At 42.8% G+C, this 72,089-nt stretch overlaps 2 protein-coding genes across 2 annotated transcripts in view; both read left to right on the top strand.

The window, feature by feature from the left end:
* The window catches only part of LOC115821202 (NACHT, LRR and PYD domains-containing protein 3-like), an 11,143-nt gene extending 11,052 nt beyond the window's left edge, over nucleotides 1–91 (top strand). The window contains exon 9 of the mRNA XM_030784969.1: nucleotides 1–91. This exon is cut by the window's left edge and continues 460 nt beyond it. Coding sequence (XP_030640829.1) covers nucleotides 1–91 — 91 coding nt within the window.
* A 14,046-nt stretch (nucleotides 92–14,137) lies between these two features.
* Nucleotides 14,138–61,763, top strand: trabd2a (TraB domain containing 2A). Its single transcript, XM_030785282.1, has 7 exons — nucleotides 14,138–14,242; nucleotides 15,062–15,622; nucleotides 32,562–32,708; nucleotides 33,737–33,911; nucleotides 50,061–50,151; nucleotides 53,601–53,855; nucleotides 61,568–61,763. Exons 1-7 carry the CDS (start codon nucleotides 14,138–14,140, stop codon nucleotides 61,761–61,763), a joined length of 1,530 nt encoding a protein of 509 aa, XP_030641142.1.
* The last annotated feature ends 10,326 nt before the right edge of the window (nucleotides 61,764–72,089 follow it).

Raw genomic sequence — 72,089 nt, 5'->3', positions numbered from 1 at the left:
ACACACATTCCACTCCACATTCACTGAACCCCTCTATGCAGGGTTTAGAGTTTATCATGACTCCATATTGTCTCTGTGTCAGATAAAATAACATACACACACGAACTCTGAAATACTCTTACACACACACGTGCACACACACACACAGACAAAAACAAATGTGTGTGGGTGAAGTACATAATTAAAGTAGATAATTAAAGTAGATAATTAAAGTACATAATTAAAACACTTAATTGAAGTATATAAATAAAAGCGGGGTTTTATTTATGTATCAGTAATCTGTACTAATGTTTTTTATTTTTTTTATTCTTGTCCATTAAGTTTTAAACTCTTGTTTATTTGTTTTTATTTTGTTACAAACACAATATAAACATGCACGTCAGAGAGAAAAACACAAATAAAATATCATTAAATATAAAAACATTGAAAGTGTTCCTGATGTTGAACACACAATCTGTCTCTCTCTCTCTCTCTCTCTCTCTCTCTCACATAGACACACTCTCACTCACACATTCTCTCACACATGCAGTACACACACTCTCTCTCTCACACACACACTGTCTCTCTGCCTCTCTCTCACACACACACACTGTCTCTCTCCCTCTCTCACACATACACTCTCTCTTTCCCTCTCTCTCTCACACACACACTGTCTCTCTGCCTCTCTCTCTCTCACACACACTGTCTCTCTGCCTCTCTCTCTCTCTCACACATCCACTTTCTCTTTCCCTCTCTCTCTCACACACACACTGTCTCTCTGCCTCTCTCTCTCTCTCACACATCCACTTTCTCTTTCCCTCTCTCTCTCACACACACACACTGTCGCTCTGCCTCTCTCTCTCTCACACACACGCTGTCTCTCTGCCTCTCTCTCTCTCACACACACACACACTGTCTCTCTGCCTCTCTCTCTCTCACACATCCACTTTCTCTTTCCCTCTCTCTCTCACACACACACTGTCTCTCTGCCTCTGTCTCTCTCACACACACACTGTCTCTCTGCCTCTCTTTCACACACATTTTCTCTCTCTCTCCCTCTTAAGTTTGTGCATGTGTGTGTGTATTTCTGATTCAGTATCTGTGCTGTGTTTTCGTGTGGATCGTGCGGTGATGATTACAAAATGACTAAAGAAGTGGAAGTACACTCCTTTCTGTCTCTGTGTCAGACAAAATATATAAACACACACACTCTGAAATACTCTCACACACTCTCACATGTAAGTGTGAAAAAACCCCTTAGATTTCAAGAATAAGGTTGTAATATCACAAGAATAAATTGGTGATATTACGTGAATAAAGTCGTAATTTTACAAGAACAAAGTCATAATATTACAAGAATAAAGCCGTAATTTTACAAGAAGGCAGTCATTTTGCAAGAAGAGCAGCCTGCCACAGTGTAGTGCTGATGTGCCAAAAGATTCAGCATTTTGTTATTTGGGAAACCTAGCCTATTCTAAAGTATAACTTCACAAGATGCTCCACGTTCCTCATTTTAATGCAGGTGGCAGGCTCCTCTGGTATTTCCCCTCTAAAATAGCACATAGCCTTAAATTACAACTTTATTCTTGTAATATTATGACTTTTCTTGCAAAATTACAACTTTATTCTTGTGAAAATAACTTCATGGTCTAAAGGTTAGCGAACCGGACTTGTGACTGGAGGGTTGCTGGTTCGATTCCCAGGCCCAACATCCACGTGTGCTCTTAAGCAAGGCACTTAACCCTAATGCTCCCTGGGCGCAGAGGAATGTTACCCACTGCTCCTGTGTCTGTTGTGTGTTCACTACTGGTGTGTTGGATTAAATGCAGAGACAAATTCACTGTTCACAGTGTGTGTGTGCAATCACGGAGACTTTACTTACTTTAATATTACGACCTTGAAATCTCAGAATTTATTTATTCTTTTTTGATGTCAATATGGCCCTAATACTCCATTGTAGACAAGTAACGTCAAATGAAAAGTGAGATGAATGAATGAAGTGAAATGTGGATTTATTATGTTTACAAATAAGAGTTAGGTAAGGACAAATGCACAAATTACAGTGTGTTCTACACAGAGGAGTGAGACTAAAAGTATAGCCAACACCACCAGTACAGAAGATGAGGTGTTAATATGTAAGATCACATCAAGAGATAACGGTCTGGGAAGGTAATATCATCTTAATTGTAAATGGTAAGATAGGCTCCAGCACCCCCCGCAACCCTAAATAGGATAAGCAGCTTAGATAGTGAGTGAGTGAGCAAGTGAGTGTTAATGTTAAAATGCTATGTTCCCCTGTGCTTAACTGAAAATTGACTGTTGAATGTTATAACATCATTGTAATAATTGCAAGACTGGTGTGGAGATGGCGCTTGTCTTTGTTCTGGGGTAGCCTTAAGTAAACAATAAGACTGAGATGAGACAAAGAGATGAATTAAATAGTTAGAGGTTTACACTGTGATTTAGCCCTCTAGTTATACTGTGGGTTCATTTTCATTAAGGCTGGCTGCTGTTGTTCATCAAAACTATAATTTACAGTCAGGCAAAGTTATACTGCTTCGACTTGCATGTAAAAATCTGGAAGCATTGGTGTAATGATGTTTTCTTTCTCATCATAAACCTTTTTATAAGCTTGATGACTTGTACAACTACACTCACACACACTGAACTTTTCAGGAGGAGTTGGAGACAACCCAGAAGGGAGCAGTGGCTCTAGTAGCAGTGGAAGAGGAGGTGCCTGCAGGAGTTCCTTTTGAAACTCACCATGTGTCAATCGAGGATCAGGTTGTAATGTCCCCCGGATCTTGGACAGATTCACTAGTGATTTTGCTTGGACTGATCTACGTTCTCCATTTGAGCTACCCTGAGAAGCCAAGTGGCTGCTTCGAGTTCATACAAGTGGTCCTCTTAAATCTTGATGATGGGAGAAAGCAGCTGAAACCAAAGTTACAGGCCTTGGGAAATGAGCTTGAGTGTTGTCTACAGGTTTTGTTGTTGAAGGTCAACCTTGTCTTAATAATTATTGTTTGGCTTGCATGCCAAAAATTGTTTTCAGTTCTTATTTCTGTGTGTTTAAACAGGTACTGTGCAAATCACAGAGTTCTAGTTTGATTTACCTTTTACTACAATGTGTGTTTGCATTGTTTCTCTGAAGTCTTCAGAACTTTAAACAGGTGTTTTTTCTTTTCGGAAAACAATAGGTTAAAGAAAAACAAAAGCAAAGTACACTACCTTTCAAGAGCTATGAACATTTGTTAACTATGCTAACATTTGTGTAAAGAAGATCCATTTCAGTTAGTCTTACTTAATACAGATAAATTCTATATACACATTTTAATAAGTTTGGAGAAAGGATACATATAAGTGTAAAATACTACTTAATTTTAAGTTAAGTGAACTCAGTGGAATTGGTACTATTAACTTTATTTACCCAAGCTGCCTGAACAATAAACACTTGCATTACTTGTATGCAAATCAAAGAATTTTTCATTCTTAAATTGTTTGAGCTGATAAATTTAAATGGTTTAAGGCAATTGGTTTCCTCAAACAGTATGAGTTGAACTAACTCATCAGGTTTTACAGTATAACACAAGAAAGCTACAATGTGAAACACATTAAGGGATTACTTTTGCTGTAATTGTTCAGATAATTGCCATCCTTGTTAAACAATTTCACGCTGTAGCTTGCTACAGCACACAAGCTTTAGACAATCCACGGTGTTTCGCGAGCATTTAAACGGCAGAATCTTGAAAATCAGACGAGCGCATTTGACATTAATATTCCCTGACATCAGGCAGAGAGTGGAAAGTGCAATTATCCACAAATTACAAGAACGTGTGACATCAGGCAGAGAGTGGAAAGTGCAATTATCCACAAATTACAAGAACGTGTGGGTATACCAAATGCTTCACAGTTCAGTAAAGAGAAATAATACTATCACGAAATGACATTGGTAATCATTTACTCTATGCGATTGGTGTTAATTATTCTGTAAATTGTTAGTTTTATTGTTAATCTAGGTGGATTAATGGGACAGGTTGAAATTAATGATAGATTTCAAGGTAAGGTTTTTGCCCTGTTTCCAGCTCACAAGCCGGCACCGTGATTAAATCACTAATCCTCAAATATTACCGGATTTTATTTAAACAAAAAACAAAAACATATTGATGTCTGCGTGCTATATAAATATTGTAAACCAATGCATTTATTGACTACGACTTTTTAGCCGTTGCTCAGTATGCATTCTTCTCTGTACTAGTATGGACTTGTGAAACGTCATCTGTCGTGGCCGAAGTACTGTTCCAATTCAAAAGCCACTTCTCAATATGCGTTCTTCTCTGTACTTGTGTTCTCATGGACTTGTTGTATGTCATCATACACGGCCGAAGTACTATTCCATTTCAAAGTTCACATCTAGCCAAGAACAGATCAAATACCCGGATGTGTTCTCAATTCGTGGGTTTTATCAAGGATGCATCAATAGGTGACTTGTGGACTTGGGGAGTCAAGTTCCCCAGAGTGCATTTCACCTAAATTTCACAAATGTGGTAGCAATGGCAGCAGACAAGCTACCACATAACTGTAAGTGTCATATTATGACTGCTGTTCAGTCCCCAAATGTAGGTTTTAAGATTTTTCAGGCGAGAAATTAATATTTCAGAATTTGAATATGGGTCAGTAGCGCCTCCTTGAAGGTCCAAAATGTTCGGAAATATGATATCTACTAGCGGACCAAGCTAGCTAGCTCTAGCCAGCGAGAACACTGCTGTTTCAAATGCAGTTTGAGCGTACTGCATCCTTCCACATCATTGGGAGTCCAAAATCCCGAGTTGAACTTGCTAGTCTGAACTCCCATGAACAGCAGTCATATACATATTTCGTTTTGAGAAACCGCTTTTCTCTACATGGCTCTGGCCCAGTTCGGGCAATGTGAGCTTGCTGCCCTGGAAAAATGGACATTAGTATGGAGATTAGTTCTCTCTCCTTGAGATGGAAAAAATATACGAGAGAGTTGTGGTCTATGTGCTGATGTGAGAACTTTATCCACATCAAAGAACAGTAATTCTAATCTTCTGAAGCAACTAGTAAAACAACATGCTTCTACAAAGCTAATCGTGAAATACCCCAGTGCTAGTGCAAGACTAAAATAATATAGCTATGTATGCATTAATAACAGAATTGAAGCAAACACTTTCCCTAGTAACTAATTACTTTTATATGCAGTAATTGGACAAGTAGGCCTAATTCAATTACTTTTGAAAGAAGTAACTATTAACCAGGGCTATGGAGTCGGAGTCATGGAGTCGGAGTCAAGGGGCAAAACTGGGTTACTGGAGTCGCAGTCAGAGGTACCATAAATTGAGGAGTCGGAGTCAGAGTCTAAAGTTTTGTGTACTGACTCCACAGCCAACTCCACAGCACTGCTTTATAATAAAGCAGTGCTTTGGAGTCGGAGTCAGAGTCGTAAGCAAGTTTGGGTTAGTTGAGTCGGACTCAGAGTCGATGGTACCATAAACTGAGGAGTCGGAGTTGAAGTTGAAGGTTTTGTGCAGCGACTCCACAGCCTTGCTAGTTACTAACTAATTACTAATTTTCAGTAACTTGCACAACTCTGGTCTTCAATGACTTGTCTCTAAACTGCACAATACCATTCAAGATGATGGCAGTTACACAAAGTTTTTGTTTGTTTGTTTTGTTTGGTTTTGTTTTGTTTTGTTTTTTGTCTATGTGCTGTGCACTTTAACTTCTCTGAGAAAAAAAATGAAAAAGATGTACCTAATGTATTGCAAAATCATCTGTGCTTAGCCCACGTTACAGATACACACACAGATTTGGCATAGCCTACATTACAACTTACGGTACTGCCATTTAGCACAAAATTAATTACCGAATTCTAGAACTTCGCATAGCTTTGATTTTGTTTGGAAGCTTTGTGAACACTCATCGCACACCAGTTTTACATCATGTTAAGCACGTGCTGTATAAAAGCATTGTTCTTTTTCACCATTGCAACGTTGCTACTCACAGATCGCTAGTGCCATCTTCGAACGCAACAGAAAAGACTAAACTAGGTTGTAATTTTCAGATATTAAATTGTATAACCTAGCATTCTGATGTGCGACTGCAAAATGTTAAATCATACTTCTTAAATGTAGGTCATAATTGTAGTATATTTAGTTGTATTTGTGGCTATTTATTTTAATTATTACTCTCTGGACATGGACCAGAATGTGCAGCTTTTAAACGTGTCACAACGTTTGAAAACAAATTTCCAGTCATTCCAGATTCCACGCTGTATAATTTCCTCACTATTCAGATGACAAGGTTTCGTTGAATTTGAGATGAGAAATGAGAGACTGTGAAAACACTGCTGCTGTAAAATAGTTTCTCATTGTGTTAGAGATGCTAAGTACAATTGGCCCACAACAGTTTCAAGCTCTAAGTTTATTTATAGAGCCCATTATCACTGTTTAAAGTCTCAAAGTGCATCGCTATGGTTTATTTCTCCATTCTGTAGAAACACATCCTGATAGTGGCTGTGATGATTTTGTTAAATAACTAATACATATTTCCTGTTGTGGAAATTACATTTTGTTATATTTCTTTTAAAATCTCATGATATGTTAGCCTGCTAATGTCAGTTTTACAGTTAGCATTATATATATGTATATGTATGTGTGTGTGTGTGTGTGTATATATATATATATATATATATATATATATATATACACACACACACACTCACACACACACACAAAATACATAATATTAAATGAATTGGTCCAGTTATCTTTATATTGGGTGGCACGGTGGTGCAGTGGGTAGCGCTGTTGCCTCACAGCAAGAAGGTCTCGGGTTTGATTACTGGCCGGGTGGCCAGGGTCCTTTCTGTGTGGAGTTTGCATGTTCTCCCCGTGTCTGCGTGGGTTTCCTCCCACAGTCCAAAGACATGCAGGTTAGGTGAATTGGAGACACTAAATTGCCCCTAAGTATGAATGTGAGTGTGTTTGTCTGTGTGTCTGCCCTGCGATGGACTGGCTACCTGTTCAGGGTGTTTCCCTGCCTTTCACCCTATGAGCGCTGGGTAGGCTCCAGCACCCCCTGCAACCCTAATCAGGGTAAGCGGCTTAGATAGTGAGACAGTGTCTTTATATTAATCTAAAAAAATCTGTGCTGTTTGGAAATGACACCCAATAGACATACACTAAATTTAACTCATAGTTACCTTGATTTTTCCTCTTTTTATTACCCCCTAGGGAGGTCACTCTTTTCTCTATGCCACATTCAGTGGCTGTTGCTATGGTTACCAAGTATACAAACCTGAACACATGATCCCAGAATACTATTTTGTAGAGTGTGGTGGAAATGGCAGTGAACCCAAGGGACAGGGGTTCTTTTTTATGAAAAATACAAGAAATATGAAGAAATATTACAATACATAATCTATTTCATTAAAATAGGCATTAATGTCTAATTTGTATTTGAACTCAACATTATTTCAGTATTAAAATCAAAATGAAGCAGGGTTGAAGGTCCATAGTCTGGCTTAGGGACAAAGGCAATATGGTAAAAACCATACATAAAAGAGTTCCTCCTGGTGTGCAGTAAGTGTGACAAAAATAAAAATGTAGAAATGTTTTTTTGTCTTATTTTTTCCAGGGACACAAAAATTACTATTGTAGAAGAATCACCTTTTAATGCGAGGTTTCTAGAATGTGTGGTCATGTTGCATTATGGCGTTTACCTTTACTGAGTGCATTCGTTCTACCTCACATGATTAATACAATGTTTCATGACCATACTGGAGAATAAGACAACCTCTTGATCATCATATAGTGAACAATGTTGATTTATGTAAGCACTAACAGCTTGAATGTGCTCATTTATAATCTACCGTTTATTTTAATACAGTCAAATTTTAACACTTACTGGGAATTTGTTGGTGGCTCTGTACTGACTTCCCGTGATTTTTTCTAAAAGTCAGAGGGGTTAAAAACAATAAATTAGAGGTTTACTTGTGGTTAGTGTAAGAATCCTCATATTGTTTCTAATCTGGTTTATTGTGTCTTCAATTTAAACTAGCATAGGTGATTTTGCTGAGTGAACTCACATCACTTATAAAGGAACCGGAAGGTGACTCAATTGGCTAGTGCCTCTGTAATGTTTTAATAGAATGGTCTTTTAGTTCTCTCTTCTCTTCTCTTCTCTCTTTCTGTTTGTATGTCTTCTTTCTTTCTGTCTGTCTATATGTCTATGTTTATGTATTTATCTGTTTTTGTTTGCTTGTTTGTTTGATGCACTTTTTTTGTTGTTGTTTAATTTCAATGAGACTTTAACAAAGAAAGGAAAATAAAGGCTGTTGTTGTTGTTGTTGTCTCAGGAGGTGGGATGAAGCAGCATTTTTACAGTTGGTTTCTATGACAAGATGCAAAATGATTTTTGACTAAGTCAGCCAGCAGAAGTCATGGTTAATATTTCAAAATATTAAAAAAGTGAAAGTGAAAAAGGCAAAATGTTGCCCTTAAAAAAAGACATGGAAAAGTTATCAGTATTGGCTCAAGTGTATGTGGTTGTGGGCCTTTGTAGGTGTGCATACATGTCATTAGTCCTCTGAACATGTCCAGCTGTAACAGGGAGATTTATGAGTGTCTCCTCCAAGCAGGATCCCTCTAATGTTTTTCCATAGACCCCCGGCTGGACTCATCAATAAGAGCACACTGACCCCCCCCATCACACACATACACATGTGCACGCACACGGATGCGCGCGTACGCAAGCCTCAGTATGCACGGCTGAAGTGCCCCTGAGCAAGGCACCTAACCCCCAACTGCTCCCTGAGCGCAGTGGTTGTGGCTGCCCACTGCTCTCCGTCTGTCTGTTCACCGCTACCTTGGATGGGTTAAAAGGTCAAATTTCCCCATTGTGTGGATAAATAAATGAAAGACTCAACTAATCTCAATTTAACAATCTCTCCTTTCTTCCTGATTCCTTTATATGTCACTGCTACAACATTAACTCCACTCCACTCAGTCTGCCAGTAACAGTTTCCAGTCAGACTCTCTCTACACATGACCTGAGGATATTTCTCAAACTTCTCTGGATGATCAGGATATGACTGGTTCTTTATCACCCATGTCACCTCTCTCTTCCCCTCAGACAGGGAGATGTGTGTGTTTACTGTGGGTCCAGTGTGAGATCAGAGGCATCTACAGAGAAGAACAAAAATTAGAGGAGACAACATATCACACACTCTCAACTGTGTGTGTGTGTGAGTGTATGTGTATGCGCGTGCGTGTGCATATGTGTGTGTAAACTCACATTTGTCTCAATCCTGATTTGGTCCTGATCTCAGCTTCATGATCCACACTACACAAACACACAACAGGAAGTGGATAATTCTCATACACACATACATATACACATAAGCATACACAAACATACACACAACAGAAAATTATACAAACAAACTACACATATACACTAAGACAGACAAAAAACATTCATACACTCCTGTACACACAAATATCTGTCAAATATCACATATAAATACACACACATAGTGGTGGGCATTTCAATTCATTTCAGTGAACCGATTCTTTCAAACAGTTCGAGAAACTTACTCAGGTTTTTTTTTAGGGTTTTCAAGTTTTGATTCTTTTGCATTTCCAATACGTTTCCTCACTCCTCTCTAACAGACATCCACACACAAAACACAAACACACACAAACTCTCTCTGTTATACATATCAGCACACGCACGTAAATACACGAACACACTCTCATACAAATACATACACACACAGATAATTACACGAACACACACACACACACACACCAAAATATACTGTTTCTCACTATAACTCACACACACGCACTGAAATATAATGTCTCTCCCTTTAACTCACACACACACAAACAACATTTCTCTCTCACATTCACAATCACAACTGCATGGAATGAGAGAGAAGAGCAATTTCTCTCTGGCTTCCACACACTTCTCTCTCTCATACACACACATACACACACACACCTCTCTCATACACACACATACAATCACTTCTGCTTAACATGACACACAAACATTTATGGACAAACACTCCTAAAAACACGCTCTCTGTCCTCCCCCCTCACACAGCATGTTTCATAGACAAGCATAAATGAGAGAACAAACACAGCATATATTTTTCTCTCTTTTTCTCATACACACTGAAACACACAAGCCTGCAAATACACTTTCTCTTACTTTTACATAAACACACTCACTCCAATACTTTATCTCTCATACACCCCACTTACCTTAGTGTGTCCAGTCAACGGTGAGGATCCTTCTCTCTGTCAGAGAGCAGCTTCACTCCTGAGTCTCCTGGGTGATTGTAGCTTAGATCCAGCTCTCTCAGGTGTGAGGGGTTTGAACAGAGCAGAGGGCAGAGCAGAACAGCCTTCCTCTGTCACTAAACAGCTAGTAGTGTTAACACAGTGTGAGCTGAGAGTAGGGATGTGCATCTCCATCACTGAGGCCGATGCAATACATATATTGATGCATTGCCAATGATTTGGTACATTAAATCATAAATTAACTAAAAGAGTGCCATTTTACTTCATATATTTGTTTCTCTAGGACTGCAAGTCAGTAAGTATTTCATTTATGCTGTTTCTTTTTTCATCCCCCTGTCAGCCTCCTGTCAGCATCGCCATCCCCTTTGTTCATGCTCCAATTTACTTTCAATTGTAACTGCCCACTGAGTCGGCACCTATTACATACCTGTCTGGCCAAGGAGGGGTCTCCTCTCTCTGTGGTCCTTCTCAAGATTTCTCCCATTTTCCCATTTCCCTTTTGGGTTTTTGGGGAGTTTTTTCTTGCCCGCCATGAGGATTAAGTCAGGGGGTGCCGTCCTGTTTTGATTTTGACTGTTGTAGCCTGTAAAGCCCTTTGAGACTGTAAACAGTGATATTGGGCTCTAAATAAACTTGAAACTTGAAACATTTGATTTGTAGCAATTCAGTGGAACGTGTAGCTCTTCCTCCTCAATGATAATCTGTGACTTGCCCAGACATGCCTCCAACTCGCACAAGATTTAGCTGAGAGACTTGACAAGAGTTTGTTACTGACATAGTGGTGGGCATTTCGATTCATTTCAGTGAACTGATTCTTTCGAAACAGTTTGAGAAACTTTCTCAGGTTTTTTTTTTTTTTTTTTTTTAGGGTTTTCAAGTTTTGATTCTTTTGCATTTCCAGTACGTTTCCTCACTGCTTTCTAATTGCTAGGGGGAAAAATCTAATCTCAAATTTTTAATCAGGTAACATAAACCAATATGTTGCATTTATTAGCTACGCGAAAGTTTCTATTTTGTCACACAAAAGCGAGCCTGCGTGTCTTTTAGCCTCTTTCTTCCTTTTTTCCGAACTGTCAAAGCTTGTGGCTGCCAGCTAAGCCTTATGGGATACTGGAGTGGTGTATCCACTGAATCAACAGAACGACCCAGAACATGAGTTGAGCGACTGCATGAACTGTCGAACTCGAGCTGTCCAAGTTCGAAGTCGTGCTTTCAAACTCGAGCTGTCCGAGTTCGGACTCGAGCGTTTTCGAACTCGAGCTGTTCGATTTCGAACTCATGCTTTCCATCTCGGGTTCTCAAACTCGAGCTTCCTGTCTATGGAGCTGCAGAGGGCTGATGGTCGAGACACTACAGCGTTTGAACTAAATTCAGATCCTTTTGTTTGTAATAGAAAGACTAAAAAGAATTACTTAACTGGGATAAATGTAACACTTGTCAATTTAGTAAGATAATTAGTCTATTTTCTTAGGAGGCGGACGTTACTGCAACCTGTTTTTTTTTCTTTTTTGACACATTAGTCTACCCTTTCTTGCTCTTTGTTGACTGTTATTAGCCCATTGCTGTGCGCACCTGCGTTGGACTGGCGGCCTGTCCAGGGTGATTCCCCGCCTTTCAGCCAACGAATACTGGGATAGGCTCTAGAACTTCTATGCCGGTGCATCGATGCTATTCGGTGAATCATAACATCCCTGTCGTACGACCCAGTTAAGCACGAATCTGTTCCAAAGAGTGGGTCTTACATGAGGTTCGATGTTCTCACCAAACAATTCATCTGATCTGCAGCACGGATGTATTTTAAAGTTCCGCTGCCTGTCACCACCAGATGGCGCCATTTTCAATGGTACAGATAAGTGGCTTTTTGAGCAAGGAGCCCTGCAAATGCGAGTTTTATAAAAATCGGCTGTCAAAAATGTCAAAAAGTAGGCTATTCGAATATTAAGTATTTAAATTTGTACTTGAGCAAGAATGTCTGAACAGTACCGCATTTAATTATTTGAAAGGTGCACATCTAACAATTTTTGGAAAGACAAATGTTGAATATATTTTGGTAGGCTGTAACATCCTTTTAACGTCTTGAGAAATGGATTTACCGAAGTCAACAAGTGTCAGGAAGATTTCACGACGCAGGAAAAACAAATACACATGTTGGCTATTCCTTGATTGAATAGGGGTACTGTAGTTGTAATAACCTGAGACACAACATTATCCCATTATCGGATACGACCGAGTATACTGGGATAAGGATAATTTTCCGAATGTATGAATTACTTTAGCAGATTTTTCCTCTCGAGTCATAACGAGATTAAACATATCAGTGACTCTAGCAGCCGTATAGTTTTGCTATTTTTTAAATCAATTTCTTGTCAAATACAGTATCTGTTCCCCGAGGTTGTTTTAAACACTCTCCACGCCCCTACAAACGTTTTGTTTACACAGACGTCTGCGCGAGTTCATCAACATGTATTAGCTACACCGTGTGAAAGTTGCTATTTACTGCAGTAACGCAGAGTGTCAATAGGTTCTTGTCAATAGGTTCTTTTTTATGTAAATGATACGTGGTTTGTTGCACATTAGCGGAGAATAATGTAACAACAGGATGTCCAGCACCCCGCGTAGCAACGTCTATACAGCTTCGATAATAAGTCAACAACGTCTAACTAGTATTGGGGTAGACTGGTCACAACGCCCAAAGAAATGTCCATAAAATGACATACATTCGCAAAAGCATCAGCACTACTTCCGTGATCAAGACACTTCTGCATGGTTAATTAAATATTTGGTTTACATTAGACATAAAGATATTTAATAATTTATTTAAAATGTTCTTGAATTTTTCTGTACAAACAAAACACCGTAAAAGCATGTTACCAGCTTACATCGTACTGGGCATCATCTAAAGGAATCTTTCATGGGTATGTGCAGAGGAGCTGTCCGCAGTTACTCCAGCTACTGTGCGCGTTCGTGCTCCTCCTCCGAAAGCCCGCGGGTACGAGATGCGTTAATCAGATTATTGCCCAGTATGGGAGTGTGTAAGGGGTGGGGGCTAAAAGGGCTGGGGGAAGGTAAGTCCCCCTCTGAAAGTGATGCTCGGGCACTTTAGTTACTCATTACAGGGGACTGTTTAAGTTTCTCCGAGGGCTGGAGTAAAACGGGATCTTTTGGAAAATACGTCTACTCTTATATGGAAGTCATGCAGAAAGCGTACAACCAGAACACGGTTTAATAAGATAAAACTTTTTTCCGGTTCACGTTTTCGAAAAGTTCGAACTCAGCGAAGTTGTCAAGCAGCAGCAACATCTTAGACTTTGTTTTGTCAGAGGTTGTTTGTAGAGTTTGTTCAGTCTTTGTCGCAGTCACATGTATGTGTAACTTTTTGCCGAAGTAGTAGCCTACGACTTAGAAAACATGTTTCGTTTAGTTTGAAAGGTTCTGTTTATGAGTGGGCAACTATTTGAGAGGTAACATTAAACGAGTCGTCCTCAGTTGTGGCGCGTGTCACTTGTTTATATGAAATATGTTTACTCCACTGTTTACCAGGTAGTGCATCAGTCTCATAAAAATACAATATATTGAAATAAACAGTATGTCGTAATTATTACACGACCCAAGGACTTAAACGTAAATGCCCCCATTTAAAAGGAGCCACACAGGTCACTGCCTCTTCACATTCCGTGGCAGAATGGCGGAAACAGGTCGGAAGGTCTGTGGTTTTCTTGCGGGACTGAAGTTTTGGGATTTAGTGTGATTTGTAACTACTTGTTTGAAAGGACGAGCGTCGTTTAAGACGAACAGTGATAACATCTACCACGTTAATAGTTACGATGCTGATGACTCGGGGCGCATTTGTCCAAGCATGGCTCATACTCCTGGTGAGAGCCAACCAATGGAGCCTCAAAGACTCCTCAAACTGCGAACTTAATCGAGAAGTAAGTCTTTCCGAACTGCTTAACTTAAAAGTGCATTGTTCAACTTTATAATATCATAATTTGCAAGTGTCATTCTTTTACGTAATTGTAGCCTATTATTTTATTCTTAGTGTCATGATTCGCGGCAGTGATATTTCTGATAATCTTCTGACTTGTGATTCCATAATGTAGGCTACTTTTTTAATTCCCTGTTTTAATCAAATTTTCTGTCGTTGGTAAATAAGCGAGGGAAGAATATTCTGAAGACCAAGAGGTTGTCAGTGAGCTTGTTGTGTGCCGACGTGTATTGCGTTTACTGCTGCGGCAACCTAATGGTCGTCTTAATAAGATATTAACAGTCTGTAGCAAGCTTAATTAACAACTTTTCAATCAACATTTCGCAACAATTTCCTGAAACTCGCCGCTAACGCGTAAGACTGTGAATGATGAACTGATGGTTTTGTATATGGACTGGGTGAATATCATTCCTCACGCTTTTGTAGAATACGTTTAAAAACGTGAACATATTATCTCCCCTCCAAATCTGCCCCCTACAAAGTTTTCAACGTTTAAAGTATATATGGCCTATCTCTTTATTTATCTGATGTTGCAAGATCAGACTGTATTAATCTAAGCAAATTTTTATGAGGTACGAATACCAGTGTTCATTAATGTTGTCCAGTCTGCCAGAACATGCTTCAATCAATACCAGTGTCTCTGTTCAGTCATTCGCTTTTTAACCCAGTGTGTCTAAAGTTTCATTCAAGAATAACCCTGTATCTACTTCAGTGCCATCTAATCTGTCCATTCTCTTTTCTTCCCTTTCTGGGGGGGAAAAAGCAAAGTGACCTGAACTCCTTCTTGTGGACCATCAAACGTGACCCCCCTTCCTATTTCTATGGAACCATCCACGTTCCCTACACGCGGGTTTGGGACTACATCCCGGAGAACTCCAAGCGGGCGTTCCAGGAGAGCCACATCGTATATTTCGAGCTGGATCTCACGGACCCCTACACCATCTCGGCCCTGACGAGCTGCCAGCTGCTGCCGCAGGGGGAGAACCTGCAGGACGTGCTGCCCAGGGACATTTACCGCCGTCTCAAACGACACCTGGAGTACGTCAAGCTCATGATGCCCTCCTGGATGACGCCTGACCAGCGGGGGAAGGGTCTGTACGCGGATTACCTCTTCAATGCCATCGCCGGCAACTGGGAACGCAAGCGACCAGTGTGGGTGATGCTGATGGTGAACTCGCTGACAGAGGCGGACATTAAGACACGGGGAGTACCTGTGCTGGACCTGTACTTGGCCCAGGAGGCGGAGAGGATGAAGAAGAAGACTGGCGCGGTGGAGAGGGTGGAGGAGCAGTGTCACCCATTGAATGGGCTGAACTTCTCTCAGGTGAGTGTGTGGATGTGTCTGACTGCTAAAGAGACAGACAGGTGAGCCCGTGCAAACTTCATTCCAGGTGAGTATGTGTGAGTGTACATCTTTGCACTTAAAAGGTTTCAGATTGGGTTGCTTTGATGTTTTGTTCTCTCCTCTGGAAATTTTGAACATTCTTGAAGTTCTCTTGGTAGACAGCAAGTTTGTGTTTTACAACATCACGCCAAGCATACTAACATGCGTATACCACATTTTGTTACTTTCAACATTTCAGTGAAAATTACTTAATTCATTTAAATGGCAGCAGTTCTGTGTGTGTGTGTGTGTGTGTGTGTGTCTGTCTGTGTCTATGTGAAAATATGTGTGTATATTTGTATGTGTGTGAATGTGTGATAGCAGTGGGACTCTTACCCTTTTAGAGTGAAGAGGTTTGGGTTTTTGAGAGTGAAGAGGGTTGGGTTTTCTGAGACCTGAGGGAAGGACGAGCAGAAACAAAATGATGACATTTGCTTTGAATGTAAAACTGAGGCTTGTTAAAGAAAGTCGCTCAGTGTCAGTGGACGTTCAGGCTGGTCCCAAATCTGATTTAAATGTGAAGACAGTGATATAATCCCGTACTCGTATAATCCCGTAGTGCATCCTGGACTTTGTACAATCAGAGGCTCCGATCCCTGATCTGTCCACGGCTGTAGTCAGTCATAATTTCATATTTTGTTGAAAACAAGCATCAACCTACTGCTGTTAATGTGGACAGGGACTGGTGAAGTCTGTGGATTAAAGAAAACATTTACTGGCTTCTTATCTACAGTGAATGGGCATGAGGTTAAAAGACTTGTACATTATACAAACATTGTGCCGACTGGTGATTTGTGGAGACCATGCCGGGTGTGGACTGCATCAGCTGAACAAATAGTCTTCTTTCACTGTGTGTCTCTGGTTATTAAAACGAATTTGAGTGTAATGGTTTTCGTCTGAACCAACTCAAAACCCCCTTGTTCAAGTGCAAGCTAACGTGGGTCTATTAGGCCTCACAATTACAGACGTCCCTCCACAGCCCACAGGCCCCGTGCAAACACATCAGGGCTGCAAGAATTTGGGCTAATGCTGCAGCAGACTCAGGAGGATTACCCGCGTTAATGCCCCTTCGCCCAAACACTCAGCTGCCCTGTCAGTGCCGCTCACATTCAGAGCCTCGCCTCAGATGGGGAAGATTTAGCGCTCAGTAATTTCCCCCAAAATCTGAGAGTGAGGTACAACTTTAAAGTCACCAGGAAAGGTCTGCGGAGTGGAAGGGACTTATTTAGCTATTGAATACAAAAGCTATGTTCTGTATACATAATGTCATCATTGTAATTGGAAGTTATGTTATGACTATAACGCTGAAAATTGACCATCAGTGGGTTAAGTCATAAACTGTACAAGTGTGTATGTGGAGAATGATGATGTAAGGAGCTTGTGACTGGTTGAATGCTCAGTGCTGATAAATGATGAGTATGACAGATACAGTGTAGGGGACTAAAACACACCACCTGACAGGAGAGTGAGATTTAATCTCTGATTGATATGGATTAGATTTAGACTGTGCAGAGCGTCTGCTCGCTGTTGGAGGTGGCTGACTGGGTTGGATAGAGGTTTTTTGTTGGGTTTACGGATTCAGAAGAGCAGGTAAATAAATCCCGTCAAACCAGAACTAGCCGGTCCTTTCATCTTAGGCTTTGTGTCTGAGGTCATGACCCAGGGGATCAGCAGGGCCAAGACTCCTTCACGCAGGACACGAGCATGGCGAACTATTCCAATTTTACCGCAGGGCAGCATGGGTGAAGGAAGGACTGGTTTCTGTCCTCTGTCAGGAGGCAGAATGTTCCGGAGAGATGGTTAACGCTCTTGGTCCTGCTGGTGAGCTTTGAGAATTTGAACCATTTCTGTGGTCGTTAACCAAACTTTGGTCATTAACCAAACTCTGCATGAGGAGCAAAGCTCTGTGTAAGAAACTATACAAGGGCCACAACAACCCGTAAGTTCATAGTGTTTTACTATCCTTAATATAGCAACAGAAAACTGCCAGGAGTCCGCAGGTATGTAAACTAAGAGTTGTAAATATAAAACAGAAGTAGAAAGTTTAACCAGCAAGTACAAGTTTTTTATTTGCAAATATTTACTCTGAGGTCTGAAAATGTACAGTGTGTGATTTGAACATGTCTACACCTCATCCTGCTGACGGAAAGAATCCGTAAATATGAAATCCAAATGCATGTGTGAATAATCATGTGACTCACGGCTGTGTTTTTAGCAATCTTGTGACTTCTGCAATGTTTTACTGCTTCCCTCACCAATAAGAGAGCCTTAAATACAAGCTCTCAAATGAAAAGGGATTTTTGATATAGTTAGTTCTGTGTGAGGTTTGGATGGACTATAAGTTATTATCAACAGTCTTGTCAGTCTAGTCAAAGACATCCAGAGTTTAAAATTCGAGCAATCGGAAACACCGGTCCCAGTCTGTTGTTGTGTCAGACACACTGGTCCAAGTACATTATTCTATCAGACATACTGGTCCCAGTCCATTTTTCTGTCAGAAACACTGGTCCCAGTCTGTTTTTCTGTCAGAAACACTGGTCCCAGTCTGTTTTTCCGACAGAAACACTGGTCCCAGTCCGTTTTTCCGACAGAAACACTGGTCCCAGTCCGTTTTTCTGACAGAAACACTGGTCCCAGTCCGTTTTTCTGACAGAAACACTGGTCCCAGTCCGTTTTTCCTTCAGAAACACTGGTCCCAGTCTGTTATTCTGACAGAAACACTGATCCCAGTCCATTGCTTTGTTCGGGAGTCTCTGTTGAGCTTGTTCAATATCTCTTTATGAGACACTGTCAGTATTATGGTAATTGTTTTCACTACATTTATACTTTCTCCAGTATGACCATCTTTATTATTTCTTATGATTATTGAATAATTCTAAAATTAAAATGTTTTGATGTAGTTGCTTTGACAATAATGTGCTATAAACTTTGTAATACTAATGAAGTGCAACTCAGTTAAAGTTAAACAATAGAGAGATGGAGGAGTGGAGGTGTCAATGTGTGTTTGTGTGTGTGTGAAATGCCTTATCTGTCGTTTGCAGTCTTCCCAAAATTGTTTTCTCACTCTCTCTGTCATTCTCTTTTGAAGTAGACTTCCACAGTCGGAAAAAGAGCGAGTTGCCAGATCTTCCAGTAAGCGCCGGCGCCTTGAGCTGTGTGTCTCCGCTTCAAATTCCATAAGCCTTTCGAATACTCACCACTTTGTGGTATTAAACATAATTCCAAACTCTGCAAAAAAAAAGTCTCAGGCGTTTACACTGGTTAAAAAAGACTAAAATTGCATTAGTTCACATGGTATCTTTTACCAGCAGAATTAACCATCAGACTTTTGCCCTTGCTCCCAACATCTTTCTTTTTCACATGTGAATTATTTTGGCTAATGAAACTAAACACACCTCTGTACCTCGCTGACTTGAAACTCTGTAATAACAGTCATCAATCTAGTTCAATTATGATTTTTTTTTCAAGGTACACCTTTGACACAGCTCTTTTGTTTTTTCTAGAGTTTTCTCTGGTTATGCTGACTCAGACATTCAGTTTTCACCAGTGCCTGGGCGGCCTTTTTCACGTGACATAACTCAAACGAGCGTAAATTTTCAATGGAGTTATTGGAATGTGTTGTGAGACGAGTTATTTATTTACACGTCTCTGTCAGTAATGAGGTGGCTCGTTCCCTGTCCGTCACAGAGAAGACCACACTGAATGAATATGCCAGTTCTCACTTTCTTACTCCAGTATTTAATCTTATCTTGGTACATGCAACATTTCCTTCCAGTAATGTCTTCCAATGTTATGTCTCAGAATGAGTAATACGAGTATGTTTGGAGAAGAATCAGCGAGCCAGTGATATTTAAGACGTTTGATTGAGTTTTCAGTCAAAATGTTTCCCTCACAGAACGTTCCGGCTTTTCTTAACTGCTGCGTAGGCTGTATATTTGCACATATGGGGACTATAGGTTGGGTGTACGCCCGTCCACCCTCACACCTACACACTTTAAATCCTTTATTATGTTTTATGCCAAACTGGGAGCAGAAATATTCCAGTTGTAATGCCAAGCTGCGTCGTGTTTCCATGATGAATTTGAAAAACACTTCAGTTTTTAAGGTAAATTAGCCATGTGTTTCGTAATGGGTCTTTTTGTAAGTGCATTACTGAACTGAGCTCTCTGTACCTAAGGTCCAGATTCAATAGCCTGCCGTGGCATCTCTGGTTCGAGTCAGATAGATTTGTCTGATTCCACTCTTGCTCAAACAAACTGCTGTTGTTAAAATGAAATGGGTGATGGTAAGACAATGAGAGCGACCTACACAAAAAAACAGCACAGAAGTTACTATTAGATGTTCAGTGATTATTTGATTGAGTTACATCCTGTGTTGTGAGCCAATGCCAGAGGTCCGTACAGATGAAAGGGCTGTAGTGTTAACCATTTACACTAGAAGAGGAGAGAACAGAAGTTTCAGTCATTTTACACGTGATGCTGAGAGGGAAGTTTCAGTCATTTTAGACAGTTACACTAGACGACAAGAGAACAGCAGTGTCAGCTGTGACAGTGCTGATTGTGGAAACACCGCTATGTGAGAAGTGGATCTCCAAGCCGCTTCCACACAGTGATGGTCCTTAAGCCCGACTTTAAGGACTGTTTTGGCATCCAGCCATTCATTTGGCCAGTTTGTCCACAGAGAGAAACTTTCCAAAGCTCTATGTAATTAGATTAAATGCAATGAACGATGTCTCCATCAGGAGTTTACCACAGAGGTTCAAAACCCTTCTCCTCTAGATTTGGAACGTTCCAGAAATCAGAGAATGCACTGTCTGAAAGTTCAACTAAGATTTTGAGACTTAAAGTGTTTTTTGAAGTCATGGGCAGACAAAGCGGCAGTTAGCAGTGATATTTGACTCGTTCAGGTTTAATGTTTTAGACAGTGGGAATTCTCTCTCTTTTCTTTTTCTGTCTTTTCTCTGTTTGGTTTTTGGACAGAGGGTGTATTTTTATCGTCACTGTCGAATTGTTGAATTGTCTTATTCTGAAATTTCCACCCCGTTCACTGAGGTGCTCTAATCCTCATTTCAAAATGTACTTTTGTAATCTTGGATGAAAGATTAAATGAATGTCTAAACATAGCGTCGTATCAGTTTTTGATGCCTGTAGTGAAGTGTTGACATCTGTGAAACATTTGTATCAGCAACATCCTAAAATAATAAGATTCTGTGAGAGTCCAAAGAGCACAGTTAAACACAGAGCTTCTCCCATTGAAATACACGCCAAAGGTTTGAGCCGCAGTAAGACTTAAAATCTTATCCAGATCAGAATTTTAAGGTATTAAACTCCTCAGACCATTTAAATGGGTTGATTTTGTTTAAATTTGGCCACATTTCTAAGAGCTGTGTGTGTGTGTGTGTGTGTGTGTGAGCAGCTGAGGAGAAGAGTGAGTGAGAAGATGGATGAGGTGAGGGGCAGGTGACGCAACAGACGACCCTGATGGGGTCGCATGTCACATGAGCGTTGACTCTCGGGGGGGGAGGGGGGTCTCACAGAGCCGTCGGACTCTCCTCACTGAGAGGCTTGGTTACCTCTGCGCTGTTGACCAAACACACAGGTATCAGGTGACTGAGATTCCACAGCTGCCCTTTGAATCTCTCCACATTCAGCAAACATTGCAAAGAGACAGCATGTGTAACGGTGCTAAGAAATGCCAGGAACTTTGGAGAAAACACATGAAATTTACATGTGTGTTTGATCTGGTTTCTCGTGTTGTGACACTCTGAATCTCTCTATGAAATTTTCTCAGAACTGGTGAAACGCCTCCAAATGTCGGTGCTATGAAAGCATCTGGGCTTATTTCTGTGATTGATTGGCCACATTGGTGCAATACCAAGCAATTTCTAAGAATAAGATTAATTAGAAAATGTAAATAAAGAGAGCGTTTTGGGCTGGCCTCGCTGCACAATGTTCTCAGATGGTTGGTAACCCTGTGTCTGGTTCAGAGACTTGATTATGGCCAGATTAAAGAGGACTGGGAGAAATGGAGCTGAACTAAATAGCATCATCAAGGCCAAACGCAGATGTAGTTGCAGATATGTCCACTGCGGCCTCCTTTTAACAGACTAATTCATGGCACGGAAATAGTCTGACGCTCACTATAGCAGCTTTTGAAATATTAAGGAATTTTTTGTTTTCCAAGCATGAAATGGAATGTTTCCAGCGAGGTTGAACTTCCATTGCACGCAGTACTACACAATAAGACAATCAAATAGCTGCTAGTAAACCTTTATTCTTGGGTGTGTGTCTGTGTGTGTGTTTGTGTATGTGTGTATGTTGTCATGTTTGTACTAGCTCATGATGATATGGAGCTAGGCGGCTTTGGGAGTTACTCCTGTGGTCTTAAGCTCCAAAGCCCATAGCTCTCTCCTTTGTCCCTGAGCCCTGTGTCACTCTGTGACTGTGAAACTCCTAAACCCTAAACCACCGTGTGCTTCTGTCTTCGGCCCACACAACAGCCATTCCGGCTCCGCTAGGAGAGACCCACCACCTCTGACTGTGCTAACACACTAATGCTAAGTTTTCAAACTTTTAACTGAATCAAACGGAAGCTGAATCTCTGGCTGCTCAGGTTGAGCACTTAGCTGTTAGCTCGAGGTCCTGGTAAGAATGAGAATGAACTTTGCAATAGAAAACTGTTCGACAATGATGACACCTAAACCATTTATATAAAACTACTGTTCTCTCACTGACGTGGATTTAACGTTCTAGATTAAGAGCTGGACAGTGGGATAAAACAGGAATGAAAATGACTCTTTCGCTGTCTCTCCTCATTCTGAAGGCTCTCTTCAGGGCCAAGCATCTGCGTCGGTGCGTTTTCCAAAACAACCACCAAAGCAGAGCTTTTAACCGTTTACGCTTCGAAGGTCAGGACCGTGCCGTTCCACTGACGTGACACTCACATAAAGCAGACTGCTCTCAAAACGAGCTTTTAACATTGGCCAGTCTGCGGCCTGGACGCCGTCACAGCTCTAACACATGCCACTTGGAAGCGTTCTTGTTTAAAAAGCCGAGGGCCGATCCCGGCCCGTCTTACGCCTCTCTGACATGAGTAAATACTGCCCAGTACTAACAGAGTGATGGCACTGAGAAGCTCACTGGCCCTGAGCACTTAGAGCCCTCAAAACAAGCAGCGAGCACTGTGATGAATGAACGAGATTATCAAACACAGCACAAAGACAAGGACTTCAGCCTCCTAGACATAAATAAAATTGGAACGCTGTGTGTGTGTGTGTGTGTGTGTGTGTGTGTGTGTGATGTGTGTGTGTGTGTGTGTGTGTGATATTTGTGAAAATATCGAAGTGTACTGTATGTTAATGGAGCAGTGGGGAGTAACAGTCTATAATGGTTAAATGACAATGCCAGCTCTGGATTGCAGAATCCAGCCATCCTTACTGGTCTTCTGGGGTGTTCTGTCCTGTGGAGTGGCCCAGTACTACAATACTCTGCTGTCACATTATTGTGGCCAAACACTGCCTCTTAAGAGTGTAGTTTTCAGAGAAAGGTTACGTTAAAGAGTTTAGCTTTTATCCGCTACTGCCTTCATTTTTTAAACTGCTAATTTGAAAAAAGACATTTTTAAAACTGTTTTATTTTTGGATTTTCCCCTCTTTCCTTTAGCAATCCCTCCCCCCACCTCCCCCCCGCTTCTTTTTTTTTTTTAGGCATGTCTGATCTGGCATTTAAGGGAATGAAAGCGTTGCCCCCCTCCCTGGGCAGTTCCCTCAGTGTCTCTCTGAAGTCCTCTGTATTGTTTACTTTTGTCCTCTTTCACTGAGAATTCGGCACACTGGGATAAAACGGACCGCGCTCCGAGGGTCCTTTACACTCGGAGTCTGTTTGTCTTTGGTTACATTTGGTTACGGGGCGGTCTGGAGTCTGGGGACAGGGAGGGGTGTGTTTGGCCACTGACCTCAGGAAAAATTGACAAGCAACACACTGCTCACCTGCACAAAAATTAATTTTGTCTTTTTTGTACCCCTCTCTCTCTCTCTCCCCCGTCCCCCCCCCCCCTCTCTCTCTCTCTCTTTCTCTCTTTGTGAGGACAAATAACTCTATGTCTGTGTCTCTGATCATACAAATCATCTGATTATTATGAGTGAAAGGTTTGATTATTGAAGTACATATGTAGGTGCGTTAAATAGATTATTATCAGAGAAAGGTTTGGTTACTGAAGTACGCATCCGTTCACTTATGTTGCTCTTATTACTCATCACATCCCTTCACTTATGTCACTCTTATTACTCATCACGTCCCTTCACTTATGTCACTCTTATTACTCATCACGTCCCTTCACTTATGTCACTCTTATTACTCATCACGTCCCTTCACTTGTGTCACTCTTATTACTCATCACGTCCCTTCACTTATGTCACTCTTATTACTCATCACATCCCTTCACTTATGTCACTCTTATTACTCATCACATCCCTTCACTTATGTCACTCTTATTACTCATCACATCCCTTCACTTGTGTCACTCTTATTACTCATCACATCCTTTCACTTGTGTCACTCTTATTACTCATCACATCCCTTCACTTGTGTCACTCTTATTACTCATCACATCCCTTCACTTATGTCACTCTTATTACTCATCACATCCCTTCACTTATGTCACTCTTATTACTCATCACATCCCTTCACTTGTCACTCTTATTACTCATCACATCCCTTCACTTATGTCACTCTTATTACTCATCACATCCCTTCACTTATGTCACTCTTATTACTCATCACATCCCTTCACTTGTGTCACTCTTATTACTCATCACATCCCTTCACTTATGTCACTCTTATTACTCATCACATCCCTTCACTTGTGTCACTCTTATTACTCATCACGTCCCTTCACTTATGTCACTCTTATTACTCATCACGTCCCTTCACTTATGTCACTCTTATTACTCATCACGTCCCTTCACTTATGTCAATCTCATTACTCATCACGTCCCTTCACTTATGTCACTCTTATTACTCATCACGTCCCTTCACTTATGTCACTCTTATTACTCATCACGTCCCTTCACTTATGTCAATCTTATTACTCATCACGTCCCTTCACTTATGTCACTCTTATTACTCATCACGTCCCTTCACTTATGTCACTCTTATTACTCATCACGTCCCTTCACTTATGTCACTCTTATTACTCATCACGTCCCTTCACTTATGTCAATCTTATTACTCATCACGTCCCTTCACTTATGTCACTCTTATTACTCATCACGTCCCATCACTTATGTCACTCTTATTACTCATCACGTCCCTTCACTTATGTCAATCTTATTACTCATCACGTCCCTTCACTTATGTCAATCTTATTACTCATCACGTCCCTTCACTTATGTCACTCTTATTACTCATCACGTCCCTTCACTTATGTCACTCTTATTACTCATCACATCCCTTCACTTATGTCACTCTTATTACTCATCACATCCCTTCACTTGTCACTCTTATTACTCATCACATCCCTTCACTTATGTCACTCTTATTACTCATCACATCCCTTCACTTATGTCACTCTTATTACTCATCACATCCCTTCACTTGTCACTCTTATTACTCATCACGTCCCTTCACTTATGTCACTCTTATTACTCATCACATCCCTTCACTTGTCACTCTTATTACTCATCACGTCCCTTCACTTATGTCACTCTTATTACTCATCACGTCCCTTCACTTATGTCACTCTTATTACTCATCACGTCCCTTCACTTGTGTCACTCTTATTACTCATCACATCCCTTCACTTATCTCACTCTTATTACTCATCACATCCCTTCACTTATGTCACTGTTACCATGGAAACAGACCTTGGGAGTAATGTTAAACCTGTGTCTGTGTCATGTGAACATGTCTTTGTAGGTGTTGTTTAATAGTCTATTTTGTGTGGACATTCAGTGAAACTCAGGGTTTAGTATTAATTAACATCCATCCCTTGGCTTTGCTGTCATTATGTGTTTCTTAACCATGTAGCGAGTTACTCTTCTCCAGTGTAAACTGACTCTTGATTTACTCCTGATAGGACACTCTTGACGATGTCTCGTCGTGCGACACATAGACTGAAGCAGGGGCGTTTGTGAGAAATGTAGAGAGTGTTTTAGCTGAACTATGTTAGCTGAGCGGCTGTTGAAGTCGGCTTGGTCCCTGTGTATACATTAGCCAGATGACCTAGCACATACGAGCTAAGCAAGGCTTTGATGTCCTAATCCCTTTCACTCACAGTGTTCAATCAGGGATCCAGCAGGCATCCATGCTCAGTAGGACCCTGCACAGCTAAAAAGACAGCAAGCTGTTTGGATGAGAGGCAGGCCATTCTTTACCAGCACGCTGCTGTTGTCTTTAGCGTAATGCTAACACTGGTCACGTGACTGCTGAAACAGCTGTTTCTCAGTCAGTAAATCACTCACACCAGCAAGGGGCTTTTGTTTTGTTTTTCCCACAGTTTCCAGTGTTGTGTTGTTTCCTGAGATGGTCTCATGCATTAAGATGGTTTAAGAGTATTTACGTGGTGTTTATAAAGGAAATATCATGTATTCATGTTTTCATTGATAAGTTGGAACAGTATTAGTCCATTCATCCTGTGTGAATTAACACTGTTATTAGTTCAGTCACAGTGGGAATTAGACTATTTAGACTGTTCTTGTTGTTCTGGGTCCTCCAAACGACAGTGACTGAAGTGTTTTCTCAGTTGCTCAGTGTCCTCTTTGTTTGTGTGTGTGTGTGTGTGTGTGTGTGTGTGTGTGTGTGTGTGTGTGTGTGTGTGTGTGTGTGTGTGTTTGCTTGCGTGTGTGTGTGCATGAGTGAGTGCGTGCGGATGTGTGTATTTGTCTGTGTGTATGCTTATATGGTGTGTGTGTGTGTGTGTGTGTGTGTGTTTGCTCAGTGTAGGTCTGCGCTGACTGCTTTGTGTTACCATAGCTGGAGTAGATAAGACAGTGAGCGTTTGTCCAACACCTTCCATCTCAACCCCAACCCCACTCCACTCCACACACCCACTCACATTAAGCTGTATGCTGTTTGGCTGCTTTTTGTCACTTGGCCATTATGAAACTATCGCTCCACAGACACTCAGTCCCCACTTTTATCATTTGACACTGATTCTCTCTTACAGTCTAAATATTTGGATGTGGTGAAAAACCTCAGTAAATTGGACCCGTGTGTGTGTGTGTGTGTGTGTATCTGTGTGTGTGCTGATATGAGGTGTGAGGACCCAGTTGAAGTGAATCCCTGTTTTCCCAATCTTTCCCTTTCTGCATTACACTTATCACCACCATCACATAACTCCCTCTCTCCCTCTCTCTCTCATGCACATTGACACACACACACATACACACACACACACACACACACACACAGATCTACGGTGCTACTGTGGGTGATGTAATGTTCTCTTTCCACATTGAATAAATTATCTGTATGTTTAGGATAAATAGAAAGACTATTGTTTTGTTATATTGCAATTCTTCACATATTTGTTTTTGTCTCTCACAAATTTAGAGCTCTTAACATAAGACAGACAAGTCAGCCCTCACTGTCCCACTTTTACACAGACCTGCTCTCGCTGTTTATTTATCCTGACTTTTCATACTACACTCACACTGGCTCTCCAAGACTAAATAATTTAACCAGAATCTTATGAGGAAAACCATGACATTGAGTCTCTCTCTCTCTTTCTCACACTCACACACACACAAACACACTCTGAATGCATGTCTGTGTGTGTGCGGGTGTGTCAATGTACAGTGGAAACAGACCATGCCATCTATAAGAAACATGACCAAAGAAAGGGTCTTGGTGTGAGTTTTTTTTGGTGTTTCAGTGTTAAGTGTTTTTTTAGTTTTCATGTCTCCACTGAATTGGAAAATGAGTGATAAGTCTTGAAAGGCTCCAGCCCAGACCCGAGACAACAGGCTTGGTGCCTGGTTCACTGGAATGTACAGTTCATCACACGTGCATGGTCTGTGTGATCAGTTCATCACACGTGCATGGTCTGTATGATTAGAGTGCATTCCTGCAGTGGAGTGGACAGCTGTCTAAGATGACAAAGAAACACACACACACACACACACATACACACACAGAGACACCTCTTAGCTGTTTTACTGCACTGTATCTGTACTTTTGTGTCTATGTGTGAGTGTGTGTCTGTATGTGTGTGTGAGTGTGTGTTATAGAGAGATAGAGAGAGTCTTTGTTCCCTGTGTTGACCCCGAGAAGGGAAGATGCTAGAGAAAGGAGAAAGAGCTGAGGAGCTGAGTGATCTGAGTGATTCATGTTCAAGAACTTCCATTTGCATCATTCCTCATTTAGGACTTTTTATTCCTCCGTCAGGACTTTTCACTCCTCAGTCAGGACTTTTCACTCCTCAGACAGGACTTTTCATCCCACTGCATTCTCATTCGTCAGTCAGGACTTTGACATAAAGCGTTGCCAGTGGAGTGGTGTGTGAAAGGCTAGATAAATCAAAACTTAAACACATGTCAAAGGCGTTGCCCAAGAGGCGTGTTTCATTTACCCTGGACTGCAGCTTCATGTGTACCGAAGTATGTGGGTCTGTTTCTTAAAGGCTGAAGTCTGAAGAAAAACAAAAAATATAGAAGTAGTTAAACTCCTTAAGAAAACATAGGCATCATGTTTTACCAAATGACAGAATGTTGTGTGTGAAATGTTGACTAGAGTCAGTTCAACTCTGAGAGATTAAATAGCTCTACTATGGTACTCAGGCCTCCAATGGTTAATCTGTAACTGTCACTGTCTCACAATGACTTTAAAGAGAGAGAGAGCGAGAGAGAGAGAGAGTCTTGTTCTTTTCATGCTCTTTTCACCTGAGCACATGAGTTTGGTCTTTGAGCCACTGTATTCCTGTGTCATATGTAGCAGATGTGAAAAAGCCTGATCTGTTCACATCTTTTTGAAGTTTTACATCAGTGACACCAACATGCCAACAAATATATCACATTACCTCATGTCTCCATGTTTGACTTCAGTTGTAAAAAGGTGACTGATGACCCAAAGGGATGGCAGAATTTCAGCTGATTAAGAAACAGTCAGACAAAAAACAGCAGAGGACAAACAATGGTCCCTTTCCCTGGTGATGTGATGGCCGTCTTTATTTTTTCTCTCCTTTTTTTTTTTTTTTTTTTTTTTTTGTTCTGTGATATTTTCCTGGCCAAAAAGATGTTTGAGGTCTTAACTGCTGAGAAAACACTAGGTTGATGTAATGGGGAGAGAGAGAGAGAGAGGTTAATGCCTTTAACAACCATTAGCCAGGTTCCACAGTGCTGCCCATCAGTGTGGCCGCTGACAGATGAGGAGAAAACCAAGTCGTTATGCTGATGGAGAACCATAGTCCTGAGGTTCCACATGGCCAGGACCGTGACATTCTCAGTGTCTTTAATGGGACTGTGCTGTTTTACTCAGACAGAGATTAGTTTAACACAGGGTAGGGCAGCCATGGGGGGCCATGGTACTGTGGATTAGGCCCAGACCTGTCGCATGCTGCAGGACTTTGTCTTCATTATGTCAACCAGAAACAGAAAGGTAAAAGGGAGTGTTAGGCAGAGTAGACTGGACAGGACTGGGAGGGCAGTGTAGACTGGACAGGACTGGGAGGGCAGTGTAGACTGGACAGGTTTGGGAGGGCAGTGTAGACTGGACAGGACTGGGAGGGCAGTGTAGACTGGACAGGTTTGGGAGGGCAGTGTAGACTGGACTGGACAGGACTGGGAGGGCAGTGTAGACTGGACAGGTTTGGGAGGGCAGTGTAGACTGGACAGGTTTGGGAGGGTAGTGTAGACTGGACTGGACAGGACTGGGAGGGCAGTGTAGACTGGACAGGTTTGGGAGGGCAGTGTAGACTGGACTGGACAGGACTGGGAGGGCAGTGTAGACTGGACAGGACTGGGAGGGCAGTGTAGACTGGACTGGACAGGACTGGGAGGGCAGTGTAGACTGGACAGGACTGGGAGGGCAGTGTAGACTGGACAGGTTTGGGAGGGTAGTGTAGACTGGACTGGACAGGACTGGGAGGGCAGTGTAGACTGGACAGGTTTGGGAGGGTAGTGTAGACTGGACTGGACAGGACTGGGAGGGCAGTGTAGACTGGACAGGTTTGGGAGGGCAGTGTAGACTTGAACAGCTCTGTTGTTATGGATGGAGAAGATATTTTACATCACAAGCATGTGAACTGTCTTAGAGTCTACACCACATTGCAGAAATCCACCTTTCTCTACTCTCAAGCAACAAGCAGTTTTTTTTTTTCATATGGCCAATACATGTCAGTTTAAGCTTTGTTTGGCCAATCAGCACCATTAGCCTGTTCAGTTTTTTTACAGACTTGCATGCAACATTCAAGGGTTTGAAGCGAAAGAGGGAAAAAAGAATGATATCTTTTGTGTCTCATTTACTCTGAGTTGAGAGTAAATCCAAATTCTGCTTGTTTGGAGCAAGGTGACTGAAGTGTCTGTCTGACAACTGCATGAAACTGATCTCAGATTTGGAATCTGAGGTAAACAGAGTTAAAGAGAGAATTCTTAAGCCTCATTTGTGTAGCCTTTTAACTGGAGCCCCAGACTAAAAAACTTGTGAAACGTGAAATTATCAGAAGGTCTGGATCATGTGACCTTATTCTCCTCTTCTCTGTCTGCTCATCTTCTTCACTCAGGCTCAGTAATGTAGGCACATTTGCAGAAGAGCCTTCTCTGCCTTCTTTTTGTTTTTGCAGTGCCCAAAACTCAACTCCTCTCCTTCCTGACGGATTCTCTCAGGCTTACCCTCTTTAAAAGCCCAGTTCATTTCCATTACAATGGCAATTATTGACTTTCATAGCACCACGGCACTTTGATATGAGCTAGCTCTGGTGTGTGTTTGTGTGCGTGCGTGCGTGCGTGTGTGTGTGTGAGAAAGAGCAGAACGCACCCACTGACCCGCGACTTGCACACAACAGAGAGGATCACAGGAAGAAATGTCATTTGTTCAATTCACCCCTTCTTTTTTTCTCCTTCTTCTCACTGTCTCATCCTTCCCTCCTTTCCTTTAATCCTTTTTTCCCTCTAAGAGTGATCCTCACTCACTCACTCTCCCACTCAATTTCTTAAGTAACACCATAATTTAAGGGGCTGAAAGAAGGTAAAGAAAGAACGCCCCTCTGCACTCACACACACACACACACACACACACACACAGAGCCCAGCAGAGATGGGCTTTGGGACAGAACAGATGGGGAAGTTTTTTGTGGAGGAGTTTGGGGGGGCGGGGCAGGCCAGTGGGGTGGCGATAGGCTAATTAGTGCCGCACAAAGGCCGGCCCTCTTTCATATGCAGAGTGAAGCTTTGATCAGGCCATGGATGAAAGTACGAAGAGTAGAAAGTGGACGGGGGGAGGTGGGTGAGGGGGCGTTCTTTGGCCCTTTGTCCTGAAGAAGAAGGCATCTGCTCTCCTCCTTCTCTTTACTCCCCACCCCAGTACCAGTGTTTGGTCCCAACAATGGGAGCCAGAGAAGAGTGTCACCGCCAGTGCCAAATGAAAGAGAAAGTTCCTCTGTCTGTGTGTGTGTGTGTGTGTGTGTGTGTGTGTGTGTGCGTGTATGTGTGTGCGTGTGCGCATGTGTGTGCACATGTGTGTGTGTGTGTGTGTGTGTTTCTGTATGTGTATGCGTGTGTGTGTAAATGGAGATTGGCATTGCCTCTGTCAGCCCATGTGCCGTTTTCCTCAGGCTGTGTCTGAGATAGAGGGTTGAGTTTGTATTGGCTTGATTGATTTTGCCTATTGAGAAGGAAATAAACTTGTTGTTTGGGTGAGGATGACAGCCATTCATATATCATGTATCCATCACAGGGAAACTGGGGAGGGTTTGACCGAGGGAGAGAAAGTGTGTGTGTGTGTGTGTGTGTGTGTGTGTGTGTGTGTAATTTCATGGTGAGACAACAGTAGACTGCTGCTGAAACAGGCCAAGATAAAGGAGAGGAGTTAGAGTCATGGAGAGAAAAGCCATCACAGAGCCTCTGATCTCTGTCAGAAACATCCACATCTTAGAGATTTACTGTGCCCTTTAAACTTTACAACCTCTCCTTACTTTAAGCCAAGACATCAAATAAATGAAATATTTTAAATGATCATAACCAAGGACTTTAAATGTAATGCCTTTAAATGTCTTTGATGTCTATTTAACAAAACATTGATGTTGAAACTTGAAACTTGATGTAGTGTGTTAATAGGTATGAATTGTACTATTTCCGTAGTTTTGATTATTTTGGCCACATTGTAAAACTGAATAGCAAAAAAATAGTGAAAAGACTGAAGAAAAACAGAGTGACTGATTGTTTTGGGGCAGTTGAATTCTCTAAGAGAAAAACAAACGTGTCAGACATGGTAATCATGCATCACGGAGCACACAGCCTGTTCCATTGCCTTGAGATGATGTTACATGGTGGTATATGGTGTGTTCCTGGTGTGAAATCTCTCACCTCTTATCTCTAAATGTTCTATATTTATTCTCATTTAGAGTGTATTTGACCTCAAAACTCCCATCTGTCTTCCTTGGATTCTCAGATCTGAGAAATGAATATTGAATTTATATTTATAAGTTAATATTTGCTTGTTATGATACTGTAGCAGTAACCTTAAGGAAACACAGACACGAGTACAGTTACTTGTATGTGTTTGTTCATTAAGACCTAAATGACTGTAGAAAACATGTATTCTTTGAATTTCTGGTAGTAAGAATGTATGTATGCTTTGTTCTTCAGACATGAACTGTGTTTTGAATTTAGTCCTGTGTGAGTGAGTGTGGTGCATTCTCTCTCTCTGACTCTCCCTGACTCTGACAGGTGATCTTCGCTCTGAACCAGACACTGCTTCAGCAGGAGAGTTTGCGTGCAGGTAGTCTCCAGGTCCCCTACACCACCGAGGACCTCATCAAACACTACAACTGTGGGGACCTCAACTCCATCATATTCAATCACGACACCTCGCAGGTATTTCATAAATATATAAACTACTGACTGAGTGCTTTGGTTTGGTCTTTAGCTCACACGTTTACAGTATAAACACTGGCATGCCTGCTCCACACTCATTAACACTAAACCACGGCTTAGATACAGTCAGCCCTGCCAGCTTAAACATATTACTCACACACACACACTCACACACACCCCAGATAAATCCCAGACACCGTCATACAAAAGTCACTCCTCACACTGAAACACTGCCCTTCTCTGAGCCAGTCTATCACTGCGGCACCATAATCTCCACCCTCCTTCTCTAATGCTACACCATAATCTCCACCCTCCTTCTCTAATGCTACACCATAATCTCCATCCTCCCTCTCTAATGCTACATCATAATCTCCATCTTCCCTCTCTAATGCTACGCCATAATCTCCACCCTAATGCTAATGTTCCACCATAATCTCCTCGCTCCCTCTCTAATGCTACACCATAATCTCCATCCTCCCTCTCTAATGCTCCATCATAATCTCCACCATCCCTCTCTGATGCTCCATCATAATCTCCACCCTCCCTCTCTAGTGCTACACCATAATCTCCACCCTCCCTCTCTAGTGCTACACCATAATCTCCACCCTCCCTCTCTAATGCTCCATCATAATCTCCACCCTCCCTCTCTAATGCTCCATCATAATCTCCACCCTCCCTCTCTAGTGCTACACCATAATCTCCACCCTCCCTCTCTAATGCTACACCATAATCTCCACCCTCCCTCTCTAGTGCTACACCATAATCTCCACCCTCCCTCTCTAATGCTACACCATAATCTCCACCCTCCCTCTCTAGTGCTACACCATAATCTCCACCCTCCCTCTCTAATGCTCCATCATAATCTCCACTCTCCCTCTCTAATGCTCCATCATAATCTCCACCCTCCCTCTCTAGTGCTACACCATAATCTCCACCCTCCCTCTCTAGTGCTACACCATAATCTCCACCCTCCCTCTCTAATGCTCCACCGTCTCCGTCCTCTCTCTCTCTTTCGCTGTGTGCTGCAGGTTCCCAACTTTAACAACATCACACTGCCTCCCAACGAGCAGGTCACCGCCCAGGAGATTGACGCCTACTTCCGCCAGGAGCTGATCTACAAACGGAATGAGCGCATGGGTAAACGAGTGAAGGCCCTGCTGGAGGAGCATCCAGACAAGAGCTTCTTCTTTGCCTTCGGTGCAGGTGAGTCTCTCTCTGCCGTTCTTCTTGCTGTCCCGTGTCGTCAGCTAAATGCTTTGAGGGGTCTCTCTAAGGGATTCAGAGCAGATTCCCCATTACAGTAAAGCCCTGAAATCTTTCACTGGTGACCATCTTCAGTACCTGAACATTGGAGCTGCGCTCCCTTTAGTCTGATGGCAGGTGTTCCTCAGTTTTTGGAGCATGTTTGGATGAGTATGTTTTTTGTCATTTCATTAATCAAATGCTCTTTCTTTCGTTCATTTTATCAGCTGTGTCATGCTAGCTGATGAGGTTTTCTCTTGTGATTTCTCTCTCATGCTCTCATGCTCAACAGTGAAACAAGTGTCTCTGGGAAAACTTACATCTTCAAAAACCACCACATCAGACTCTCAAACAATTTAAACAGTCTCAAATACCCTTCAGTCAGGGAGGAACACCCCCCCACACACACACACACACACACACACACACACAAGCCCCCCCCACCCCCCCAGCCCATTCCAGCGAGACCTTTGTTCCTGGCCAGTATTTTCTCCCACGAATGGTTCTCCAGCTCTCTGACCGTGGTCGGTTCACCGTGAGGTCACCTGTATGTCATTCTGTGGACTCAGTGAGTGCATTAGACTGGACAAGTTTTTAAAAATCTGATTAGAGCTGCTTAGAATGAATGACTCAAATTCTTCCCATCCTGAGTGAGACTGTGCCACAGAGCGGAGCGGAGGGGGCTAGAAACAGCCGGCCGGAAAGTCAAGGGCTTAAATCCCTCCAAAAAAAAAAAAATTAATGAAAACGCTTCTGTTGTGGCACTAATAAGCCCTGTAGTGATCTGTGATCGGGGTGCCCTTTCTTGTCTTTTCCAGAGAGACTTATTACTGCATTAGCTGCTTCATTTAACTACAAAGTTAAAGTTGGATGGATTATCTGTTAAAAAAAAGAAAGGAACCAGGAACGGGTGAACGTTGGAGAGCTCTTTTCACTGAACTGAAGTGGAGGAGGGTTAAAACTGAAGGTCCCCTCCTTCACTGCAACTCCCTGCTCCTTTCCTCTCCTCTCCCCTCCTCTCCTGTCCTTTCTTTTCTCTTCTTCTCTCTTTCCTCCTCTCCTCTCCTCTTCCTTCTTTTCTCCTGTCCTCTCCACAGCCCTCTTTTCCACCCATCTCTCCTCTTTTCTCCTCTCCCCTGCTCTCCTCTCCTCTCCTGTAATCATGTGGATTCAGGTTCTTATAAAATGTGGTCGCTGTGATTTTTAAAAATAGCCTTTTTCCCTTAGGTGTGTAACCAAAGCCTTTGAAAGGGATTACATCACTTTTCTAGCTAACGATGACAGCTAAACTCCAAGCTTTTCTTATTCTTTTTCTTCTTCTTCTTCTTCTTCTTCTTCTTCTTCTTCTTCTTCTTCGGGCTGTTTTGTCAGTATCTGAAAGACTTTGGATATGTTCTGCTACCATTAGAGATAAACTTTTACAGACAACAACAGGACTTTGACTCTGAGAGTGTGGGCAGTGGACTGTGCAAACTCTGTACAATGTTTGTGTTGTCCTGATTCACACTCTGCAGAGTGAACACTGTAATAGACACACAGCTCCCTCTTTTGATAAAGTGTCATACACTCACTTTGTTTTTGTTCACCAGTGTTACAGTGAAACAGGAAAAGCAGGAGTGTGCACAGAACACCAGAGAAGCCAAACTGTGATCATTTGTATAGCTTACAGACTACAAATTTATTCAGAGAAATTCAGGCCTGCATGTGCAGTTCACTTGTGCAAAGCAGAAAGAGACAAGAGCCCATGGAGGTGAATCCCGGATGGGAATTTGCTGGGTGTCTGTTTTTTGTTTTTTGTTTTATTATCTCATGTATACGAAACCAGTGAGTGTTCGCTGTGAGGTGTCGTCTTGTGATTGTTATAGAGAATTCACACATGGTCAGATGATCATTAAACCAGGATCTTCTCTATTAAATGTTCTCTGTTTAACGTTGGAGTGAGAAATGAGTGAAAAAGAGGAGAGAAGAGAAGAGAAACAGGATGAAGTGGAAGAATGATGCAGTGGAAAAGCCAGCTGGTAGCAAAATTCAGTTAATCAGGCTTTGTCTTCAAGATCACATTAAATTAAAAAAAATACTATAAGAAAACGCTGATGAATCATATGTATGAACTTATTAGGATATCGGGATAAACTTAGCCATTTCAGTTTTTTTCATATCTATCAAACAGTTGTGTATTTGTCTTTGAGACCAGTATCCAGTCCCTTTGATGTGTGTGTGTGTGTGTGTGTGTGTGTGTGTGTGTGTGTGTGAGGCGGTACCTGCTGACACTGTCTCACTTGACTGGGTTTGTGACCTGGAGAGAGTTTGTGAATGAAAGCAGAGCAGGGTCAGTCAGCCAGCGGCACTGTCTCTGAACACAGCCTGCGTTTCATTGGCTGTTTCTGTGTATGTGAACACAGCCTGCGTTTCATTGGCTGTTTCTGTGTATGTGAACACAGCCTGCCTTTTCTCGGTTGCTCTCTTGCTGCCTCACAATCCCTACCACTTCTCTGTTCTTTTCTCTCTCATCTCTATTTTGTTCTCTCTGACACCAAATTTCCTCTTTTTTGTCATCCTATCCCCTTTATCATCTCCTCCTTGGCCTTCTTTTCTCTTTTCTTTTTCTCTGTGCTCTCTGTGCTTTCTCAAGCCGTCTGTATCTTCGCCCCATCCGTCTGCCATGAGCGTCTGTGTAGTCTAGCGGCACGCAGTTAGGGAAACATTGCCTGATTATTCCCCTGTGGGGCAGAAACTGAGAACTGGATTTGGAGCCACAATGGCTGCCTTTGTTTGCCAGGCCTGTCTTGTGGTGTGTTTGAGATCAGCTGAGCAAAGCAACACTATCAGAGCATAAACCTCTCCACCTGAACTAGACTAGTAACCCGGACAACTCCTGTCTGCAGAGACCCACACTCATAAGCTGCACGCACACACACACGCACGCGCGCGCGCGCACACACACACACAATTAATTGGCTCCTCCCCCTTCATTCTTTGTCTGTGATAGATAAGTTGTCTTGCGCTGTGTGAAGCATGTGTGTGTTTGTATATGTATGAGTGTATGAGTGCATGTGTGTATGTGTGTGCGTGTGTGCACGTGGGTGTGTGAGATGTGGATGTCATGTCATGATAATTCAGGGCGGGTGTGGCAGTGGTTTCACCTGTTGGCCAAGGGCCAGGTCCTGTGGGCAAGGCTGGGGTCCCCTGTGACAGGAGGATGGAAAAATAAAGGTGGGGGAAGAAGACGTCACCACTACACTCCTCTGTGACCTGATCCAGTCAGGAGTTATCAGCATCCTGCCTGACTGTGGCAGCACAGACATAGGAAAGTCCTCTCTCTCTCTGTGATTCAGTGCCTGTTTTTCACACACACACACAGAGTAAACACCTCTCTGCTACAGTGCCTGTTCTTTACATGGAGAGACAGATGTTTTGGCTTATTACTGATTACAAAATGTATGTAAACATTATTTAAACACTTATTTAAACACTTATCTCTGATTTACTGACATTTGTAAGAGAAAAATGTAACAAAGAGAATGATAATATGTTACTCTCTGTGTTTTATGAATTTTACTACTAATGTATTCATGTCACTATTCATATTACTACTGTAATATGCATTGAAAATGAAAGCGTCAGAAATGATTTTTTTGTGGCTCATATTGTTTGCAGAAGTGTCCATGCATTCTCTCATTACAGAGGAATGTCATTTACAGCCTTTATTCCATTAAACATTCCCAACGTTTTCATTTCTGCAAGCCGCCCTTTGGCCGTAAAACGGGAAAATTGTGAGGACCATATGGAAGCATTCAGCGCTACGGTCCGGCTTGTCGCCGTAGTAACCCAATACAGCCAACCATTCACCTCCATCAGTCCCATTCATTCTCCCTGCCACTCGCCCCCCCCCCTCTTTTTTTATTAATTTATTATTAACAGCGACATGTTTACACATAGACTGGGGGGACCACTCTCTCTCTCTCTCTCTCTCTCTCTGCAGAGCTTTCTCAGGGTACAGTATCACTAAGCACTGCTCCACAGCTGTTCGAATCATCACAGGCTGTCGGGTCAAAACCACAAATTTAAATATTTGTGGCTGAATAATTGCGGAGTGGTTGTTCGCTGTGGTGTTGACACTGAGGATGTTTTATTCCTCTAGCAGTGGGCTGCCCAGGCTCTCTGGGCTGCTGTGAGGTGTGAAGTGAAGGATTTGGTTAGACTTGTCATGGCCCCAGGGCCCCAGTGTGTCCCTCTGCTCTCAGACACATGTCACATGTCACAGAGTGGCCTATAGACATCAGATCAATCATTTAGCCCCGCCCACACACACACACACACAAAGATGACAGACCTACATACACAAATACAGACACACACATACCCACACAAGGTTTGACACAGACACACCACACCTCCATAGACAATCAGACACACGCTGTGTGTGTTCTAGGGTGTCCTTAGAGTAACCAGAAGGAGAGTTTAGTTTTCTCTAGATGAGTACATTCTTACCATCCACTAATTTCTGCATTCGTATATAAAGAAACATAAAAAGACACAAAAAGTGCTGTAAACTATGGTTCTGTCTGTCTTTGGTTTTCATTAAAGATTATTTTAGAAATGTTTTGCCTAACTTGTCACATAAATTACACAGAGATGTCATAAACAATAATTTAAACCCAAAAATAAAAAGACAGGGAGACAGAAAAGCCTTCAATTCTGAGTTTGTATGATACAGACCTCTTCCCTCCTGACTCCCCGTGAGTGATGGACTTCACGCAGTCACATCCCAGTCTGGCCCAGCTACTCTGTCAGTGTTATTTAGCTCCATGCCAAACGTTGTGTCATGGATTAAGGCTCTCAGAGCAAGTTGTCATGGGAATAGCCCAGTCTGACAAAACCAGTGTCAGCTGAGATGCCACCAGTGTGGTACTGGTCTTCCCTGCTCTGCTGGTGTCTACACCAACCCTCTACAGTGGCCTCTGCCCAGACCAGACCACACCATACACCCGGAACTTTCTGGACCCTGAGCTCTGACCTCTTCATACTTCACTCATACCTGTGGTTCCACGCACCTGGAATCTCCGGTTTTATGTTTTTTCTTTCTTCTCTTCTTTGTTTTGCCTCTGGCTGTTAATAAACGGTTCAGTCTTCTGGTGAAGAGTCACACACTTTGAAAGTGAACAGCGCCTCTTGTTGTTAACTGTGTGCTGGTGATTCAGAGGAGAAATACTGTGTGGAAAGGAGGAGAGGAATGCAGAGAACCGCTTTTAATTGGGAAATAGTAAACCAGAGTGACCTGAATGAGAGAGAGAGAGAGAGATGATAGCACTACTCCAGTTATTTATAGCTCTTTTCTTGGGGAGGTGTTTATGACCTATTTGCATTGCTTGGCCATTTTCTTTCTCACTCTCTCTTTGATTCAGCTCACAGGTCATAAAAGAGACTTTTTTTCCCCTTGTGGCCCCTTGTGGTGTAATTTGTGGGGGGTGAGGTCAAAAGGTCAGAAGGTTAGACACGGTCTGGGCTCATTCTGTGATAGAGTTCCTGTGTGTGTTGGCCTCCTGCAAAGCTCGACACACACAACCCAGAAAGACATGAGAGGACAAGTTCCACACACACACAGGATCAGTTAGATTCTTTGGGCTGCGTGTTGAATTAAACTCTCTATGCAGCTCTTGTTCTCTGAGCCTGTCTGAAGGGTGCAGTGGGAAAGCAGATCCAGGGCTGAGTTGGACACTGCGCAATGAGAAGAAGATTGCTCTGTGTGTTTCATGAGACAGGAGCAGTTCTTTGGCTCTCTGGGAAGCAGGGCTGTTGTTCTGATGTGTCAGTTCTTTGGCTCTCTGGGAAGCAGGGCCATTGTTCTGATGTGTCAGTTCTTTGGGAAGCAGGGCTGTTGTTCTGATGTGTCAGTTCTTTGGGAAGCAGAGCCATCGTTCTGATGTGTCAGTTCTTTGGGAAGCAGGGCCGTTGTTCTGATGTGTCAGTTCTTTGGGAAGCAGGGCTGTTGTTCTGATGTGTCAGTTCTTTGGGAAGCAGGGCCGTTGTTCTGATGTGTCAGTTCTTTGGGAAGCAGGGCTGTTGTTCTGATGTGTCAGGTCAGTGTTTACAGAGTCTCTGGGCACTGTGCCAACACACCTCCACCACAGAGGCATGTTTCAGGATGGACAGGCAGACGGGCCAAGTGCAACGTGGTTAAGCAGAAGTACCTCTTTGTGCTCTAGTCAGCAGTCCCATTTCTCTCTCTCTCTCTCTCTCTCTCTCTCTCAGTGATATTTTAGGCATTTCTCATAGCTGCTACTGCCATTGTCTTTACTCCTGGCCTGGATCAGGATATGGCTTATGCTGAAGAAGTTACTGCTATCATCTCTCCTTTCACTGTCTCAGAGCTTCCAACATTTCTGCCTGCTCTGCTCACAACACTGATTGATATGTGTGTGTGTGTGTGTGTGTGTGTGTGTGTGTGTGTGTGTGTGTGTGTGTGTGTTTGAGAGAGAGAGAGAGAGAGAGAGAGAGAGTGGGAGAAATAATTTACCCCTTGCGGTGACCCAAGACACCACACACGCACACACGCACACACACACTCACATACATATGTGTGTGCACACACATTTATCTTGTTCCACAAAAAAATCGCTTTCCATTCACTTACATGTTAGCATAACTAAAGATTAATATGCTTGACCCTAAGCTTAACTATAAACATGAAAAAGAAATATTTTGGCCCATTTTTTGTTTTAAAGACAGGCGTGTCTTTGTTTGGAAAGCATTTAAACTCACATTAAAGTGCTTTTTCACATGCTCATTAACCTGTGGGCATGTGTGTAAAACACACACACACACTTTCTCAGAGCCCTCTTACATTGCAGCGAGGGTTTGACACCTTGTTGTGCATATGTACTCTGGCCTATCAGGATACACACGGGATTGCCATAATGCTTTGGGAGAGGATACACACAGCAGACTTTGTTGTGATACCCATCATGCTTTCAGATGGTGAGCATTCTGAGCGTCTGCCCATAACTCATGGTGATTTGTCTTCCTGTTCGCGTTTTGCATGAAGACACTGGAGGCTTTCACTCACCAGAGACTTTGCAGGTACTGAATGATGCGCAGAGACCTCTGAGGACTGGTGACCACTGAGTGGGCCATGGGTTTCTGTTCTCCTCTCATAGAACAGGTCATGGGTTTCTGTTCTCCTCTCATAGAACAGGTCATGGGTTTCTGTTCTCCTCTCATAGAACAGGTCATGGGTTTCTGTTCTCCTCTCATAGAACAGGTCATGGGTTTCTGTTCTCCTCTCATAGAACAGGTCATGGGTTTCTGTTCTCCTCTCATAGAACAGGTCATAAGTTTCTGTTCTCCTCTCATAGAACAGGTCATGGGTTTCTTCTCCTCTCATAGAACAGGTCATGGGTTTCTGTTCTCCTCTCATAGAATGGGTCATGGGTTTCTTCTCCTCTCATAGAACAAGTCATGGGTTTCTGTTCTCCTCTCATAGAACAAGTCATGGGTTTCTGTTCTCCTCTCATAGAACAGGTCATGGGTTTCTGTTCTCCTCTCATAGAACAGGTCATGGGTTTCTGTTCTCCTCTCATAGAATGGGTCATGGGTTTCTTCTCCTCTCATAGAATGGGTCATGGGTTTCTTCTCCTCTCATAGAATGGGTCATGGGTTTCTTCTCCTCTCATAGAATGGGTCATGGGTTTCTGTTCTCCTCTCATAGAATGGGTCATGGGTTTCTGTTCTCCTCTCATAGAATGGGTCATGGGTTTCTGTTCTCCTCTCTTAGAACTGATCATGGGTTTCTGTTCTCTTCTCTCCTGTTCCATCCATACCAAGAGAAAACACACACTAATCCTGTCATACTGATGGGACAGAGTCTTTTTCTCAGGTGTTTTCTATTCATGTTTTAGACTTGTAACTAGTAGAATTGGTACCACTTTACAATAAGACTACCCTTATAATGGGCTTGTGAATGGTTTATAATTAGATCATTAATTAGGTTGTGAACACCTCATAAATCGTTAATAAGCTGTTATAACTCGTTAGATAAAAAGCACAACAGTGACCTGTTGACATTTATGTGTACTGTTAAGCCTCCGAATCTCATTGGTTACTTAGCTTACTTTGTCTTCTCCATCAGCCAGCATTTATACCTGTTAGCCCCATCAGATATTTGTTAATAAGTTACTAGCATTTAACCACCATTAGCATATCTTAATAGTCAAAAACTCTCATTTGGCATATCAAATTATTGCATATCAAATTTTCATATCAAATTACCAAATTCATACACCAGGGCTTTGGTAATATTGTTTACCTTGACATTTTCAGCATGTTATCAGCAGCCATCCTCATTATTATCATGGGTTTTGATATAACATATGCTATCATATCAAAGTGGTATATTGAGATGCGTGTTGGGGGTAGATGGGTAGATGGGAGTTTCCCAGCATACCTTGGGGCGATGGACTGTTGTTTAGCTCCAGTTTGTTATTGTTCAGATTATGTTTCCTGATGTGGCTTGTAGAAGTGTATGTGTATTGTTCATCATGTAGTCCTTGTGTTGTGTTGTTAATTCTTGTGATAGTCTAATGTTATCTGTGTACCATAAATGAAATTGTTGGCATGAATGATGTACTTCCTTCCTATTGTGTCAGCATGTTAAATGTGTTACTTCTTGGTTTGTACTGTTGCAAAATAAAAGGCAGTGTTATCACTCTAGAGAAAACCCAGCAACTCATTAGTAAATGGTGATGTGTTTCACGATTTACAATAAGGCTCCTTTTCAGCAGTTCTAAATGTTATAAATGCTAATAAATAGATGGTCATAAAAACGAGATGAAGCTGACAGTTTAACATGGTTACTGATAAAGGGACAACATAAGGTAAGCTAAATAACTAGCAAGATCTGAGATTCAACAGAATAGATAGATGAAAAGTGCAGCAGTGACTTGATCTTTCCAAATAGTGAGCTGGCATTGATGTATGAAAACTGTGTTATAACTTGTTTATATTAATTATTTATGAAGTGTTAACAATCTAATTAATAACCTAATTGTAAGCCATTTATGAATCCTTCATAAAGGTAGTCTTATTGTAAAGCGGTACTTTTTTTTTCCTTTCTGGAGGTTGTATTTTCTGTGGAATCATGTCTGTGGGTCATTTGCTGTAGTGTTGGCTGACATTTCTCCTGTTCTTTAGATTGATGTCGGTTTGAGATCTTGCCCACGTAAGTTCTGCATAGTCTGTCAGGGTTCTTTTTTTTTTTTTATTTTAAACCGGTTCCGTGCCTCTGAAGTGGTTTCCCATCCTGTCCAATCATATCTTGGCATCTCAAGACTTAACATTCCTGTCTCGTTTGACATTGCTCTTTTCCCATAACCTTTTGATTTCAAATCGAGGCTTTCATCATTTCTCCCCCCGTTTTTTCTCACCTTCTCTCCTCTTCTTTCACTCCATCCGGCCGTTAAGATGAAGTAGATAGGTGCAGTGGTCTGGTATATAGATGTCTTTCAGCGTGACGGAAAAACACAGCAGCTACTGAGTGCTCTGCTGTGTTTGGCCTGAGAAATTCCTCAGACTTCAGCACGGCTCAGTGAAATTCCGAAGTGTCCTGTTCTTCTGTGGTCCCAAAGAACGCCGGCGGCGTTTTGTCTTTCACTGCGTCTCGGGCGTGGCACACAGGTTTACAGCATGCCCTCTGCTACACCCGGACAAGAGTGCATGCCCAGAAAACGCTCCGCTGTCTGGAGACAATATCTGAGCTGGCATCTGTGGACCGCAGACAGGAGGAGAATCAGATAATGGTTGTGTATGGACAGTGAGCGCAGTGACTGAATGCTTAAAGAAATTGATGGAAAGAAGGCTGAAAAGAGAGGTCCAAAACTATTTGTATTTTCTGTATGGATAATGATAGTTTGGTAAGTCAGTGGAAAGAAAAATGCAAAGCAATGTCCAATGGATGATTTGTGGTTGGATTTTTTTATTTTCATATTTTTCATGCCTTCTATGAGGACTGGCTTGAGGCGCCGTGGAATTTTCTCCTGGTTGTGTCCTTCATAAAAACAAACAAACAAACAAAAACTTCTCACTCATACACACACACACACCAGTGGGGACTAAGATTTTGACCCCAGTTTGAAAAGGTGTCCCCAGTAAAAGAGTGTATTTTCAGTCAGATGCTCCTAACTAAGCAAAAGCAACTACATACACACACACACACACACACATACACACACACACACACACACACACACACACACACACTCTCTCTCTCACACACTCCAGATAAATCCCAGATACCGTCATACAAAAGTCACTCCTCACACTGAAACACACACACACACACACACACACTCACACACACACACACATGCACATGCGCGCCTGCCCGTGTCTTGTTGACAACATGTCCACACATTGTTAGCTCTGCAACAGCTCTTCATTTTTCATACAAAAACCACAGCGAGGCTGAGAGAGAGAGAGAGAGAGAGAGAGAGAGAGAGAGAGGCAAAGACACAGAGAGAGAGAGAACAGAGGGAGGAGACAAGGAGAGAGAGAGAGGGATTGAGACAGGGAGAGAGAGAGAGGGGGAGGGAGATGGAGAGAGAGAGAGATGGAGACAGGGAAAGAGAGAGAGAGAGAGAGAGAGAGACGAAGATAGGAAAAGAGAGAGAGAGTGACTCATGACAGTCTTTATACTGTTACCTTTGAAGAACGTAACAGAGGTACTGCTTCATCAGAAAAACATGTGTTTGATTCGTCTTCTGCTTATCTTGGCTTTGAGTTATCTTGCCCGTCTGGCTTTGCTCTTTCCTGCTGCATTTTTAAACCGGACTCTAATATAATGAGATTCCGAATGCTTGTTGACTCAGAAAATTTCTGATTACTAAAGGAATTGTGAGTTGAGAGTTGGAGAGGCAGGAGTGAGTGTATGAATGAGTGTGCATGAATGAGTGTGTGGTGGAGGTAAAAGAACACTGCAGAGGTTTGATTTGGCTCTTTCACTGGTTTCAGCTCTTCACTGCTCTTTATTCAGCTTTGCCTTCCTATTTAAAATCAGCTCAAAGAAAGAGAAGTAATAACTTTTTGCCAAGCTATATGCCTCCCAGCAATAACAAACTCTTTCAAGCCATCAAATAGTCGCTGACAGATTGTTGCTGTGACCCTTAAAAGCCACCAGATGACTGTTTAATGAATGTGTCCACAGAAGTGTCGTTGATCTCAGTGGTTTTTCTCGTTTGGGCTTTAGTCATGGGGGCTCACTGGCACATTTGGATGGGTGCTATCTTGGATGTTTGTATTTTCACTCTCCAGATTTAATTGCAGTCCCTTTTTCATATTGTTAGAAACATGATTGTGTTACAGGTCATTTTAGAACTGTAGTATCTTTTCATTAGTCAGTAGTTAATAAGTCAATGGGGGAGTGCGGGGGGGGCGGGTGATCTCAGCATTAAATATGAAAAGACTAATGTGAAGTCAGAGGGTGGGGTCATACCCAACCACACCCAATGGTCTCTTTCATCTTTTTTTAACAAGTTCGTCATAGATGAATATGATCGCCTGTAATCTCGCTCTCACTGAGGTGAAATCTCCTCACAGGCACAACAGGGTGGGCCTTGGTGATTCGTCTCCTGTCAATACAGAGTGAGGATTATTGTGGTTGAGGGAGGCAGTAATCTGGCCATCAGCAGGGAGAGGAGATGCTGACATACAGAATGTACCTGCTGTCTAAAGTTACACTGCAGCCTGTGTGGGTGGTTTGGCCTGTGAAATATAAGCAGTGTTCTCATTCTGCCATACTCCATCCATCCTCGTACTCTGTCACATCTTACACACATCTGTCTTTCCACTTGCTGTTTTTGGCTGCGTTTTATTCAGGTGCCTTTGGAATGTGCACTGTGGGCTTAAACTGAGCGGATTAGGAGACGCTCTTGAGTTCACACATGACCTAAAGCCAGTCTGAGATTAGAAAAAAAGTGTCTGATCTCTGTATGAAAGCACGGTGTCTTGTATTTATCTCTCTCTCTCTCTCTATCTCTCTCTCGCTCTCTCTCTTCCCCCCCCCCTCCCGACAGGGTGGACAGGGCCAGGCAGTCCTTCATCATCAGCCATTTTTACTTCATCGTCAGGCTCTTGGTTGTACAAGGGTTCTACATGTTGACCTTCTGGTTCTGATTAGACTGAACTGGTCTGGAGACTGTGACACCAGATCCATTAGGCTCTTTGTCTGCTACAGCTACAGGTCTCTCTCATCCATCTCTCTCTCTCTCCTCTGCTCCACCTCTGTCTTCCGATCCTCTGCCCTTCTATCACTTCATGTTAACCTCCATCTCCTATGCAGAAGGCTTGGTGCCAGTGTCCATAACTGATCATGGGCGGTGAAGAAATATGGCCTCCTTGAGAAGATGTACACAAAAACAGCAGTTTTCACACACACACACACACACACACACTCCAATCCCTGCTTATTTGTTTGATGCTGCTCTCTTAGCTCCTACATACATTCTAAGTCTAAATATCATGCTGTCTGGTAGAGAAACTCAGTTTGAGGCTGTAAATAATTGGATCGCGATGGGGGGGGGGGCGGGGCACTGGCTGCTCTCTGGATGGGAGAGGGGGGGTGAAGGGCTACTCTTAATGGTGTTGACTGGGAGTGTGCGGTCTTAATGGTGTTGACTGGGAGTGTGCGGTCTTAATAGTGTTGACTGGGAGTGTGCAGGCGGTCGTAGTTGCCTTGTGGGGTTGACTTTGACTCAGTGAACTTTTCTTAGACCACAACCTTTTCACAAAACAAACAAACGAACCCAGTCCGCCTGCACGGAGAGCAGCACAGCTGAAAGCCTTGTCCGCCACAGGAAGTTTTGAATAAAAGCTTTTAGTGGTCCAGCCAGGGTCTTATCTCCGACATCTGGCTGTAGAGGAGCGGTGGACGGTGTATGGCTGAGTGATGTGACACAGCGAGCAGAAGAGCAAGTTTTACCAGATTGACTTTGGCACCATGTCAACAGGCCACTTTACCAAAGCTGCGTTTGGAGATCAATCCAGCCATTCAGCCCAGCACAGCTCCGTCTCAGAGCCCCAGAGAAGCCCTGAGCTACCAACAGCTAGTGTTTCTCCTTTTCCGCTTTAGACCACTGCAAACTAGGCTCATGTGCTCCATGTAGTTATCATCTTACCACAGTAGGTATGGACGGTTTTGTGGCTAGGTTAGCCAGTGCTTTTAACACCAGTAATACCATTATTGAGACACTGAGACCCTAAAAAAAAGGCAGTGGTCTCCCTCGGTCTGTCTGGAACCAAGGTGAGTCCAAAACCAACAAACAGAAGAAGCAAAAGGAGAAGTTAAGTCTTGTAGGTGATTGTGTGGGAAACAGAGGAGAACTCATAGGCGCCGATCCTAAGCAGACCTTGTCCCTCATGCAGTTCTGAGACCAGAGTGAGGTGAGCCCAGGTGGATCTGAACCAGACCACTGTATTCTTTCATTCATGCTAACACGACAGAGAAAACTCACAGAACCACTGTTAACACAGGAAACTTACAGATCCCATTAGTGATTCAAACTGACTCGGTTAGTACAGTTGATCTAGCAGTCCAAACACTCATGCACACACACACAGACACCACACACACACAGAGTCACATACTCACTAATTCATACACATACATGGACACTTGCACACACTTTTTCCAGATAACAGTTTTTTATGGTTTTTTTATTTTTGCGTACTCAGGTCTTTATATCCTCCTTTGCCATGACACTCATCACAGTAATTGATGCTGTTTGCACTGGGCTGTGGGTTTTCTCTACCTTAAACAGTCACTGAGGAGGCCAAGCTCTTGGACTCCTCTTTCAGTGATCCCTGTCAGAAGCTCACATCATGTGGCTTTACACTCGCGGTTTCCTCCACTCCACTGTTGCAACAAGGCTGCTCCTCCACATACTTGACATGTTTGTCGTTCATTATTAAGCTGTTTTCTCCGGACCTTCGGGTCAGCGCTGGTTTTGAGGTTGGCTCCGCTGTGCTGGGTCTGATGTTTGCTAACGTGTGGCTTCTGGTAAATAGCGGCTTTAGAACATTCTAGAAATACCACAGGGTTAGCAGTGTCACCCTGAGCCTGTGTGTAGCAGTTCTGTATTAAGTGCATTCTGAAGACGATGTCTGAATCACTACTCATCACATCACAGCACAGAGCCTTGGCTGCGTGTAGTGGCTCTGGAGTCGGTTGGTAATACCACCTCCTATGGTTTAAATGTGTAATAACACTTTACCTCCTTTGACACTGAGCTGCCCTGTCCACAGTGTTGGAACTCAGTTTTCAATTTTTGTGCTTTCAAATAAGAGTAGAGACAAGAGAAGGATTAGAGTGGCAATCAAGAGAAAATTCCTGTACTGTAGATGATGCAAATTGTAGCAAAAATGAACTCACTTTGTCCACAGACTTACTCAGCCTGTCCAGACTCTTGCTCACACCAAAACAACACAAGAATATGAAATGATTTTTACTCCTCAGACAGGCGTGAGGGGAGGCCTGTGACTGTGTGTTTATGGATGGGTTTTAATGGACTGAGGTAAAGTGAAGCCCGGTAATCAGGAGTTTCATCCCAGTCCACACCCCACCCCACCCACAGCCTGTCAGTAATCCCCATCAGCTGTGTAGGACTCCTCAGCAGGAATCTACTTGACAAGAGAAAACTGAGTGAGAGCTGCAGAACCAAACTTCATCATCAGTCCTGGTTTCATCATAAACCTGTCTGTCATCTGGAGTCCTGGTTTTGTCATTAACCTGTCTGTCATCATCAGTCCTGGTTTTGTCATAAACCTGTCTGTCATCATCAGTCCTGGTTTCGTCATAAACCCGTCTGTCATCATCAGTCCTGGTTTCATCATATACCTGTCTGTCATCATCTGTCCCAGTATCATCAGAAACCTATATGTCTTCATGAGTCCTGGTTTCATCATAAACCTGTCTGTCATCATCAGTCCTGGTTTTGTCATGAACCTGTCTGTCTTCATCAGTCCTGATTTCATCATGAACCTGTCTGTCTTCATGAGTCCTGGTTTCACCAGAAACCTGTCTGTCATGAGTCCTGGATTTGTACTGAAGTGTCACACATCGTCCATGATCAGTTAAAGACTAAATCAGTACTTCTCTTAAAACTGTGTGTCCATCCTGACCTGGAGCAGTGTCTCTTCACTGTGTGTGTCCGTCCTGACCTGGAGCAGTGTCTCTTCACTGTGTGTGTCCATCCTGACCTGGAGCACTGTCTCTTCACTGTGTGTGTCAGGCTGATGAAAGGCCGTTCAGACACGGCTTTGAAACATGACTGAGTTAGCAAACGTAATCAGCGTTCCTTTCTATGAGTGTAAGACTCACAAAGCTAGGCCTTACCTACCAGACAAGGGTGGGTGGTCATGAGGCTCCACAGTGTTGGTCCTTTTCCCCTGTCTGTCAGTCCTGTGTCGCTGTCTGTCGGTCCTGTGTCACTATCTGTCAGTCCTGTGCCACTGTCTGTTGGTCATGTGTCACTGTGTGTCAGTCCTGTCTCACTGTCTGTTGGTCCTATGTCATTGAGTGTCAGTCCTGTGTCACTGTCTGTTGGTCTTGTGTCACTGTCTGTCGATCTTGTGTCACTGTCTGCTGATCCTGTCTCACTGTCTGTTGGTCCTGTGTCACTATGTGTTGGTCCTGTCTCACTGTCTGTTGGTCCTGTCTCACTGTCTGTCGGTCCTGTGTCACTATGTGTTGGTCCTGTGTCACTACGTGTTGGTCCCATCTCACTGACTATCGGACCCTTCTCACTGTGTGAGAGAAGTGTATGTAAGTGTGAGCAGGACAGAACACTGAAAAATGCCTGGTCACGTTAATCACACGCCTGTAGCCACAGCAACACGTATGGACCTATGTAGGATGAGGTCATGGGGGCAGTGAAATATAGTCCCATCACGTGTCTTCTCTCTTTTACTGTTTCATGTTACAGGTTTATGTTTCACCCGCCGGGGGGGCTGGGGGGTCTGTTAGGGAGCAAAAGGGGCGGGGGTGGGGTGGGGGTGTATATGGAAAGATGATTGACAGCCAGGTTGGCGCGGAGACTGAAAGGAGAACTGTTTCCCCTGCAGGTCACTTCCTGGGCAACAGTACAGTGATTGATGTGCTGAGGAGTCAGGGCTATGAGGTGGAGCACACCCCCGCAGGCCAGCCCATTAACAGGTAATAATACACCCCCCGTTTTACTACATGTCTCACACACCTACACACACTGACACACACACACACACTGACATACACATACACACACATACACACACTGACAGAGCGCGAACACACACGCACGCACACACACACACACACACACACACACACACACACACACATACACACACTGACAGAGCACGAGCACACACACACACACACATACACAGACACACATTTAAATTCTGAGACGCGTTGTCTATAATGATAGACGGTTCCTAGATGGTCTAAATGCTGTGGTAACGCTGTCTCATAGAAAAGCCACCAGTGTTCTGTGGGGCTCTTCAGTACTGCTAACCTAGAACATTGTTTCTTAAACCACCTCCTGGCTTTGGACCTCAGAACCGCTCAGGACGTAATGGTCCGTGTCCTGCTGATGTGTAACAGAAGCACGTTCTTCAGCATGCTCGTCTCCACATCCATTCTCGTTCCCGTTTAGACCGGCCTTTTCTCACAGCGCCTTCTCTCTAATGCCTTTAGAAGGAACAGCTCACACAAATCTGTCACTACTGAACTTTACGTTTATAATGAAGAATGCCTGCACCCCCTGCACACAGGCCGCATGTATATACACCCCCCCACACACACACACACACACAAACACACACACACACAGGGAGGAGGGGGCCAGAAGAACAAATGCTAGAGAGGAAAAGAGAGCAAACTTTCCCGTGCTATAGATTTGTAACTTATTATGGGTTTGGTCTCGGAGGGCCTGGCTGTGTCAAATTGGCAGGCCATATTTTATCACTTATGCTGGTGTAACATTACATCCGCCTCCCTGTTTCTGAGAGTGCCTCCCCCTCCCCCAACTTTCCCCCGACCTCCCCCCGCCACCGGGCCCCCACACCGTATTTATTTATTTTTGTCTCCCCGTTTTGCCGACTGGATATCAAATGGAAATCATTTTCCAAGTAAGCGCTCTCTTAGTTTGTGTAAGTTTACCCACAGACCAAAACCACATGTTCAGTTCTGCTTGGACTATCCTGAAAAATGTTGTTGTCTGCAAATAATTGAAAAATGATTAGCCCCCTCTCTCTTTGTCCGCCGAAGTTTCCTCCGCTCCTCCACTCCTCAAAAGACAAGTGTGTCTGTAGATCGGTGAAAGATTTGCAGCTTCCAGCCAAAGACCCAGGCCTGTGAGAGTGAATGTGAGTAAGAGACATCACTAATGCACTGTGTGCCCCTAATCATATAACTGGGTCATTTTACCCCTGAATGGTGGTGACTTTTGGAAACCTAAATAAACCTTGTGTTTATGTATACGGCGAGATCTGAGAGAGACACGCAAGCCTGCAGGTAGCGTCTCTGCATCCACAGTAATGCTCGTCTGCTCCAGAGAAGGACAGAGTGTCACCATCAGGCTCCTGATTCGTGCCCCAATCTGTTTCCATAACCCGATTGGACGGTTTCAGTGTATGAGAATGCCTCCTTGTGGGCAGAAGAACCAAATTAAAAAAGAAAAACAAAGTGCGGACTGGCCAGAATGGCCCAGCCCGGTCCTGTCTGTATAATCAACTGCAGAACGTCCCCAGAGACGTCCCGCTTTGAGCCAGAATGGAGTCATTGTGTCCTGAGCGGCTCAGTGTGAACATGCAGTTATAGCCTTACAGTGTGAGCCAAGGAAACTGAGAGAGCTCACAAATGTTACAAGTCTGCCGCTGACACTTATCATTTTATAACTGAGTTGGGGGGAAAATGTTGAAACTGAGCCCGTTTAGGAAGAGTTTGTTAACAGAACTGAATCAGCAGTCAGACGCAGCAGAGAGCAGGGCTGAGTGGTGAATGGATAGAAAAACGGTAAGAGTGAGTGATGAATGGATAGAAGGACAGAAAGACAGCAAGAGTAAGTAGCCAGGGCAGGACTGGGTTTGGGTCCAAACCTCAACAAGAGGAAAGAGGATCCCTGAACATCCTCAAATTTAAACAGTCATTAGTCTGACTCACACACACACGCACACACACACACACACACACCAGACACAATGTTCTCTGATTCTCCTAAACAGATGAGTAGTTTTAGAGAGCCTCTGGCCATAGCCAACTCTTCCATTAGTGATATCTGTTTAACACTGATAAAGGAGCATCAGGTCTGAGCAGTCTCCACTCCCTGTCTGCTGTTAAAGGGCATGCTTCTGCCTCGGTCCGCCACGCTGTTTCATCTGTCCTCAAATCCTCAGGGCCCATAAAATCTCAGAGTTTACTGGTGTTTTTAGAATCAAAAAGCCCATCACCAGCTCTCTTTCTCTCTCTCTCTCTCTCCCTCCCTCTTTACCCATTCCTCCTGGGTGGTTATCACTGTCACACACACACACAATCTGTTCATCTCTTTCTCTCTCTCTCTCTCTCTCTCTCTTGTCGCTTGAGTCATCATGAGGGGTCATATTATCTGTTAGGAGACAGGGAGTTCTGAATGAACCTCCCAGACAGACAGATAGAGAGAGAAAGAGAAAGAAAGATTGTAGATTTGAGATAAAGGTTGGATGTTGAAGATGGCTATCATACACCTGAGACAAACAATTCCTGCCCTTATCAGTCAGTCATTCCAAATACACAGCGAACTGTCTGATGCAGGGATTTTTGTTCCCCTCGGTTTGTCAAACACACATGCGCGCGCGCACACACACACACACACACACACACACAGAAATGAATGGGTTGCCAGATTGGAGGAGACATTGGAAAGTTCCACAGTAAATAAGTGGAGGCGAGTCAGTGGGGGTTTGGCCTAGACGCGTATTTGCACTTCAGCAGCTGTAATAAATTCTTGTAATGCTTCAAACGCCACATGTATTTGCACCAACGAGCAAGTCTCCAAAAAGGCCAGATAGAGCCCTCATCAAAAGCAGATGTTAGTGTTTTATCCTCAGAAAACAGGAGTGTGTATGCACTGATCCATACCGCTTATACACAGAACACCGAAACCACAAATACCAGCTGGCCCAGGGTTTCCTAGTGGAGAAAATGCCAACCATAACGGTCGACCAAAACACGTGATTTTGGCCAGGGCTGTTTTATAGGCTCTACAGTCCCTGTAGCATTTGGTCAGAAGAAAAATTCCATCAATGCTAATAATGATAATGGACAGAAAATTAGGATTCGGCTATGCTACCTGAAATTCCCAGAGCAAAGTCCAAAATGCAAAATCATTTCCAACTCACGCTGCAGAACTCTCCGGGCCCCAGCGTAGCCCTCTCCAGCCGTCTGTTTGACATGGCATATTCCTGATGACAGAGACTGTTGGAGCGGAATGTGACACTCCATTATCTACTGAGTCATTATCACTGACATGAACTGTGTCCTGACATAAAGCCAGAATCACCACCAAGCGAGGCCACTGATGGTAAGACCTGATTTACTGTGATGTTGAAGTCATTAACGCTGCTGATGTTCTGTCTAATCGACAGTGTGAGGAGGTCCGGTCCCCAGCCTGAGGAGGAGGATGAGGAGCAGGACGACAGGATCACTCCACTGGAGCCCTTCTTACACGAGACCCAGGAACAGCTCCCCCTGGAGGAGGAGCCGCTGCCCCACCTGCCGTTGCCTGACAGCCTGGAGCTGCTGGAGAAGGTGGAGCGCAAGCTGAAGAAAAAACGACGCAACAAACAGAAGAAACTGCGCCACCGTCAGTTCAATGACCTGTGGGTTCGCATGGAGGAGAGGTGAGAGAGACAAAGCCGTCAGTTGGGTCACTCAGTCACTGCAGCATCTGGGCCTCAGTACCTACTGTACAAAAAGACTGAGGTGTCTGACTCCTTCAGATGTTTCCATCATTTAAATTTCACTTTACAAACTTTAAACACTCATGGGAACTCAAACATTAATTAAAAGTGGGAAGAGTTGACTGTTGATTAATTCAATGAGAAGTAGCTACGTTTTCTAAGCCCATAGTGTCACTGGCACCCTGGTTGATATAGATATTGAAAAGAGCTCTTGACTTGTCCCTGGTTTAACTGAATCGGCAGCTGAATCAAGCTGTGTAGGAAGATCCATGTGTTGTGTGGACAGCTCTCCCGGTTCCGTGGCTAGAGAACAATGTTTATGTAGTGGTAGGTGTATAGTGAGTGGTTTAGTGTGCTGTGGGTTGGTTATCTGGACCTGTCTGCCTGCGGATGGCTCAGTGCCCATCCTTGTGTGTCTCAGTCACGTTTGGGCGATCTCGCCCATGTGAAACAGAGATGATACTTCCTCGGAGGAGTCCCACAGGCGAATAGAGGAGCTATCACATCACACCAACTCTTCCTCTCTCTCTGTGGGAAACTAGGCCCCAGCCCTGGGTCAGGTCTTTTCCCTGGCCTTACTACACCCACTCAGCAGTCACACGCTTAAAAATGTGACCCTCAGATCAGCTGAACTGTGAGAGGCAAAAAGACAAAAAAATCATTTACATCTCTTAATACACACAAACCATGTGGCTGTGATCTGATGGAAGGTTCCATGTGGAAATGCACCGTAACTCAACTCTCAGTATAGATCAACTACTGCAATAAACCATCACACTAAACTATCACTAAACCACCACACTCAACTAAACGACCACACTCAACTAAACTACCACACTCAACTGTCACACTAAACTACCACACTCAACCAAACTATCACACTGAACTAAACCATCACATTACACTACCACACTCAACTAAACTACCACACTCAACTGTCACACTAAACTACCACACTCAACTAAACAATCACACTAAACTATCGCCCTAAACCACCACACTCAACTAAACTACCACACTAAACTGTCACACTAAACTACCACACTCAACTGTCACACTAAACTACCACACTCAACCAAACTATCACACTGAACTAAACCATCACATTACACTACCACACTCAACTAAACTACCACACTAAACCACCACACTCAACTAAACTACCACACTAAACTGTCACACTAAACTACCACATTCAACCAAACTATCACACTAAACTGTCACATTCCACTAAACTATCACACTAAACTAAACCATCACATTAAACAACCACACTCAACTAAACTATCACACTGAACTAAACCATCACATTACACAACCACACTCAACTAAACTACCACACTAAACCACCACACTCAACTAAACTACCACACTCAACCAAACTATCACACTAAACTATCACCCTAAACCACCACAGTCAAACTATCACACTAAACCACCACACTCAACCAAACTACCACACTCAACTAAACAATCACACTAAACTATCACCCTAAAACACCACACTCAACTAAACTACCACACTAAACTGTCACACTAAACTACCACACTCAACCAAACTATCACACTAAACTACCACACTCAACTAAACTATCACACTAAACCACCACACTCAACTAAACTACCACACTCAACCAAACTATCACACTAAACTGTCACATTCCACTAAACTATCACACTAAACTAAACCATCACATTACACAACCACACTCAACTAAACTATCACACTAAACTAAACCATCACATTACACAACCACACTCAACTAAACTATCACACTAAACTAAACCATCACATTACACAACCACACTCAACTAAACTATCACACTAAACAACCACACTCAACTAAACTATCACACTAAACTACCACACTCAACTAAACAATCACACTAAACCACCACACTCAACTAAACTACCACACTCAACTAAACTATCACGCTAAACTAAACCATCACATTACACAACCACACTCAACTAAACTATCACACTAAACCACCACACTCAACTAAACTACCACTCTCAACTAAACTATCACGCTAAACTAAACCATCACATTACACAACCACACTCAACTAAACTATCACACTAAACCACCACACTCAACTAAACTATCACCCTAAACCACCACACTCAACTAAACTATCACACTGAACTAAACCATCACACTCAACTAAACAATCACACTAAACAGCCACACTCAACTAAACTATCACACTAAACAACCACACTCAACTAAACAATGACACTAAACCACCAGACTCAACTAAACTACCACACTCAACCAAACTATCACACTCAACTAAACAATCACACTAAACCACCACACTCAACTAAACTACCGCACTCAACCAAACTATCACACTAAACTAAACTATCACATTACACTACCACACTCAACTAAACTCTCGCACCAAACTACCACACTCAACTAAACAATCACACTAAACCACCACACTCAACTAAACTATCACACTAAACTATCACGCTAAACTAAATCATCACATTACACTACCACACTCAACTAAACTATCACACTAAACTATCACACTCAACTAAACTATTGCACTGAATCACCACACTCAACTAAACTACCACACTAAACTATCACACTGAACTAAACTACCACACTAAACTAAACCATCACACTAAACTAATACCATAAGACTAAATTATTACACTATCACACTAAACTAGCACACTAAAATACCACATTAAACTAAGCTATCACACTAAACTCACTAAACTACCACACTGAACTATCACTCTAAACTACCACACTCAACTAAACTATCACACTAAAGTATCACACTAAACTAATACTACCACACTCAACTACAGCTACCACACTAAACTAAAAGAGCAAGTCCATCCAAAGCAGAGGTGTCAAAATCCAGTCCTGGAGGCCCAAGGCCCTGCTGCTTGTTGCTCTTACTGATTTTTACCTGGAAACAGGTGTGTGTGCTCTTCAGCCAATCAGTGACCTCATGTTGTTGGTTGACAAGAAAAGCAGCATGATCTTAGCCCTCCGAGACTGGATTTTGACACAACTCTGCTCTACAGTATGGATATAAGGACACAAGAAAATGCCTTTGCATGAATGCACAAGGATCATTAAGCTACCATGTGTTGAAGAACACATGAAGTGAATAAAGTCTCAACAGCTCTACTCCTAGTGCATGTCACCAGCACAATACATGTCACATCCCCTATGCACAACACCCTCCCAATGCACAGCGCCTCCACAAGACACAACACCTCCCCAATGCACATCACCTGACCAATGCACATCACCTGACCAATGCGCATCACTCCCCAAGAACAAACTACTAGACCTACTAGAACATCCAGACAGTAGGGCATTACAATAGTCTAACCTAGAGGTAATGAAAGCATGAAATAGTTTTTCTGCATCATGAAATGACATTACATCTCTTATCTTATTAATATTTCTGAGATGAAAAGAAGGCTATCCTGGTAATATTTGCTACATGAGCTTCAAATGAAAGACTGGAGTCAATAGGTACACCAAGGTCTTTTACTGTCGCACATGATGAAAAAGAAAGGCCATCCAGAGTTAATCAGAAAGGTTACTCCTAGCCTGTGGTCCTAGTACAAGTACTTCTGTCTCTTCAGAGTTAAGTAAGAGGAAGTTAGTAAGCATCCAGTGCCTAATATCCTTTACACATTCCTCAATTTTGTTAAGCTGGTGTCTCTCGTCTGGCTTCGCTGAGCCATACAACTGTGTGTCATCAGCATAGCAGTGGAAGCTAATACTGTGTTTACGAATAATATTACCTAGGGTAGGATATATAAAGAAAAAAGCAGTGGGCCTAAAACAGAACCTTGCGGAACACCAAACTTTACCTCAGTAGGTGTAGAGAAGTCACCATTTACATCGACAAACTGATAACGATCAGTCAAGTAGGACCTAAGCCATAAGAGGGCCGTTCCCTTAACTCCAATAACATTTTGTAGTCTATCAAGGAAAATGGTATGATCGATGGTGTCAAAGGCTGCACTAAGATCAAGCAACACAAGCAAGGAGACACAACCTTGATCAGAGGTCAGTAGAAGGTCATTTACAACTTTAAGCAGTGCTGTCTCCGTGCTATGATGAGGCCTAAATCCTGTCTGATACATTTCATGAATGTTATTCCTATGTAGGTATGAGCATAACTGCTGTGCTACAGCTTTTTCTAGGATCTTGGAGATAAAGGGGAGGTTTGATATTGGCCTATAGTTGGACAGCAAACAGGGGTCGAGGTCAGGTTTTATAATTAGGGGTTTGATAACTGCTAGTTTAAAGGTACATAGCCAGTGCTAAGGGAGAAATTGATTATTTTTAGAAGAGGTTCCATGACTACTGGTAGTACCTGTTTTAGGAAACGTGTAGGTAATCGATCTAGTACACAAGTTTGTTATTTTGATGAAGAAATTAGTGAATTTAATTCGGTCGCTTGAAGGGCAACATTGTAATCGATGATCTGATGTAGGTATATTGTTATCTACAGTGTTATTTATCAAATTATCTGGTTTTAAATTTATAGTCTGAATTGTTTACACCCCCAATGCACAACAACTCCCCAATGCACAGCACCTCCCCTAAATGCAACACCTCCCCAGTGACTATCACCTGCCCAAGACACACCACCTCCCCAAAGCACAACACCTCCTCAAGGCACATCAGCATGAGGACAACATTCTGGAGACTGCTAACATCTGACTTTTGAAAAGAGTTTTCTTTTGGCCCAGTACCTTCCCAGAAGTTGGTAAGAAAGCTTCTCAAACCTGAAGCTCTCCAAAGCGGGACCCAGAAATACTAAACTGGCCAATGGGACGTGTTCTTCCCCATGTTAGAGCTGTAATACTGTCAATAACACATTCTCCATAAACCGCCATGTGGAGTACACTCACCTTTCAGAGAAATAGCCCACTTCTGATTCTCTTAACCTTTACACACTGGATCAGGTTACATATCTCACAAAAGCCCAGTGTTTTATAAAAGGACCTGGCCTAGTGTATTTGCTTGTGGCCAGAGATTTCTCCCCTGTACAGTTCTATTAAAATACACAGTACAGTACCACTGCCTTAAGAACATGTCTGATGAATACAAACATGACACGTGGTTTGGGCAGCACTTCTAAAAAAATGAGGAAAACGTTTTCTTGTCTACAGCAAAAAAAACCTCTCATACACTCCAACACATCGAGCACAGACACGCTGTGGATTTATAGCCCTGCTTATGTTTTTCTAATATTGGCAGTGTTTTTAATACCCTCTCTCTCTCTCACACACACACACACACACACTCAGACACACAATGAACATCACGCTCTGTGCTCCTGAGAATGAGTCAAATTAATTTGACCATTATTCTTAGTGCACAGGCTCCAACAGTGAGTGCAAAGCCAGGAGTCATAAAAGTAGAGCAGGGACAGTGGAAAACTGGTTGGACCTCTGAGTCCTATCTGTTTTAAAGACTGTTGACACAGATGTGGGATGTGTATGTCATTTGTAATTCTGAAACAGTGAAACAATTTATTTGACTTCATCCTCCTGTTTTCTTAAAGCTCAAAGCACCATCTAGTCTTGACTTATGCCAAATTCTGCCCTTTTCCAAACTCTGGACTGCTTTTTTTCTGCATGGCTTTTTTTTCCAATTACAGAATCATCTTCGTATTTGATCCTGCTAGAGAAATTGTAAACAGTAGAAATGGAAACTGCTGACTGGATCAGTGTAACTTGTACAGAATGTATTTCCATGCTTTTTTGATCATCATTTCATAAATATTTTTTCTAAGCAACCTGTGTGTCTGAGAACATGCCCAGTCTGCTGGAGTAGAGGACTTGTTCTTTAGACGGTTTTAGACTCTTTAGACAGCTCCACAGTGGCTGTGCCCAATTATGGCACAAACAAATGTGCACTACTGGAGTACAGCAAATATATACATCCACACACACGCACAGACACAAACACACACGCATGCGCACACACACACACGCACATGCAGAGAGAGAGTGGTGGGGAAAGTTGAGGGAAAATTGGGAAAAAATAAGTTTGAATTTCTAAAACAAGTCTGTAAAACAGATCTGTCCAGCAGCTGCAGCCAAAGCCAATCAATGCAAAGTAAATATTATTAACTACAAGCATATGCCCCTGATGAAAATAAACGTTCTGTATTTTGAGCTGATTTCATATGCACGCTGCTTTTTTTAGTCAGGTCACTGACTTACTGAGACTTCCTCCCACACACATGCATACACACACACATCTCACAGAGCTCTGTTTGGCCTTACATGGCCACCATTACTCACAGCCAGGAAAAATAAAAAAATAAAAATAATGTGCCTCATCTCCCTTTAAATGAAAACCTTAATGCAACGTTGAACGTGAAATTAATACCACACCTCTTTTTTTCATTCTTCTCTTTTATTTGCTCGTTTGTGTGTTCTGTTCTCGAAAAAGAGAGGTGCTCCTGGTCATATGGTTTGCTGTGATGTGAGGTGCTGTGGGGTGAGTGATGACTGGCCTAGCTAATCAGCATTGGAATAAGTGGTGATGTCTTGTTTTGATTGGACGCGGTCCGGTCCTGACTGGGCTGAGTTGGGGCTTGAGTGGTGAGTGAGCACTCTCCAGTGTGCTGCCCCGCACACCCTTTCTCTAGATTAAAGCGGGTATTAAAAACATAGTTAGATGAATGAGATCAGAGTTACATGTTAAACAGACATAACAGTGCCCCCCACACCGACCGCCTTTCTGTCACTTAATGAAGACATTTTATCAGTCATAACTGTCTTTGAGGGTTTGAGAGTCTGTGGTAGAGAGAGGGTTTCACACAGGTAGGACCCTGTTGGCTGTTGGCTTAGCATCAAGTATTGCCATTACTGGCAGGTTGGACAGAAATGTAATAATAAAATAAAATAAAAGTAAGTGACCGTAAGCTGTGTGGTAAAATGTGCAGACAGACTGATGGGGAGGTGATGAGTACAGCCCTTAAACTGTACAGTCAGAGCTTTGCCAGATCAAACTGTGTGAACTCTTGTCTGCAGTGCCCGTGGTGTCTGAACATGTATCAGTACGGTGGTACCTGTAACCTTACAATAGACTGAGCTGTGAGTGCTTCTTAATGATTTATGTACTGTGTGTGTGTGTGTGTGTGTATGTGTGTGTGGGGGGTGTATTTGTGTTTGTGTGCATCATGTGTGTGTGTGCGTGTGTTTTTGTTTGTGTGTGTGTGTGTGTAAGGACAGGAGAGACCACACATGCACTCTGAGGCTTTTAAATGTTCAGGGCTCAGTGCTACACTGCTGAAGAGCTGGAATGTCACACAGAGAGTGTAGCCTTTCCAACTTTTTCCCGCTCTTTCCCGCTTCCCCGCCCCAGTAAGTGCCTGCCGGAGGCTTCTGACAGGAGATTATGCACACAGTGATTTAGGACTCTGGGCTAGTGTCAGAGGGGGTTAACTGAACTCTTTGACATGGGCTGCGTTGATGCGGCTGGTCTACAGTCTCTGTCTGTGTGTGTTATTTTACAGTATCACTACTCAGCATAGGGCATCTTTACATTTAAATATAACACAGCTCTCACTGTCTTACACAGAAATAACGTTTCTCTCTGTTTTCCTTACTCTCTCTCTCGCTTTCTCTGTTATAGCACCACTGTGGAGCCTCCACCCCCAGTTGTCCGTATCATCAATGGTTATATCACTGTGCAGACCCACCCACAAGAACATGGCAGATCCAATCACGACAGGACGTTTTCAGGCTCCACTCCCAACGCGGGGGTGGCCACCTTCAGCATGTTAATATTGTGGATTCTAGTTCTGATGCTGGACCTCCACATCCTTTAAATATAGCAGAGACCAGGTGACACTCCAAACCCTCTCTGAATGAACTGTCAAAAACAACCAGCCTGGGCGACCTATAAAAAACCTCTAACTCAGAGGATAACAACAAATAGACCGTGTTTGTCCAAATCAAAATGCTCTCTGCAGTTATTGGAGAAACATTGTTGTATTTCATTATATTGGGAGACCTGGACCCAGGAAAGTGCCAAAATAAAGGAAACGCCATCATAAAGTGTCGTTTGGCATTTGGTTGATGGTGGAGAACCTCTCCATAATCTCTCGTATGTCTACGAGATCTGGTGTCAAAGAGAGTCATATACTGAATACTTTATGTTGTCTCATCCACCAGACCATTCAGGGACCATTCTCCTGGCCTGTGTCATCCCCACTCAGTGCAGTCAGGACAGACATGTTTCATTGCAGGATGAAGACGTCCGTTCAGAATGACTGTGGATGTAAGGACTTCTGCCTTTAAGAGCTAACGTGGAGCGGAACCATGCCAAGAAAACGCTGTTCACGCCTGTCACTGAATTACCTCAGATATTAAACTAGCACACAGACATCTCAGTCAAGGTGTGTGTGCCTTCCACAACAGGCTCACACTGGGCAGTGGCATCGCTCTTTCAGACTTTCATACCAATGTCCTCCTATCACCCATTCCTAAATCAGCAGCATCCCGTTATCTGCTGTTCCTCAGCCAATAGCAAGTCAACCAGACTGTTGTTACTGAAGCTCCTGCCAAACATGCACTGTAAGGAGTCACTGAGACCTCCTCCTCTGGCCATGGTACCCAGAATAACAGACACCTGGGCATTCTCAGTGGTCAGCATTCTCAGTCATGGACTTACGTACAGCAGTGTGTTAATTACATAGTTACCTCAGGAAACAGTGTGCTCCCAGTGTGCTGTCTCCTTCACTCAGACATTTCCTTTATTTTGGCAATCACCTTTATTACATTGTATGATAGATGTAATTTAGAAATATGAAAATAAAAATGTATGTTTACATATATATATATATATATAAATATATATATATTAAAAAAAAAGATTCTGTATATTTTTAAGACTAAATCAGGTACTAACCACCTTTGTGTTTTTTCTTCCCCCTTTCATCAGAGTTATGAAAACTGAATGTCCTAATAACATTGTTTTCTGCCTCACATGGCAGTGGAGGGAGTGTGTTTGTGTGTGTGTGTGTGTACATGTGTGTGTTTGTGTTTGTATGAGTATCATAGGGGATATGAGTTCATTTATTTAAACCAGTATGGCTGTAGGCTGTAGGCCATAGTTTAATGTGAGTATAATCTGACTGCCTCCTGCGTAAAGGGCTTGGCCAAGTCGTCCCACTGAATGTCAGGTGGGTGTGGCCAGGCTGTCCCACTGAATGTGACACATGTAACAGATCCATGACATCTCCCCTCCACACTCTCACACGCACAAACACACTGTATGTTTCCTGTAGTCGCTGTTCTCTATTTTGTTATGAAGTTACTGACAAAAATAAATAAATAAATAAAAATAAAATATTTATCCAGATGAAGTTCATTCTAATGTGAACTGGAGATTTTAAAAAAGCATTTTACAGCTAGGGAAATACCCAATGAAACTTTTAAGTGGTTTCACACACTAACATGTGCAAGAGTACAGAGTCTAAACATGGAACAGTAGTGCTGTTCTTGAACACAGACATTGAGCACTGGTCCTCTGTTGTTGAATTGTTCGTCAGGTCTGACCTAAAGAAAGGTTAGTGACATCATCTCTAATGGTGTTACAAACATGTCATGATAAAACCACATGGTAAAAGCACAGTAAACATTTGGTTTGGAAAAAAAAAGCAGTAGTGACCTACGCTGAAACCCAAATTTCGCTCCTTTTTGCATAGTTTGATGAATTTAACAAAACCTCCATGATATAATGGTAAAGGCCAACACACATAGACATTTTCAAATAGACTTTTTATCGGTTTGCGGTTCCCCCTCTAGCTGTAAACCATCCAGTCTTTTCTCAGTTTTTCATCGTGCATTGTTTATAATAGTCTTACAGATGTAGTCCTATGGCTGATTGTACTTACATGCTTATGACCATTACTCAACAAGTGGAAACGAAAAAAAAATGTGTTTAACACATGCTCATGACTAACCATCTCTGCGAAATCAAAGCTCTACCCCTCTTCTTTCATGGACTGAAAGATATTCTTGTGGGCATTCAGAGATTAGTATTTTATAGAGCTGCCGCTTCAGTTTCATTCAGCATTCATTTTTATTTGTTTAAATATAAATATTACACTGTGGTGCGGTAAGGATTTTTTTTTCTTTTTTTACTTTCTTTCTTTTTTCTTTTTTTGTGGCTTGGAAGCCACTTAGATGTCTACAGGGTACTACTGTCAATGCTGTCCATCTGTATGATTTTCAGCACATTTAATGTATTGATGTTTGGCACCAGATGTCTTTTATTTAATCCTTCGGCAGTCAGTCAGGGCTGGTTTGAGAGAAGACTTGGGTGCAGATGTTTTAAACGATTCTGAACTTCGCCAAAAGCAAATGATGCAAAGACTCCACGGCTGGCGCTTCGGCTCCACACTGTTTAATGGCCGCGATTTAATCACGTGTTTGACACGGAGGTACTGATCTTGGTTAAGCGGTTCGGTTACCATCCAGAGTAGGACGTTGATCTCTGACCACCAAGGTGGCTGAGATGTTTTGTCTCCCAGTTTATTCATTGCTGTCCCGCAGCTAGTCTGTTAGTTTTGAATTTTGAATTTATTTTGATTTCGACTCACGGCTGTAAACGCAGTCGGTTTTGTGAAGTCTGTCCAGGTGTGGACTCAGAGAGCTGTCTGCCATGTATACCACAGCACAGACCTCCCTGCTCACAGGTCTGCGGGGTAAAGGGAGAATGCTCGTGTCTGTCCGTACGCAGCGTTCTCTGTGCATGTCTACACACACTGCCTCTGTGCAAAGAATGCTTACACTTTACATGGAGATACAGGTGGCTAAAAGCCAAAAGAAAAAAAACTTTTAAAAAAACACGCACGCGCCCGTGCAAACACACATATATATAAACGTGTTACATTATGTAAGGTTAATATCATAATTAATAATCATTAATACAATATAATTACAATTATATACAAAAATGTAAACTTTTGTAATTTATTAAAGCTATGCCTTTTATTTAAATCACCAACAGAGTACTCTATCAGAAATAGCGCTTGTTAACATAAAGGCAATTTCGTCATTTTTATACACTTTGTCATTACAGATTTGTATTCCGATAGGCTACATCTGCAGAAAGATGCGCGGAAAGGCTGTTTAACATTAAGTTTTAAGTTCATCTCTGCAGTGGGGCTTTTTAGCTTTTCTGTGCGGTGCCTTGTAAACGGGCCCAACTTGCTTAAGTGGTGGAAATCGTTTGCGTTTTACATGGTCGCCCGCGCTGCAGACTGCATGTACATTTACATGCGTTATTGCCTAGAGAATGTCATAAACACATAGTGAAACAGGAGAGCGTTCAGAGACAGCTGTAAAAACACAATGCCCTGTTTCAGGCCGAATGACGGCCCCGCCGTGTGAGTTGCGCGCGGGGGAGTGCGTGATTTATTGCATGTTTACTACCCACTTCAACACCCAGCCAATAGATGATTACTTAGTGCTGATACATTTACTGCATGTTTGCAATCGTCATGTACACAATCTTTCATATTAAGGGTCAGCGAGAGTAAGTTCATTTGCTGTTATTATTTAAATAGCTGGGCTGGAGATTGAGTAAGATAGTCCGTGTGATATTTTTTTCAAAGCTCACTGACTCACTGTGTATAGAATGTAGACATTTATTCCGCATACAAAAATTCAGCGACTTCCTCGGCAAGATACTGCAAAACTAATATGATCTCTCTCTCTCTTTCTCTCTCTCTCTATCTGTGCGTGTGTGTGTGTGTCAGAGAGAGAGAGAGAAATGTTAACATGTATCTTATATCACATACGCAACCACCTCTCTAACCCCCTAACCACCCTGGCAACGGATCCAGGTAATTTTTGTTTACCAACGTTTTTCATCAGTTTGAGGAGATCGGAAATCTATCTTGAACATGTGACAACAAAGCGAGCTAGCTCACCTTTAGGCAGCCGTGCTTGGCCTTCGTCCGGATCAACCCTCAGCCGAGGGGAATGCGGTTTTGTAATGCCTTTCACCTGGAGCAACAGCTGCTTGTGCGCGCGCTGCTCATCAAAGGCACGAGGACACTGCGTTTAGTTCATGAGGGGAAAGAAAGGCGGGGGTGGAGGATGCAATGCACACCTGTGAGTGTTGATCTCTTTTAATGTCAGAAGCGTTTAAAGGCGAGTAGGAATTTTGTGGAACGGGGCACCTGCGACGCGTGAAAGAGATCTCCGTTTTAGTCCTTTAAACTGTTCAATGCTTACTGATTAATTACGCCGCTCTTTCAGCTGGGCGGCTGCGTTAGCATAATGGACTGTCAAACACGGTTCACTCCCACGGATTCAGACCCAGATATGCTCCGTGATACCAATGAATAAAAAAGGTCAGTTTGACTTTCGCTGGCAGACTGAATCATCAGAGTCAACATTCAATAAGTGATATCTCAGTTCAATCTGACGACAAGGTTAGTTAGACCAGAGTGAGCAAAATACATTTTGTGGGCCATTTTCTTTTGTCTCTTTTCAATACATTTTGTTTACCAGCGGAGAAAAACATGTACCCAACTTATGGATTTATGATAAGAAAACTATCAAATCTGGAGCAGACCAGAGCACTGGTCCATGTCAAAGCGGATCAATGGGAAGACTGTTCTGTTTTTGAAGGAACAGAGCAAATATTTTTGTTTGTTCTTTAGCTTGAATTATTTATGTGGTTCTAATTCATGTGTAAATTGTTCCAACTGGTTTATACATTCAAACACTCATGAAAATGGAACTTATGTCCATAGACATTCTCTTATTTCATTACAATTATTCCTCTTACTCCAGATAAGAAAGCAATTTTATACATCAGCTGAAAGCCTGTCTGCAGATCTCAGGGCTTCATATTCTGTATCTCATACATATAGCAGTAAGAAAAAAAGATGAGAACATGGCTGTGAGAAACATGGCTCCTGGTTAAAGAGTGAATGGAATTTCTGTGTGAGAGTTCCAGAAACCAAAGGAAAAGGAGATCATCCTGTCCCGTGGCTGCAGACGCAGCGTGCGGTCCACCTCAGCGCTGAAGAACACGGCTGGGCACTCTGGCTGAGCGAAGAGACGACGCCAAAAACAACCCAGACTCAAGGACTACAGCGTTAATTCCCCTCTGTAGCCTCATGCCTGTACTCTCAGCACTCTTTAAATGTTTCACATCAGATCTGAAGAGTGATGTCAAGCCCGTTAGAGAAGTCACAACCTGAAGAGCAGAACACAGCAGGTGTTTTCACACTGACACCGTCGTTAATGGTTTGGTTATCTGCAGGACTGGCATGCTACAATGACTGGAGACGGGCATTTCTATGAGTCTTTCAGCTTCAGAAACTGGTGAAAGAACTTGTGTTAGAGTGTACCTCCATTCATTTAGTGCTATTACATTACACAGGCTCAAGTAAACTGTATCCCTTTGCTGTTTTCATCTTTGAAGAGAGGAACAAGGTCGCCCAAGCTTTGGGAATCAATGCCGTGATCGCTCACAGAGCGAGCAAACATTCCCAAAACACTTCTTTGAAAGCGAGATCAGCGGTTTTCAGTGTCGGTGGACTGCGGTTGGTCCAGTTCGTGTCCTCGGCACCACAGCGGAATGCACCCATTTAACCTTCCACTTGGGGAGTAACGGCCAAATACTGCAGGAGTGCACTGTGGGGGCTGTAACCGTGGAAGCAGCCCCCCCCCCCCCCCCCCCCCAGCTGGGAGGCCCTCAGAATGAGCATGATGAGGGGTTAGTGTCTGATTTAGTTACAACTGATAACCTCTGACCTATGTGGAGAACCAAAAATATTCAAAAATATGTCAGTTATTCTTCAGAGACAGCCTGTAATTGCAGAACGGCATCTCTAACTCACAAAAAAGCATAGTGTCAAAACACACTGTGGTTTCTTGACCAGATGGATGGTGAATTAGTGGAGAATTAGTGGAGGACAGTTTTTGCGTGTGGAAGTGTTTCACACAAGATCAATGCATAGTTCATCATACCTCAGAAATTGTCTGGCCAACCACATGAAACGAGACTTCCAGTAAACAGTCAGACCAGGATATGAATCACTGCCGTGGAGAGTCTGTCACAGTCACTCAGTTTGCTAGCCATAGTCACGGATGTGCTTTAGTTTTGCTATGGATTTCTCTTTGTTAATGGATCAGTCACCTGACTGGTATGGGCTGAACAGAGAATATGGATTAAATCTGGATTTGATGTCCCTAAAACCAGTGTTTCATTTTTATGAAGTGCTCTACTCTTTCCCCAAGCAGTGTCAGCTGTGTGGCACCATGGTGTACTGTGATCTCTGCTCTTTGCATAAGCACCGTACTATCAGATTCATCAGAGACTGGTTTTACTCGGCCCAAAAATAAGAAATCGTGATGAAGAATGTGCAGGTATTAAAAGTTAGTTCAGTTCGGTCTGATGAGGCAAACCTGAGTCAGTGATGAACCTGTATAGTGACTGACTCTCACTGTGGTGAGCTGATGGGACGCTGTCCTCACACATGTTCTTAACATCATGTTAACTGGAGCTAAAAACACATGTGAGGTGATTGCTTAGGCCTTCCAATGTGTTATCAGAGACGAACTCTGTGTCTTTGTTGTGTTTGATTTTTCATCTGGCGAAGACAGCCAGCAGAGGAGCAGAGTGTGGAGGGAGGAGAGGACAGGGGTGGTTTTGACAGATCAGACTTGGCTCTCACTATGTGGACACAGAGATGTGTGTACTGGTTGCAGCAGATGGCTATGACTCTCTCTCTCTCTCTCTCTCTCTCTCTCTCTCACTCTCTCTCCCTCACACACACACACACACACACAATGCTCTCCCACACTTCTGTAGCAATAGATCAGAGCAGGGAGATGTCCGTGGAAAATATAACTCTTTTTTACACTTATTTTTAAGACGCCTTGAACACCATGACTCACTTTCCAGTAAGACGGAGCAGAGACGTGGAGTCTGTTAACTTCCTGTGAAATCCAGAATAATATTGAGATCCCTGCTGACTCCCAAGTCCAAGGATGAGTCCCACAGAATACTCTTATTCATCTGACAGAGAAGCACCCCGGTGCATGGCCAAAGCAAACATCTGAGATTGCAATCACACTCTGTCCGTGCCTTCGGAGACAGTTTCACGGGCATGGTCTGGGTAAACATGTACTTTCAGGTGCCAGCAGTGTAAAGAAACCCAACAGCCCAACGTCTAGTTAACGTGCCACACAGATGACAGCTCTGTGACCTGCTTCTCCCTCAGGTTTTTCCTCAGTCTGCTCTGTTGTGTCTGTATAATACACTCTTTCTCCCTCTCTCTTTCTGTCTTTTTTGCTCTCTCTCTTCTTCCTTCTTTCTTGCTCTCCGTTCCTCTGTCTGTCTGTCTGTCTGTCTCTTTATCGCTCTCTCTCTCTCTCTCTCTCTCTCTCTCTGTCTCCCTCCCTCTGATGGATTGCTGTCCAGAGAGGCCAAGGTGATTTAATTAATCAGGATTATTCCTGCCAGTTCACTCTGACCGTGTGTGAGAACTGCAGCTGTTTAAACATACTTTGATTTTTGCTGGATGCAGCTCAACATATGAGTCAGTTTCCCTATAAAGGTCTAGATAAGTCTGCTACATTTAACATCAAAGTTATACCCCTGTACATTTCCACCCTTGGCTTGACTGGACCCAGAAATTGACCATAAAGAATTAGTTAGTCAGCATAACAAAAGATTTGGGGGATTTCACCTTAGGGGCATTAACTAAAAACGCACTTGATGAGATTTGCAGTGTTCCTCTATTCTGAGTCAGAGCCACTAAACACTGTTCATTCATTCACTGTCTGAAGATGATAGCATAATGTGACAGAGAGCTCAGATACACCTAGTGATACCTGGGTAAGGTGTGCCTCTGTGACATGGAGCACATGCCAGACAACACTGATTCACGTTACACTGTAGTGTACATTACACTGATTTACACATTCAATTCAAGCTGATTTGTATAGTGCCTTTTACATTCAAAAATTGTCTCAAAGCAGCTTTACAGAGATCATAGCCTAAACCACCAGTGAGCAAGCCTGAGGCATCAGTGGCAGGGAAAAACTCCCTAATAAAGTGAATAGGAGGAAGAAACCTTGGGAGGAAACAAGACTCAACAGGGGAAGCCCATCTTAATCTTGCCAGTACACAGAATAAAGATATTTACAGGGTTACCTAGATTCAACGGCGTATAAAATTCTCAATAGTATATATAATTTATTGACCGCTGGGGTCTTACAATTCCACCAGCAAATGATTCTGAAATAATTACAGCTGTATCAACTGTGTAAACTATGTGCTCCTGGTCACTCTGCACTCCTCTGTGTGAGGAGAGGAACCAGCAATAGGAGCACCTGTCAGGCAGCCCAAACATTTTCCTCTCCTCCCTTTGAGTAAACAGTGTGTCCGTGCAGGGGTTTTGACCCAGTGCTGCCCCTCTCAGTTACATTTTATTAAACCAGCGCCAAAAACAACAGAGGGACGTGAGCCGGGCCCACGCCACGTCCATGCAGAAAAATGACGACAGCTCGACCATGGGACCAGGAAGTCCACACTTGGGTGGGAATCAATGACCAGTCTGTCTTGTTGTCAGCCACAGGTCATTTGAAATTAAAATCAAAAATTTTGGTGTAAATGCAGCTTATTGTGCGACAGCCTCCAAGAGTACGGGAGGAATAATTATTAGCCGCGCATTTTGATCGACTTGCCTAATTTGTTTGGGGTGTTTTATTAAATAACGTCAGGTCTGGAACAGTTGTGAATGAGGGGGAAATTACATATTTTGAAAAGCTTTCATTGAGACTCACAGTTGGTGCTCAGGTCTGTTCACCATACAGTCCTGTTCTTCGTTTTTAATCTCCTTTATCAACATATAGTCCTATTCTCTGTTTCTAATCTCCTTTATCAACATACAGTCCTATTCTCTGTTTTTAATCTCCTTTATCAACATACAGTCCTATTCTCTGTTTTCTCCTTTATTACGCTAATTATAAGCAACATACAGACTAGCGCAATAGTTGTTAGCTAATTTTGGCACTGACTCCATAATCTTAAATATTTGTTGCTGTATGCTAGAGGACAATTTTACACCTCAAGTATGGAGTCAGAATATGCATTTCTGAGACTCTGATTAATCCACAGTATGTTTTCTGTTTACCTCACAGTGCTTTCCCCATGTTCTAAATTAAGTAAATCTGGGTATAGTTGTATGGCATCTGGAACACAAAGAGAGACACAGAGACCATGATTATGTAGACTGTTGAAGACTTTCATCTCTTTACCTCAGGAAGTGTCTCTAGGTCAAAACACCCACCCGCTGTGGTCCTCCAGTCCAGCCCAGATCCCCTTTCTGTCAGCCCACAGAGAGCCAGGTATGGGAGTCTAACCAACTAAACCCTTCCCCACACCACAAGACACTGAGAGACTACAGGGCAGAAGGCTTGGCCTACAAAGAAAACGTTATATAGGTAATACAAAACCTCTGAAGGCTGTGGGAGTACCGGGAAAGCTGGGAGCCAGGTGACACCAGTGTCCAGTGGACCAGTAAGGGTGCATTCTCTGCACGACATATCTAACTGGGGGAACGACTTGTGTGCACACAGGGAAGGAAGACGATTTGTTAACTGTTTATGTTTGTACCACACTGGATCTCATTTTAGAATGCTGAAGTCAAAGGTATTTTCAGTGAGAGTAGAGCATTGTGAACGCATTGAATTCTGGGAATTGCTGAACACATCCCGATTTATCTGTATCTCTTGTAAAAGTCAGTGAAGGTTGTAGGTGAGAGTGAGACTACTCTGCTCACCCTGTCTCCTGTCTCAGGGTGGTTATGAGGTTTATTTTCCCCAAAGTAAACAAACATGGAGACTCTGAGGAGAAGATCCCAGGGTGTCTGGGATTACGTTCAGTAAGAGACGCTTTATGAAACCAGGCAGAGTATTAGCAGTGTCATTCATGTAGTGAACAACCCCAAACCTCCGAACTGACAGAATGTTTGCCTTGGATTTTTCAGTGTGTTAGTAGAAAGCAAGAGCCGCGACACAGTAATGGATTGTGTCACTATCAGTGGGATTTGAGTTTGATACAATACTTTTTACTGCAACACAAGTAAAAGAAACTGTATTTTGACATCTTTTCACAT

Source organism: Chanos chanos, chromosome 9 (assembly GCF_902362185.1).
Source record: "Chanos chanos chromosome 9, fChaCha1.1, whole genome shotgun sequence".
Lineage (NCBI taxonomy): Eukaryota > Metazoa > Chordata > Actinopteri > Gonorynchiformes > Chanidae > Chanos > Chanos chanos.
The sequence above is the reverse complement of the archived record's forward strand: the minus strand, read 5'-3'. Positions and strand labels throughout refer to the sequence as shown.

What these genes read in the sequence shown, in the direction of transcription:
- trabd2a (XM_030785282.1), top strand. Translation starts at nt 14,138, where the DNA reads ATGCTGATGACTCGGGGCGCATTTGTCCAAGCATGGCTCATACTCCTG. An exon ending in ACTGCGAACTTAATCGAGAA is followed by an intron (nt 14,243 to 15,061) that starts GTAAGTCTTTCC and finishes GGGGGGAAAAAG; the next exon opens with CAAAGTGACCTGAACTCCTT. An exon ending in CTTCTTTGCCTTCGGTGCAG is followed by an intron (nt 33,912 to 50,060) that starts GTGAGTCTCTCT and finishes TTTCCCCTGCAG; the next exon opens with GTCACTTCCTGGGCAACAGT.